Raw genomic sequence first — 72,089 nt, 5'->3', positions numbered from 1 at the left:
GGGGTCCTCGGGCGTCCGGCCTATGTGACTTGGGCCGGACTAATGGGCCATGAAGATACAAGACAGAAGACTTCCTCCCGTGTCCGAATGGGACTCTCCTTTGCGTGGAAGGCAAGCTTGGCGTTCGGATATAAGATTCCTTCCTCTGTAAACCGAATCTATACAACCCTAGGCCCCTCCGGTATCTATATAAACCGGAGGGTTTAGTCCGTAGAGGCAATCACAATCATACAGGCTAGACATCTAGGGTTTAGCAATTACGATCTCGTGGTAGATCAACTCTTCTAACCCTCATATTCATCAAGATCAATCAAGCAAGAAGTAGGGTATTACCTCCATCAAGAGGGCCCGAACCTGGGTAAACATCGTGTCCCCCGTCTCTTGTTACCATCGACCTTAGACGCACAGTTCGGGACCCCCTACCCGAGATCCGCCGGTTTTGACACCGACATTGGTGATTTCATACAGGCTTGCCTTGTTATCAAGGACAATATCACCTCCGGAAGAGCCCTGGCATCAGGCCAAACCCTCAAGCTGGGCGGCTTTACCATGATCGCCCGCTCGGCTGTCAAGCCGATGATGACTTCTCAGGTCATCGAAAATCGTCTCCGTGTTGACTCCGAATACTCCAAACGGATGGATCTGACGGAGTTGTCGTCTTTAGACGAACTCCTGGATCGCATCGCCGCCATGGGGGTCGCTACAGACTATGATCAGATTGGGCTTAAACCCGATCAGAGAGAAATCAAATCTTCGCCGATCACCCATCAGATAGCGGTCGTAGAGGAGCAAAACAACAACTCTTCCCCTATGTTGAAGACGAGTTGTGTTCGGATTTCCGAGATCAAAGAGTCCGATACCTGTCTGTGCGACGACACTCCCGGTCCTCCAAAACTAGAATCGGGCGTCGAGCCCGGAAAATCATTTAACATCCCGGAGCCCGAACTAATAAGCTCGGAAGTTCTTCAAACTCCGAACTCCAAATTGGGCCAGGGATCGGATTTAAAGCCACCCACCCACCACAAGAAATATTCGCCAAGCAATTCCGGCCCTCCGGATATATGCAACCTCATGTACGTACGACAGCAGTCTCAGGAAACAGTCCATCACTTTTGGGCCAGATTCCTCCTTGTCAAAGACAAGATTAAAGATTGCCGCGACGAGGACGCGATTTCAGTGTTCTGCAATAATTGCACGGACGAAGGAATCCTCAACGCCATCAACCTTCGTCACGTATTACACTTCGCTGACTTGGCAACCATAGTACAGAAGTACTGCGCAATGAAAAGCGCCTGGAAAACTCAGACAGCTCGCTGGGAACCACCGGTCTCCACTCAACCCCCCTGGCGAGCAAAAAGGATGCACCCTCGTGGGGCACCCGACCCCATAGTGAAGAAAACTAAGCCCACTACGGGACGCGGAACCGTTCTGGAGGGATGGCTCGATAGGCCATGCAAAATACACACGACACCGGATACCGTACCAACCCATAGCCTTAGAGCATGTTGGATACTCCGACAATTGGCCAAGAGCGGTGAGGATATCCTCACCAAAGACACCTCAGAGCAACACCCCCCGGAGGACGACGACCTCATAGTATTGAGGGTCTTCGAGACTTTTGCTTCAAACAATCGACGCAAGAGGGCACTCCGCGACCTCGCCGAAGTCTGCCAAGTCGCAGCAATAAACCCATGGAATGACATGGCCATAACTTTCAATGCCAATGACGAACCAAAATTCTGGTCAGTCCGGGCACCAGCCGCCTTGGTCCTTAATCCAATTTTGGATGGCTTTCGGCTCACTAAAGTGCTCATGGGCGGCGGCAGCGGGCTAAACCTCATCTACGAGGACACACTCAATAAAATGGAAATAGATAGGAGCCGCATCGAGCAAAGTAATACGACCTTCCGAGGAATCATTCCCACCTGGGAGGCGCGGTGCGCGGGGAAAATTACACTTGACGTGGTATTCGGCACACCGGAGAACTATCAGTCCGAAGAGATAACCTTCCAAGTGGCCCCATTCAACAGTGGATATCACGCCCTGTTGGGGTGAGACGCATTCACACGCTTTCAAGCCATACCTCATTACGGGTATATGAAGCTCAAGATGCCCGGTCCCAACGGTATTATCACTCTCACCAGTGATCCGGACATAGACATCCGCGCCGAAAACAAAACCGCATCCCTGGCCCTCGAAGCACTGTCCGAGGCCCTCGCGGCCAAAGAGTTAACCGCACTACGCTCCATGGTTGATAGGGACGACGTAATCCTTGATAAGCGGCCCAAATCCACCTCTTTCAAAGCAGCAGACGAAATAGTCAAATTTCAAGTCCACCCGACGGACCCCAAGAAGACAGCTTCCATCGGGGCACAGCTGGACCCAATGGTTGACGCCGCACTACGAGCGTTCCTGCGCGAGAACTGGGACATATTCGCCTGGCACCCTTCCGATATGCCAGGAATCCCACGCAGGTTGGCCGAGAACAGCCTCAATATATTGAAGGGATATAAGCCGGGCAAGCAAACACTGCAGCGCTTTTTCGAACCCAAACGACAAGCTATGGGGGAGGAGCTAGCGAAGTTAATCGAGGCCGGATTCATTAGAGAAATAAAACACCCGGACTGGCTAGCAAACCTAGTGATGGTGCCAAAGAAGGACAAATCCGGGCGCCTGTGCGTCGATTTCAATGACCTCAACAAGGCATGTCCTAAGGATCCCTTCCCCCTCCCCCGCATCGATCAGATTATTGATGCTACTGCAGGACACGACTCACTGTGTTTCCTCGACGCATACTCCGGATACCATCAAATCAAAATGGAGTCCGATCAAGCCGCAACGGCATTCATTACCCCACACGGGCCTTTCTGCTTCAACACTATGCCCTTCGGGCTTAAAAACGTCGGCGCCACCTACCAACGCATGATTCAAACATGCCTGGAGAAACAAATTAGCAAGACAGTTGAAGCATATGTGGATGACATCGTCATCAAGACTAGGCACGTCGAGTCATTAATAGACGACCTGCATCTCACATTCGACAACCTCCGCACATACAACATCAAGCTCAATCCGGAAAAGTGTGTTTTCGGCGTTCCCGCTGGAAAACTGCTGGGCTTCATCGTTTCCAATAGAGGAATTGAGGCAAATCCAGCTAAAATCCAAGCTTTGTCAGAATTGGCTACACCAACAAACCTTAAACAGGTCCAAAAACTAGTCGGATGTGTGGCAGCTTTAAGCCGCTTTATCTCCAGATTAGGAGAAAAAGCATTGCCAATTTATCGCCTTCTCCGACGCACCGACCACTTCGAGTGGACGGATGCGGCAACGGCTGGAATGGAAAAAATAAAGGCTCTTTTAGCGAGCAACCCAATCCTGGCCGCGTCGAACGTCGGCGAACCGATGTTATTATACATCTCTGCAACACACCAGGTGGTGAGCGCAGTGCTCGTCGTTGAGCGAGAGGAGGATGGACACAAATTCCCACTCTAGAACCCGGTATACTACGTATCCACTGTCCTCACACCATGCAAATCCCGGTACCCTCATTACCAAAAGATAGCATATGCGGTCTTCATGGCATCCCGGAAGCTATGACACTACTTCCAAGAGTGCTCGATCACGGTGGCTTCCGAAGTACCACTCAATGACATAATAAACAACTGCGACGCTACGGGCCGGATTGCCAAGTGGGCCATTGAGATCCTGCCATTCGATATAACATACAAACCATGCCGAGCCATTAAATCCCAAGTATTGGCCGACTTCGTCGCCGAATGGACAGAGGCCGAACTCCCTAAAGAGTACGGCACATATTCCAAATGGTTCATGCACTTCGATGGCTCTAAAATGCTGGCCGGCTTAGGAGCGGGCGTCGTCTTAACGTCCCCCACTGGAGACACAGTCCAGTACATACTCCAAATATTATACATAGACTCCAACAATGCAGCCGAATACGAGGCCTTGTTGCACGGTCTTCGGATGGCTGCCTCCATGGGCATACAACACCTGGAGGTGCGCGGGGATTCAAACCTCGCAATATCCCAAATAAATGGAGACTTCGACGCCAAAGATCCGAAGATGGCGGCATATCGTAACGCCATACTCAAAATATCAGCTAGGTTCGAGAGACTCGAGTTTCCTCATGTGGCTCGAGAAAGTAATCAAGCGGCGGATGTCCTTGCTTGCATGGGCGCCAAGCGTGACCCCGCCCCGCCTAACATCTTTTTGGAAAGGCTCTTCAAGCCATCCGTGGTGTGGCAGGGTGAGAGCAGCAACACCAGTCCGGATCCGATTACACACCCAGATTCTGAACACAATACTGATATCATCAGGGGCTCAGCCACCGAAATAACATCATCAGCCCATCTAATATTGGCAGTAATTGCCCCATGGATCAAACCCTTCTTGGCCTACCTTAATAGGCGAGAGCTTCCTGAGGACCAGAATGAGGCTCGTTGCATTGTTCGGTGCTCGAAAGCCTACAAGGTCCATGACGGAGAGCTCTACAAGAAAAGCGCTACCGGAGTCCTTCAAAGATGTATCTCCGAAGAAGAGGAACGGCAGCTCCTGGCTGAAATCCATGCTGGTCTCGGCGGTCACCACGCCGTGGCTTGGGCCCTCGTAAGTAAGGCCTTCTGTACAGGCTTCTTTTGGCCGACGGCCCGAGCAGATGCACATGACCTGGTCCAACGTTGTGTCGGATGCCAGCTTTTCGCCAATCAAAGCCATATGCCACCTACCACTCTACAAACAATCCCCATTACTTGGCCTTTCGCGGTCTAGGGGTTTGATATGGTCGGACCCCTTAAAGGAGGAAGCCATAAGAAAAAATATCTGCTAGTCATGGTAGATAAATTCACCAAGTGGATAGAGGCCAAACCAGTTAAAACGACCGAAGCCGGACCGGTGATAGACTTTATATCCGGTGTCGTGCACCGTTATGGTGTCCCACACAGCATCTTCACCGATAACGGCTCCAATTTCATAGCCGATGAAGTGAAAACCTGGTGTGCTAAATTGGGCATTAAGCTCGATTACGCCTCGGTCTATCACCCACAAACAAATTGTCAAGTCGAACGAGCTAATGGTCTTATCATGAGCGGCATTAAGCCTAGACTAGTGCGGTCGTTGAAAGAATCAGACAAGCACTGGGTTGAGGAGCTCGACTCCGTACTCTGGGGGCTGCGGACCATGCCCAATCGCACTACCGGATACACACCATTCTTCATGGTGTACGACGCAGAGGTCGTTTTGCCCTGCGACATCATTCATGACTCACCTCGAGTGCGCATGTATGAAGAGAGAGAGGTCGAGCTTGATCAGCAGGACAGTCTAGATACCCTGGAGGAGGAGCGCGACGTTGCAAAAGCACGTTCCGCATTCTATTAACAATAGGCTCGCAGATACCAAAGCAGAGAAGTGTGGGCCAAGACTTATAATGTTGGTGAACTCGTTCTACGCTTGCCAGAAAAGAAAAAGGACAAACTCAAGCCCAAGTGGGAGGGTCCCTTCATCATAGATGAAGTTCTCACTGGAGGAGCGTACCGCTTGTGTGATGCACCAGACAATCGCTTAGAGCCGAACCCGTGGAATGCCGCCAGACTCCAAAGATTCTACGCCTAGAGTCGTACTCTTTGTTAGTCTTCTTCTCCCTTTGTTCCCATTTTTTCTCTCTTTAATTTTTTTTCTCCAACTCTATAGCTCTTGTGCGGCTAAACCGCACACCTATGACGTACACATCCTTAAATGTATACGCTCATGATACCTGGGGGCTTCTTTTACAGAAGCTTATTATTATTATTATTATTTTCCGAGCATCAAGCTCCCCACATATGTGTCCTTTCCTCATATGTACCTTTTCTTCGCCATTATATGCACCGTTACGACTTAAGTTTTTGCCAAGCTAGGTTGCCTGGCTCCTGTGCTTATGCCCTACGTTCCCGTTTGTTCGGCTAGGGCATAAAGGGAGCACCTCTGCGATTGTTACAGCCGGGTCATCCGGACTTGTACCTCAGACTGGGTGAAGCCGAAAGCTAGCATTCTTAAGGGAATATTCGGTCGGCGGACTAAAGACGTTATATCCTAATTACACTGTGAACCCCCAGATGTTACGTATACTGCGATTTTTTAATCACAGTTCGGGCATGCATACTAATGCATGTTCACCCAGGGAAAGGAACCCTTAACGGAACTATTCTCCCTGGAAGATGCTTCTTCCAATCAACAAGTAATATAACATAGCTAGACGGATACAACTTGTCTGTTCAAGCAACTATGACCCCTACGCCTGGTTTCCACGCATACCCCGGTCTATATTGTCGCTCCGGTATTCGGAAACACTCCGCACCTTCGGGTCCAGAGGTTGAAGCGAAAATGTCTGCCATGACAATCGTTTTACAATCCGGTTAGGGACAAATTTGTCAATTGAAGTACATAGTCACTTGGACTCAAAAACTTCTTCCTCTATGCCGCCTAACAGGCTGTCTAGCTTACAATCCTGTTGGGAGAACTTGGCGGCTATCTTTACTTGGTCATATACCAAACTCACTAGAATTTCTTGACCATCTGACCCCCGAGGTCCGACCCGGGCCATATGATTCGGATCAAGCTTGGTGTACCGTGTTTTCACCACGGCCCAGGCCTCTCGCGCACCTTCTCGGTAGGCCAATATCTTCCATAATCAAAAGCACCGCCGAGCTCCCTGGAACAGCTTCACAAGCTCCCCCATACTTCCTGGAGGGGAGGCGGATGGCCACAAAGCCTCAGCAACGCTCTGCATTGCTTGTCGGGCTCGCTCGTGCACTTGGGATAGCTCTTGCAGCAGATCGCCTTGAGATCCGGACATTTCCTCTTCGGGGCGGCCAGTCAGCATACCTGTAGACATAAATCTGCCAGCTCATTTTTTCGCTGAATTACACGAAGGTAAGTTCAAAAGCATACTGAATATGCCGCCTCGTAGCCTCCTATTTTCCTTTACAGCGTCAGCTAGCTGGGCCCGTACATCTTTTAGCTCTTCGCCCAGCAGGGTGTTGGAATCTTGCAGCTTGCTCTTATCATCCCTGACTCATGTCAGCACATGTTCTCCTGCGGCCAGTTGCCTTTCGGCCTCTTGTTTACCTGCCTGCGCGACTTTTAGTTCCTCTTTCAGTTGATCTGCTGATCCTGTCATCGGAAACGCAACAGTATTCACATTACTGGTATATGATTATACTTTTTCTGGATGGGGGGGAACATTACCAGGCGGTGCCTCCTTGGACTTCTCCAGTCCGGCGGTAACAATAGCTAGCTGAGTCCGGCACTTTTCCAGCTCATGAGACAGCATGTTCTTCTTCTCTGTGAATACCTAATTATATAATGATCCTTAAATCAGTTGTTTCAATTGTTTCAAGTCTCAGGGGCTATTGGTACATAATTACCAGATCTGTACAATGCGTACTTACCCGCATATCTTTCAAATGCTGGTCAGTGGCTCTGACAAGCCCGTCCCAAGCAGCCCGGATGTACGCATCAGCCGAGCTGAAGGCATTGAACGTCTCTTTAGTAAAGCCAGGGTCGCGAAGAGCAGCCCTCTGGCGCATATGATTCATGGCGCTCTCCACTTCAGAGTTCATGACAGATACATTATCCGAATCCTCTGAAGGAGGACAATCCTGCGTCGCTCCCGTGTCAGCCCCCGCCCTAGAGGCAGGGTCTGGAACCTGACTGATGGAGGCGCGACTGGCAGGATCCCCGGACATAGTCCGACGAACACTCTTCCTGATAAAACACAACGGACAGTGCCACGGTTCGATGTGACTGCCAGGGGGCATATTTAAAGTCATACCTCATTGATGAAGGCTCGGCCGCGTTGTCATTTGCCTTCCTCTTCGAAGACCCACCCGGCGTAGGCGCTGCTCTCTTATGAGACGCCTCTGGTGCGGCATGACGCGCCGAGCACCTCCCCTTTGGAGCACGAGACAGTGCGGTGGGTGAGGCATAATGAGGAAGCTCTTTTGGAGGAGATGTCTCCTGGCTACTTACATGTGAGGCAGGGAGGAGGCCAGGATAATTGGCCACGATGGCCACTTCTGTGCCATCATAGCTCTCCTGGTAGAAGACTCCCTCTTGGAGTTCTACAAATATGTCCGGGTCCTCTTCAAATCCGGGATCGAGGTCTCAGTTATGGTCCTTCGGCTGTGGAGCGGGGCTATAGATCCCCGCAATAGCCTTCCGCCATTCCTGTTAAAAATGGACGGGTAAATGTCAATTAAACATGACTCGGGTAAAGGATTGAGTAAGAAGGTGGGATTAAAACTCACCCAGCTAGGGGGATTGTACATGGAGAATCCCTCTTGGCGCTTAAGGCGAGTAAACTCCTCTTTCTCCCCTTTATACAGATGGTCAATATTGTGGCCAGGGCGGCAGGGGTGTCCGGACCTTTTCGTCCGCAGCGTGAGGCGTCATCTTCCCCATTGTAGTGCCACATAGGGAGCCCTCTGAATTGGAGTGGCTGAACACCTTGCACTATGGAAGTTGCCATTACCTCGATTATTGATAATCCGGACTGGGCGAGTGTCCTTATCTTGCCCATTAATTGTTGGACTTATGCGCTATCTTCATCCTCGAGGCTGTGGCGTTTCCTCAACGGAGCGCTGGAAATTTCGGGAAGGCCCATTCGGACTGGGTCGGGGAGAGCGACATCTTCAATATAAAACCACTCTGAGGGCCACTCTTCAGATGCCTTCTTCAGCGTGCCGGATAGGTATCCGGTCCCTGCTATGCGCCATATCTCGGCACCACCCACCTCGAATACGGATCCCTTTTGGGTACGTGGGACGAGGCAGAAAAGTTTCCTCCATAGATCAAAGTGGGCCTCGCAGCCCAGGAATAGCTCGCAAAGAGCAACGAAACCCGCGATATGTAGGATGGAGGCCGGAGTGAAGTTGTGCAGTTGGAGGCTGTAGTACTCCAGGAGGCCTCAGAGGAAAGGGTAGATTGGAAACCCGACACCTCTTATTAAGAAGGATATGAAGCACACTCGCTCCCCCTGGTCGGATCAGGGAAATTTTCCGCCAGGGCTTCACCTGTAAATAAGGTTAATCCTGCCCGGACGGGGACTAGATACGCAGGGGGAAGGAATCCCTGCGTTTGAAGTTTACTCAGCTGGTCATGGGATACTGAACATTTCTCCCAATCGCCTTTTTCGGAGCCATGGGGGCGGGAAGAAGAACCGGGAACGCTAGCCATGCTGGAATGGTTTCTCCTAGCAAGCTCTAAGGATTTTCCGCCTGGTGTGAGATGGCATCTGAGATCCAATCCACTTAAATATATGCCTTTCTTACATGGCCAGGGTATTATGTGCAAAAATACTCTGGCCTTTCGTGTTCGCTCGACACGTGGAGGCCGAAGCAATGGAGACGCAGAAGCCGATGGGTGCGACATTAAATGGAAAGCCGAGTATAATTCTTCGGATCACAATCATACAGGCTAGACATCTAGGGTTTAGCCATTACGATCTCATGGTAGATCAACTCTTGTAACCCTCATATTCATCAAGATCAATCAAGCAGGAAGTAGGGTATTACCTCCATCAAGAGGGCCCGAACCTGGGTAAACATCGTGTCCCCCGTCTCCTGTTACCATCGACCTTAGACGCATAGTTTGGGACCCCCTACCCGAGATCCGCCGATTTTGACACCGACAGGGGGCACACGAGAGGAGGAGAAATTCATAGATCAACACAACAGCCCCATTGCCCCCTCTCTACCTCCGGACGCGCTACACGCCTGCATAGCGCTTAACGTAGCCCTGCTGGTATTCCAACTCCACCACCATCATCACGACCATGCCGTCGTGCTGGTTGTGATCCCATCTACTTCTTCGTCTTCTCTTGCTGGATCAAGGAGGAGACGTCATCGAGCCGCACGTGTGCTAAACTCGGAGGTGTCGTCCGTTCGGCACTAGATCGGTTGGATCATGATCGGATCACGAAGAGTATGACTACATCAACCGTGTTATATGCGCTAACGGTCTACGAGGGTACGTAGACACACTCTCCCCTCTTGTTGCTATGCTTCTCATAGATAGATCTTGGGTGTTCGTAGGATTTTTTATTTTCATGCAATGTTCCCCATCACCTACGGTACTGGAGGCCCATTGCATGTCGAGGGGCATTTGCACTGACAAAGGATCTCAATTTGCAAAACTTCATCGTTGCCTCGAACTGCAAGCAAGTAGTCTCCGGCATTTCTAAAGGAGTCAGAGGCCAATATGGCGCTATCATTAGTGAAATAAATCTCAAAGCTACTTCGTTTAATTGTAATTTCACTTTCGAGGGTCGTGCTATTAACTATGAAGCACATAGATTAGCTAGATTTGCTCTCTCTGAGTCCGGGTCGCCAGGTTTGGTCACCCCCATGACCCAGCTTGTATCCCACTCCCACAACATGTGGAATTTGGTGATGAATAAATTGTTTTCCACCCCTCAAAAAAGGGTATGTCGCGTGTACTCGGACCCGAACTCCCATGGTCAGCGTCGATACAAATCACGTTAACCACCCGGCCAAACTCAGTCAGTTGATTGCTAAAGGAAACAGTTTTATTTGACCCTTCTTTCAGTAAAAACTAAAAACACATAGCAGTATTATATACCCGCTATAAATTATTTGAATAAAGAAAAGGTTGTACCAATTGAAAAAAGTTCGCAAAAATGGAAAATAGTTCGTGAATTTGAAAAACATTCACCATATTTGAAAAAAGTTCATCAAATTTGGAAGAAGTTCATTGGATTTGAAAAAACAAGTTCATGTATTCAAAAAAATTCACAAAATAGAAACAGTTCACCGATTTTATAGAAAGTTCATAAAATTTAAAAAAAGTTCATTGATTTAGAAAAAAGTTCATCAATTTTGGAAAAACAATTCATCGAATTGAAAAACGGATAATCGATTTTGAAAAAAGTTCATGGATTTTGAAAAAAAGTTCATCCATTTTGAAAAAGTTCATAGATTTTGGAAAAAGTTCATTGATATGGGAAAAGTTCATCAGAAAATAAAAAAGTTCAAAAAATATGAAAAAGTTCATCAATTTTGAAAAAAAAAGTTCATCGATTTAAAAAATCAAGTTCATAAAAAAGTTCATCAATTTAAAAAATAAGTTCACAACATTGAATTGTTTTCATCGATTGAAAAATAAGCAAGAAGAGAAAATGAAAAAGGAAAGGAAAAGTAGTAGTAATAAAAGAATGAGAAAGATGAACAATATCAGATGAGGACGTGTGGCCGTGTGGTTAGTGTGTTGCGCCTCGAAACAGGAGATCACCTGTTCGGCTCTTCTGGCTCACACTTCTTTTCTGTTTTTGAAAACAGAAGAAAAAAATACCTAAAGATAAATGGGCAAGCTCAGTTAACGCGGCTGCGGGCGCCGGTTAGGAAAATTGCCTTTAACCAGCGCGTGCAGCACCGAATAGGGTTTGCCGTTGAGGGCAGCACATAGCCGTGTCCGTCATCTGTCCGTTGTGGTAAACATACACTATGAAGCAGTGAGTCGGCCCAATAAGGTCGTGCGTTCCTATTCTTTGTCTATTTCTATTTTTTTCTGCAAGAAATACAATACAGATGTAAACACTTCACATATGCACACACACTTAGCTATATAAACAGTTGTATGCACACTTACTACAAACACAATAAGCCAGTGAGCCGACCCAATATGGTATGGCGTTCTCTTTTGTTCGTTTTTTCGTTTTGTTTTATTGTGCCACCTTTTTCATGTCACTAGTTAAGGAGCACCTTTTACAAATGTTATTCTCAGTTCCTTTGATGGTGATAAGCGCCGAACCGAATTTGCATCAATCAGAGACTTTCGGTGGATTTTCTCCACCGGGATCGGAGACGGGAGGGTGCTTATACATGCAACTTATTTTACGAGATCTAAATTTTTAAGCAAATATCTTTCGAACCGAGCGTCCAAATCAAGAACCGTATTTATCATTGCCTTCTTCTTCTCGATATCTTCAAAATAAAATTTCATGGCGATAGATTTCGATGATTTTTTTTGCGCGGCATGTCCTAAAGATAACAAATTTGTACTTCATGCAGAAACATACTAGTACTCCACAGAGAACATAGTTGTACTCTCCGTCTATAGTGTATTCTCATGTGTATAACTTGTGTTTTTCTCATCGTGCTAACGCGACAAACTAGATTTGGTGTAGGTTCTTCAGATCGATTCAAGGGTTCAACGACGTAGACTTCGGCTTGTACATGCATGAAGACTTCCTGGCTATAATTGATATTTGGTAAGGTCAGGCCGGCTCCGGTATGAGAGCAAAGATAGAAGCACGTCGACCACTCGTTCTGACAGCAGTCGTGGTTGTTTGATGGTCTAAGGAGCTTGATGAAATTTACAACATGCACTTCAGCTCTACCCCGCGCAGTATAAGGTGTACTTCCTGATGCAACATGTATTTAACAGTGTGGCTATGCGTGCCAACAAATGGGATTTCCGCGGGCATGTCAAGCCCCTTCAGAGGAAGGCTCTGTGTCACCGTGTGCTTAGAAGCTGACTCCGGTTGGCAGTGTCACACATGCATAGAACAAATATGGATATGGTTGATATGCATGTAAATAGTGGTGTGGACGAATGTCACACTTGAACTATGCACAGAAAGACGACAATGACAATGACAACAACACTATCTATTTTGTACGAATGTTCGTAAGATCTTAGCAATACTCTGGAGACATCAACTTGACTGATCGATGTTATCTTAAGCGCAACCTCTAGAAGCGTCTGTAGTGGATTTGCTGCAGCACTACAGGAAAATTCACAAGAGCTCTCGGGTGCTCCACACCCCTATACGAAAATTAATTGTAAAAAACATCCCAAAAAATCTGAATTCTGAGGATACCAAACTTGGGTCCCGGATCTACTCCCGTGTGAAATTTCATGAAAAAAAAAACAAAAGACATATCCATGGTAAAGGAAATACCGTCCGAACAAAAATCCATCCAAACAGTGTTTCTCTATACATATGATTTTTTTGTCTTTTTTGCCACGAATACGTTTTCTCATATTTTTTCACGAAATTTCACCCGAGGGTAGATCGGGAACCCAGGTTTGATATCTCAAAATTCCAGATTATTTTTAAAATTTCTCGGTATTTTTTTGAACGAAATGTTCCTATGGGGGTGCGAAGCACTTGAGAGCTCCAAATCCTCGTCCCAATACTACATGTATATTGTTAACAAACAATAACACAACAATGAGTAGCTCACTGACCATATGGCGTTGGCAATACTCGTGAACAGAGGATTGCGTGTAGCCGTGTACACGCCATGCATAAACGAAAGAAAGATGATCAATTAGTTGGAAGAGATTTTGTACAGAGATGGCAGTCGGCCTAGAGTCCACGTAGGCACACCGTATCACACAACCGAGACACGTACTCAGAGCAGAGAATTAGCAACATTTAGGTATTTGCTTCTGAATCCCTTGGCCGCAACACAAACATAGACGGTCCCGGATCTTCTCCGCGGTATGGCGCGTTTCACCACATGCAAGAACAGCAAGGTCCATACAATCAACCAAAGCGAAGTCATCTGTACCAGTTCACCGCGGCACAAAAGAGGGCCCGTGTTGCATCTCCCCTGTTTTACGTACAGACGCCGTTTTGTGCCATCCTATGTATCTTTGTATCTTTCACTGCAAAATTGGCTGGAGCTTCGGTGAGTGAAATAATGTCAGTCAGCGGCAGTTTTCTCACACGACTACAAAAGCCCGTCACCTTCGTGCAACATCTGATCAGCTATTTTAGAACTCTAACTGCAATATTCAGGCAAGTTAATATGAAAATTAGTTGCAGAGATGGTCATTCTGTGTGCCAGTGGCTATCTTGACAATTAAACCCTGAAAAATTCCTACTGATGAGAGATAATCTATAGGACATCTGTCAATCAGGCCTTGAAGATAACTAGTGAGATAAAAATATACTACACACAGAATACTTACAGAAGGATTTGTGAAGACTATCAGCTGCTTATCAGCTGTTGAGGCAACAAGAGTAGTGTTATCTTCATTTAGAGCAACAGCTGTGACGTCCTGTCCTTCTCCCAGCTTCAGCGTATGAATTACCTGACAAGATACCCCTTATCCGTGAGAGTTTTGCTCATAGGATGTAAGTTCAAAAGTTTTCTCTTAGTGTTCACCTCAAGTTTGTGTAGATCAATGAAGCAGATCGAGGGAGCATGAACGTATAGCTTGGTCTCCTTTGACTCTGGTACATCCTCATCATCGTTGCAGTTGTCAATCATATGATCTTCATCAGTACTAGTGTCACGAGTACAATTGCTAGATAAACATGCTGCAATTAAAGCAAACTGGCCATCCCTAGAAACCTCAATGCAACTAACACGCCCGGAGAAAGGTGACAGGACCGAGGTAGACATAGGGATTCCATTAACAGTGAAGGTGGATAGTCTCTTCTCTGATTCATTCCAAATCAATACGATTCCTTGAGAAGATAAGCATATCAAATGTGCCTCTCCCACATCCAGCTTCCTTATGAGCCGACCTGTCCTCAAAGAATGTAGAAGGGCACCAGATGTATGTGAAGAGGAAGCAACAAGTCCCAAGTCAGAACTAACAGAACAGCAAGTTACTTCTCCAAGATGTCCTCTTAGAACATGCATAGGACCTTCGATTCGCCGCTTGCTGGAGGTTTCCAAAGTTCTGATTGGACTGCTACCACTACTAATACTATTGGCTAGAGGAGTACTTGGTGTTGTTGGTGAAGGTGGAGGTTCTGGAGCATTTTTCCAATGTGAAGAGCTCATCTGATGTATCCTCCATAATATAACTGTTGTGTCACGAGACCCTGTGACAAAGTAATTGTTATCAGGAGATAGTGCGAGGCAGGTCACAGGAGCAATATGCCCAGATGCAGTTTCAATGGTCCTTGCTCCATCTGAGGAGATCAACTTCACAGAATTATCTGCATGCCCACCTACAGTCAAAGAAAAAAAGGGACATTAGAAACAATGCAGGAATGGAGAAGTCTTACAATATTTCAGATCATAAAGACGACTATTTGATGTAAAATGATAGCATAAGAGCAACATAATACATTATTTTATTCAGGAACTAATAAGGAAACTAGTTTTTTGACACCAGATTGTAATGTGTCACTCTGGATATCAGGAATCATCCAGAAAAGAACCAGTACAAAGAAGACATGAAAGTGAAGTAGACACAAAAAAATGGTGAAGAAGACTAGTTTTCAGACAAGTATCAATGAGTGAAAAAAATGATAGCTTTGAGAAAAGGAGAAAATAAGGTGAGAATACAATAATTACCAGTTATAACCTCTTTGTCACATGTGACGGCAACAGTTGACGAAGGTTGGATTGCAGAAGCAGCAAAAGCTATAGCCCTTGGGAAATGGTAGTCTTCTGCAGAAGTAGGTCCTTTGAAGATGCGCCTTATTGCGCCGCCGCTTGAATTTATGGCATTTTTCCCATGATGAAAGAGGAAGGGTGTCTCTAAGCCATCCGGGGTGTTTGGCTGCCAATGGTGCACTGCCACATGTGCTGCAGGCACATTTGCATCTACGACTACAATACAGTCATTCGATACATGCACTGCACTAGCGGGAACATTACACTGGTCTGGATTAGGAAGTAAATAAGATCTGACTTCACTTGGGTTCCGGAATATTGTCTGCACAAAAAAAAATTAACAATAGTACGTCACGAGATAAGAGAAAGTATCCAGTGCCACAAGCACTTGGAAGGTCCCATGATTGGAAAACTGTTTAAGTCATGAAAAAATCTGATTTTTTAATGACACACAAAACCAATTATCATGTTACGCAATGTTGACAGATATAATTTGATCTACACAGTGAGATACACAATAGATATGAGTTGCCTTGTACTTGAAGATCCTCATGGCGGATAACCTAACCAAAAGGGGATGACTGCACGAAGCACAGTGTCGGCTATATTTAAGCTAGCCGGAGACTGTAAACCATCTCGGCAAAGAATGCCCTTCCACTGTAAGTTAAATGGTTACTTACAGCTTCCGGGAGTTTTTCTGTTAAATCACTTTATCACTATCTTATTGCTAGACAAGTTGTTTTTCCTTTTAGAAATCTATGGAGGATGAAGATGCCTCTTAAAGTTAAGGCGTTCTCTTGGTTAGTAATTAAAAAATTGGATTCTGACCGAGGACAATTTGAGCAAGAGAGGTTGGAAAGGTGCCAAGTTATGTGAATTTTGTGACTCTGAAGAGAGTGTGGATCATTTATTTTTCTCTTGCTCCTTACTACCTCCGTCCTGGTTTACTAGTCCTCCTTCTATTTTGGGTCATATTTTGACCATGATTTTAACTAATAAAATATATGTTATACTCCCTCTGTACCTAAATACTTGTTGTTGGGGAAAACTACTACAAGTTCCCCTAGCTACAAGTATTTTGGTACAGAGGGAGTATGTAGCAAAAATAATATCATGGAAAACTACATTCAAATACGAATCCAACAATATAACTTTCAGTGACATGCATTAACATTTTGCTAGTCAAATATATGGTCAAAATTTGACCCAAAATACAATGGGGACTAATAAACCAGGACGGAGGTAGTAGCTAAGTTTTTGTGGAATATTGTGGGGTGTGCTCTGGGTAATAAGAGATCTTCAGTTTCTTCTTTTTTTTATCTATGCCAGAACTGGCTGCCTAGTTATACGGGCAAAGATAGGATAGTTGTTTCACTAGGTGCTGCTGCTCTCTTGTGGTCTATCTGGAAAACAAGGAACAAGTCCTGTTTTCAAAGTGTTGTGCCTAGAGATCCTACTGACATTATTTTTCTTGTTTGTACTCTGTTGGACTCTTGGAAAAATCTGCAGAAAAGAGGGGTACAAAACATGCTTCATCGGGTGTCTAGAAGAATTATGCTGGTGACTCGAGATGTCTTCAGAGGTGGGCATGGATCGGCGCCGCGTGTAAGGAGACTTTTGTGAAGTCAGCTGCTGTTATGCTTGCTGGCCTCAAAGGCATTTCATGTTAATTTGATGTTTTATCCTCTCATAGTTCAGACTGATGTTACTTGGTAGTTGGTGGATAGTTGCTTCTCCTGATTGTTAGTATGCTTGGTATGCTGGATGTAGATTCTTGCTTCAGCTGGTTAGTTTTTGGAGCATCCTAGTGTAGTTATTGTATCAGTGATGTAATGGTTTGCTCAGTGTCCCTGTAAGAAAAAGACTCCATTTTCGTAATGAAAATGGGGGCTGTGTGGCCCCTTCGATCTAAAAAAAAAGTGTCTCTTGGCACAATATCGAGATAAATACTAGTGGATGAATGAGAGTCTCAGCCGGGAGCCAAGAGATAGGTGGCAAGTTCAGGGGCATCCAAATGTATATTACATAGGATGTTTTGAAGGAGAGGAATAAAAATTTCCTGAAACAAATGGCTGCACCTGCAAGAGGTGGCCTTAGAATAGTAACATGCTTAAAAGGAAAAGGTAGTGGCTGGAGTTGAGTTACTCTCACAGTTACATGGACCGACGATGAGGAGTAACATGCAACACTGAAGTCAGTTTGACATGTGTTAATTGGAGTACTATATGAATTTTTCTCAAGCGAAAGTACTATAGAACTTGTAATATGATTTTGTGGTTGATATATTTCTTGAGCAAAACATGAAGATGGTTGTATCCCTAATAAAGTAATAAGTCTATAAACTCTTGAATAGTGTGTCGTTATGAACCTTGAATAAGTTATCGCATTATTAATCAGCACGAGTGTGATTTACTCGCGAAACTCATACTTTATTATGCTTATTCTGAACTATGCATGGTCTTTGTACTTGGAACAGTTACAATTACAGAAATAAATCACCAATTTTGTACTTGTAAAAATCACCTGCAGCTGTAAGATATCTGCCAATGGCCTTCTCTGTATATGTGGAACTATCAGCAACTGAGATGGCGTTTGTCCAAAATTTACTATTTGGTCTTGTGTAGCTTGCCGTTGCACCTTCAGTATTTTCAGCAAAATGTTAACAGCTAGAAAGTTACTGAGATGATCTAAAAGGTTGGATGCGAAACTTACTGGATCAGCAATTTTATCAATATCTACTGTCCCCTCGTATGTAGCGTAGGGAAAAACATTGTTAGCCATCACTGCTTCTTTACCTCTTTGTTTATATCTGAATTAGAGAAAGTATTACATGACAAATGGGTTTAACACATAGATGAATAATTAATGACATTAATACAAGCCTCTAAGGCCAGCAAACTAAATATGTGAAATGATAATCACTGAATATATTTTCCTATGATGTGTCTGTTTAAAAAAATCCATGGATTATTGCTTGTGATCTATGGATAACCAGAATCAGAAATTTTACATCCATCCTTTTAATATAAGAAACTTTACACTAAAGATAACCAAAAAACATGGCAGCAGCAAGATGTCCTTTGTTGGGATTGGGTTCAACACATTTGTCTTTGCGCACATCAACTGATTCAGTCATTCATTTACTACATGGTTCAAATGGTATTTCCAAGTTTACACAAGTTATCTGTATGATTTTTACATTCAATGATGTAGGATCAGTCAAAATTGGTTACAAATGGGATGCACCAATCCAGTACAAAGCTGGGATTTTGATAAGGATCCAGTTGCAATGAGGGGAGAACCAGCGGCTACTGTATCGACTTTTTTTTCATTAGAATATCTATTGGAAATTAAATTCTCCACCATTTGAAGGTACCCCAGAAAATCAAATCCTTCCATTCGCTCAAATGAGGTAATACTTGATAGGTGCATTCCTTCACGTCATACTTACTTTACTGTCAAATGGAATAGCTAATAGCCTTATCAAATACACCCTCCTTTCCAAAACATAAGGTGCCCTTGGACTATTTCTAGTATTTCATCGCACAACTTGACTATGATTTCCGTTTTTGTATGTCTATAAAATTAGTATGAAGACATATGAAATAAAATTGTTTTGCAAGACAAATACTACGATACCATTTATACATGTGCATTCCATGTATTTTGGTATATATTAATGGTCAAAGTCGTACATCAAAGACCATGTTTGGCAATATAAGTTCAGGCCGGTGTAAGCCCGCCGGTGTAAGCCCGCCGTTGACGCGTAAAAAAAAAAGTGTGCCTTACATTGTGGGAAGGAGGGAAAAGTAGTATTCCTTCACATCATACTTACCCTAATGCTGAAAGAATGGACAGGATATGGATGACATTTGGCAAATGTGTATGAGACCAATGAATTTGATTTAGTGAAATAAAGCAGTGATATCATGACATGGCAACAGAGATATAACAATACTAACGTACCCAAATATTAGATCAATCCATTCATGCAAATGAGCGGAGACATGATCACTCTCAAGAGCTTTCCGATGTTTATGTATAAAATCAACAGGGTTCTCGGCCCAAGGAGGCAATTCTACAGAGCCTGCAGTGACACTCGAAGTTAAGGGGGGGTTGCCACGTCTACTGAGTGACACTCGGTTCTCTTATGAGTATAAGACTGAAGCGAACTTACCTAGCCTTTTAGCAAGTTCATTTGTTCCCATGTCAACAGAATTCACATTAGTAAATACCTCAGGAAGGTAAAACATCTCTGGAACCTAGAGAAATAGTCGCATCATTAGATTCCAACAAAGATTCTGATAAGACTTCTAAACTAGCAACGTGGAAATGTATCAAGAGCACATTTTTCAACAAAACTTACTAGCTCTTTTACATCATTCATGTCTTCAAGGACACTGTTCCATGTTCTGGTGATATCAGAGAGCATGTGATTATCATCACCAAACTTGCCACCCCGCAGCTCAATGGAGAGGGTAGTGAAAGGTTCTATCCTGGCAAGATAATACAATACCTGCAGTAGAGATTTATATCAATGCACCATCATTGCAATCAAGGTATGGTCACACCAATCAACTACATAAGGGATAGTCACTGAAATGCAGCGAGGAAATGGTTGATATTATGGAATTACTTCGTAAGTACTCCCTCCGTCCCAAAACAAGTGACTCAACTTTGTACTAACTTTAGTACAAAGCTAGTACAAACTTGAGTCACTTATTTTGGGACGGAGGGAGTACATCTTAGCCCAAACAAAAGGCACAACACACAAGCAAAATGCTGAATAAAAGCATGCAAGATCTAAAAATACGCACCGTGCCAGGACTAGAGTAATGTGAACCGTAGTGACAATTTGGGATGATTGGATCCTTGAAACTAGAGTAATAGTCTTGGAATTTCTTCAGCCGTGCAGGATTTAGAGCACCAATTGGCTTCATTGAAAAGAATCGAGTACCATCACCCGTGTAAGTGTTTGGAAAAGCAGGGCAATACATAAAAATGGGATCCAACTTACTTTATGAGCGGCAAGAATAGAAGCACACAATTTACCTTTGAAAGATCTCGGTATGAGGAATGATCTTCCAAGTCCAATGTTTTGGACTGGTAATCTGATACTACCCATGGGAACATAGGATACTGCAGAAACAGGTAGGAATCGTTAAATAGAAACAGAAGCAAGAACCTGCCAGGTTCATAAGTGAGAATTCTGAAGCAAGGATGCCTGCGAGATGTCATTGTAACTGCGCCCAGCAAGAGTGTTCAGTTCCATTAGGTAGTCAAAATTGCTAATCTGCACAAGAAAGCTATTCCTTATATCCTGACTCTACTTAACATATATGACCGTCAAAATGAGTTGTGCTCAAATACCTCCCATTTGGCCCAGCGCTCCATTAATTGTGTCTGTTTAAGGATTTGCTCAGGTTTCTAAAAACAATGATATTAGATTCAGGTAGGAGTAGATTCAAAACATTCAGATTTAGAGAACTGCATTGAGCACCAACCTGTGTAGCTAGAAAAATATCATTCAAATAAGGAGGTTTGGTGTGAATGATAGCCCGATAAGCATGTCGACGTGCTTCTATATCCTAGATAAATTTCATATACAACTTAAAAATGGTTATCCAGATATAGCATGCATAAGATTCAAACAACATAAAGTGAGTCTCATCAACTATGTACCTCAAAATCAAAGAAGAAGTTAGACCTATCTACCATAAATAATTCCAATGCACTTTGACGTAACAAATACCTGCAATAGTTAACTTTAATCAGTATGAAACATATATTATAAGCACTGAACAGGCAGTCCACTCTGTAGACTGTAGTCTACATATGCGAGAAGGGGCGCAGATGGTAGAAAAGCTGAAAATACCTAACTTAACATTTTAATGAGTACCAGATAATAAAAATAATTATTTACCTTCTATTATAAATCTGATGCAGCGAAGATATGAACCAACTCCGATCTTTATCTTGCTGATCATATTGGCCGCTAGTGGATGCAACATCATCCATGTAACTGTCACTGTCAGATGTATGCTCATCAACTATGAAGTTAATCCTCTTTAAGGTGACCTGAGAACAATATATGCTTGGGATTATGATATGCATTAGCATGTTGGAGTAGGGCATGAAGAAGAATAGGCAGAATGGTACAATGTAAGGCGATAATCCACTTCTGAGCTCAGGCTCATCTGCACCCACGCTGAGGAAACAAATCAAAACAAATACTAGAAAAATTCAAAAAATTCCATTTTTTTTTGCATGGTAGATAATTTGATGCATGAGGTTCGCTCCAATTTTCAAATCATTTGGACATCTGAGCAGCTCTCGGCGAAAAAGACAAATTCGGGGTCTGTAAAAAAGTCTACTGTTCTGACCCGATTTGTCTTTTTTGCTGAGAGCTATTGAGATGTCTAAATGATCTGAAAATTGGGGCGGACCTCAGCAACAAATTTTCTACCATGCAAAAAACAATTGCCATTTTTATTTTTATTTTGAATTTTCTGTGATTTTTTTTCTGACCGGGTGCACATGAGCCTGGGCACCGAAACGCTGCACTCAATGCAAATAAGAACAACAAAAAAATTGTCAGTGTAGTCAAGGCTGCTGGAACTTGATTCAGCTAGGTGGGGACACAATTACTCAAGTTTTTTATATGCTACTCCCTCTGTTCCTAAATATAAGTGTTTGTAGGGATTCCACTATGGACCACATACGGATGTATATAGATGCATTTTAGAGTGTAGATTCACTCATTTTGCTCCGTATGTGATCTATAATGGAATCTCTTCAAAGACTTATATTTAGGAACGGAGGGAGTATTACACTAGCAGTTATTGATTCTTCAGTGCGCTGCTCATTTTGGATCTTGGAATATTTGAATGAATATTATAAAGGGAACTTGAATATAAAGGATAGTTAATATTGAACACAATTCTTTTATTGTTCTCCAAAGGGGAACTTACAATACCAAGAACACTGTATTGTTCTCCAAAGGGGAAATTAGGGTGAATAACTGTGTGTTGTGTGTTAGTCAGTATCCCCACACCCTTGATTTACTTACAGTGGTACCGGACTTTACTAAGGACTCCTTAGAGATTAGACTACGACTCAAAACTATTCAGAATCATATGATGAACTTAGCTAGTTAAGCTCATCAGAGAGCTGTGTTGATTAGGACCCGGTCAAGGGCTCATGGAGTAACGAAAGCATGAATTCGTAGTAACAATTCGTTTAATTTCAGTGTTCAAGTAATATATGGCACCGATAGAAGCTCTTTGGACTCGCTAAGAAAAAGCTATACACTAGGTATGACTATACAGGTGGAAGTACGTACATCAGCACACACTTACTTGGAAGGTTCCTCGTACGGTCTTCAATGGCCTCACCATCAACGATGGCAATTCAATTATAATTCTTTTATCTTCTTCACCAGACCTGTAACCAGGTGCAATTGCTGTGGATCGAACCAGGTTGCGGACACCAGAAAAGTCTGAACTTCTTGAATCTATTGATCCTTTAAACGGATCAGGTGGCAAGGAATTTCTTAATTGATCATCTACACTGCTGCAAATTGTTTCGGTTTCTATGTGCTCAGCATCTTCATGTCCTCTATCCACTGACATTGCCTCAGCCACTATAATCAACGAAGTTGTTGGGAGAGCATTTGTAGATCGAGTGTCCCCTTCCTCTGTGTGGCATGCATTGGATTCTACACCATCACAAAGAAGCATCTGCTCCTCAAAATTAACAGCTGCACCAAAACGATCTGACCCATTGTAGTTTCTTTTCATAAATCTTCTCATCCTTGATGAACATTCAGTAAAATCCAGCTTCCAGAAAATCTGCTTAACAAAACAATAAAACAATCATGCAGTGTTTTTTTAATAAGAATGCAAGAAAGCGTGAAAGAAAAACTGGATTCGGTCCATACGCTATCAGGAGTACACAGAAGTTCTCCAAAAGGTCCATAGAGTCTATTTGTCTCTATTAAGCAATGAAGAAGACGTCGCCATGCCCGAACCCCAACAGAGGCACAAAGACGGTTCAAGATATCAACCTGTGTTCGTCTCTCCATCTGCATGTCCAAAAGTTGTTAAGTGATGTATCACTAACACTGAATACCATAAGCGGAAGCGTTTTGTTCGATGTTGATATACCTCAACTCGTTGCAAGTTCCGTGCTAAGGCAAAACTTGAAACAAGAAGTGCAACATATTTGTAAGAAAGGGCAGAAAAATCTCTGCCTGACACTGACTTTGAGTCGGCAGATTGCAGACACTCCATCCAAGCAGCAGCCATAGCTTCAGTTGTGTTCCACCTCTGCGCACGCTCAATATCACCTGCAGACCTCCGTTGTCCTGAAGTTGCCATTGCTACAACACTAAGACCCCTTCTCAAGCCAATCTTAGCACTAAACTCAAGGTCACAAGCAGCGGCCAAGGCTACAACTTTCGCGGATGCTTTGTCCTTTGGTGCAGATGCAGGCAGGAGTGGTGTTGTATCAGGAAGCCTCTGGAAACTTGAGAATGAGTGTAATTTAGCTGATCTACGCTCAAGCAATGAGGTGTCACGCCTGCGCAATTTATTTGTTGGTGGTGCAATTGTTTCTGCCCCAGAGGCACCAGCAGCAATCATGGCCAATGCCATTGCAACTGGTGGAGAGGCAAAAGCAGCAGCCCAGCCAGGTGATATCAATGAAACAGCAGCCTGAATTCAAAAGACACAGAATAAAATCCCACTGTGAACACATAAAACTTTGCACAAAAACAATGATGAGATATTTATCCGAGAGGAGCAACTAAAGTCGCATAACAAATATCAAGGCCTTCCTCAAAAGTAATGTCCAGATAGAAGTGATTATGCTAAAGATCCAAATCACACTATTTAAAACAATTTCTCGAACATGAAATGAAAGTACAAAGTAAGCAATAGTTAGGAAAACATCTGATTTTAAGCTAATGTGCAAAATTCATAGTTCTATTTGCAGAAGTAGCATTTTTCCTAGAAAGCTATAAGATTGTAACAAGCATCGCTAGATCACAGTTATAGAGCTCAGCACAAGCACCAGATAACTTCAGTTGTTAGCTATCTTATGGCCTATTTAAAATCAACTGTTACCTCAACAGGTAAAGTATCTGCAGCCGAAGCACAATCACCAACAAGTAGCGGATTTTCTCCATCCGAAGATGCAAGCTCGTGAATATTAGCCAAAACAGAGCGATATCTTTTCAGGACAGCTGCATAGGGTGGCATTAACAATCCAAGATATTTTTTCCTTAAAGGCTTTCTGTCGCTACTTACAGCATGCCATACCTGTTAGGATAACATAAGCTTCATGAAAACACATAATATAAAAAACGTTGTTCGATCTATATATTCAAAACAAACAACATAAACAAACAGGAAGCAGCAGCATAGAGTTATAATTTTTCCTCCGTTGGGCCTTAAAAGTAGCAGTGCTCTCAGGAAGCAGCAGCATGGAGTTACGCAATTTCCCTAGGTTAGGTCTTAAAGTAGTGATGTCCTCGACAAAGGTCTTGAAAGTAGTGCGTTTTTTTTTTCTCACAAAAAAAGTGTCCCACGATTTTAAGGCCTAACACAGAAAATTCTAACTGAACGTTCCACAGTGTCATCTACTGTAGTGATATCTCTGAGAGCAACTTGTACAAGATTACCTCTTTAGGAGTGTTTCCATACAAGTTGCTCCCTGATATCTCTTGGTATGAACTACGGGTTTATCTTTGATCATCAAGGCACTAAATGAGTGAAGGGAATTTCCTTTTTAAAATTAATCATAACAGCTTGAGGATAGCTTTTTGGACATATAATTCAAAGTTAAGACACGAGACATTTAGATATATGGTGGGGGCAACAAGATTTCTGCATCAGGAATTTAAATTATAAGTGTTTTGAAAACTGCAACATGATTATAAGCATTTGGAACATGCTTTTTATGCTACATTCCACAAAATACATAAAGTAATCAAACAGATTGGTGCAAAATAGTGCTTCATCTATGCAAAAAATAATGAGACCACCGCATGTGAATTTTGGGGCCATGCATAGACCATCAGAAACAAGAGGAAGAAGATGGTAAATGAAACTACCACACATGGACTATGGTGTCTGCATGTCGTGATTCTGATGAAGTATTCAATCTGAAAGGATAGCATGGAACACTTGTATGTTTTTAGATACTGATCATATTTTTCAATCAATGAACAACAAATTTACCTCCGAATAAAGAATAGAAGACACAACCAGAACCCTCTGTCTCTTAGATTCAGAAACTGGCACATTCAGAAAGGGACCAAGCAATCTGTAAAAAAACAGAGGTTTCGAAATATCAGTAAAGATATGTTAAAAAATATCAGTGAAGAAGCAATGGACAAAATGGTTAGTATGGATGCAGTATAGAATGAAAGGCCACTGGCTACTATGGACCATGGAGTGATAATTCTGGATCAAATCCTTTTCTTGAACTAATTTTAACATGATACTCTACTTAATAGCTGATAAGGTGTACCTCCATAGAAGTGCAGACTGAGGTTTTATGGTAGGCGCACATGAGTTACCATCAAGTTCAATCACACTTCCAGTTTGACAGCCCAATCTTTCTGATATATCATCATTCTTCATGCTAATGTTTCTCATAAAGAGGTCGTCTTCCCCAGTATCATCCTCCCTCATTGAAATAAGAGTCAACCGGAGCATACAAAAAAAAGGCTGATCACTATCTAACAACTGATTAAGTGCACTCATAACACCAATACCACCGGCAGATCCCTCTCCAGAGCCAAGGCCAGCCCCAAATCCAGAATCTAGTAGAAGTGTCTGCAGCATTGCAACTGATTTCTTCACTAATGGAAGTTCAATCCAGTCCCCATTGGAGTCCTTCTCTACAGCAGATTTCCATGCTTCCCAACCACTTCCTCCTCCCCCAAAGATATTAGCTTTGGATGGAATGCATACACCATACCATAGTCGGCTTCTGTACTTCCAACCTTCAGAAAGATCTGAAATACAGCTCCCATAGGATACAAATGCATGCCTGACAGATCCATAAGGCTCCGCTGCTGCTGCTGCCGTTACGCGTTCCATTACCTCAGAAGAAATTTGCCCATTTGTGCCAGACATCGAAGCAAGAACCTGGAATTTTTTTTCACACCAATAATGATGTAAGATAGCAAGCAAAAGTTGGTATGCAGTAGATGAAACTGAACATGTGGACTATAAAGGGAAAATTCTGAAACAAGATATGCTACACACAGTATTCTTCTGGATTATACTCATACTAGTACAAAGAAATAGTGTACACATGCTTGCCGAGTTCTAAGAAATAGTGTAACTCCTATAAAGGGTAGTGGCCTGATTGACAAGAAATAATGTACATATGCTTGTCGAGTTCCAAGAAATAGTGTAACTCTTATAATGGTAGTGGTCTTATTTTGAATCTTGAATTAAACAAAAACCACCCTTTACTATCGATTATCTTCACAAGAAGTTTTCCCTAGAAACTGGATCTCTAATCATCTATCTCATATATTCCTAAACAATACAATACCACTAATGAGTTTTAACATTTTCAGCAATCACATGATATAGCATCTCAGAAATTCACAAAATTGCCCCAGAAACAAAAAAGGGACTCAACATGTCAAAGCAATGAAAGAACATTACAAGTTGGACCTATAAAAAATATAGGCATAAATTGAAATTACGCAAATAAGATTGTGATAATATATGCCTGTTCTAGATATACATACATCAACCGGCAGTCCACCAGCATCACTGGACAAAGACTGCCTTGAGCCCCCAGCTTCTAAAGGCTCGCTACCAGTTCTGCTCAATGACCTACTGGCAGCTGATGAAGCCATCGATAAAGGAGATAAAGCACTGTCAATTAAGCAGGATGTAAAAAATTGTTGGCTGCGTGACCTCAGATGATCTTCTACGAGCATCATCAGAACTACTGCATTCTCAGCCAAGACTACTAAGAGATCGGCAGCCTTTTCTGCTTGTATTTTTGGTTCTCTAGTCTCCACTTCAACATCAGATGCTGCAGCGGTAATTCCTTCAGACTGCTGTGGCGACAACCAAGAAAAGAACATCATTTGCGAAATGATAAAACCGTAACCGTCTAATTTATAAATTAACAGACACTCTATGTGTTATTGTCCATAAGACTGAACTCATCTGTGCATGTTATAAACAAGGCGACCAATGTATTAAGAATACCATAATTCATAATAAAAGTGAGGTTTTGAAACAAAAGAAAAATTATCCAAAATTTTCTGTTCCTTGGAATACAATTGATGACAAATATGCCTTGACAATGTATTGCTACTGCACCTATGTACAATCATACACAGAAAGTAGTGGGCATACAAGTTTAACCATGTTACATGGGCCCAATTGATCGAGCAAGCTTAGTTTGTACTCTAGTCCTAATTTTAAGCTAGTTTTAGACACCTGATTACCTTCAGATATGTTTGATAAGCCTAAGATCCTTCTAAAACAGAAGCTTAAACCAGAGAAGGTGGCTTGGGAACTCTGCAAGGTGCAAGGGCTTACAAGCAAGACTCGTTATGTAGTTTCCTGTGCTAATTTCATAAGTTGGCTTGTTTCACTTATGACCCCCGTAAACTGGATAATAGATATAGCTAATATAGGCTCCAAAATATCACAGGTTTGTACTGATTTATTCCCAAATTTTGCGTTCATTTTATATAAACAGGAAGTAGAAGAGCCTAACAGATAAATGGGGTGAAAAAGGTAGAAAATAGCAATTGACAAATATGCAAGAACCATGCGTTGCTAGTTAGTTCTGTAATTTCAAAATAATAAAGTCCAAGTCAAGCGAATAACATTTGTAAAAAGGAGCATCTACCTGAACTCGAAGCTCCTGAGCAGAAAAATCAAGCAGACTACCCAGTAATCTCCTTTTGAAAATTGGTAATGCTTCTTCACGCCTTGAAAACAAAGAAAAATATCACACTGATATTCCAAGTCAAGAAGATAATATCTTCTATAAAAGCATCATATTATGTTTGAATCAGTAAAATAATCAGGCAGAGCGTGACAAGCACCTGCATTCTATTGTTGAAAAAAATGCGATGAGGCAGTAAAGCACAAAAGGCTGCAGCTATTGTTATTTTAAAAGGTACAGTGGGGATATTTAGAAGGAATTTCCAGTTTTAGATCATATGCAGCCCTGCATAATGTCATGCTTTAACGATCTTATGGATTCTGATGTTTTTTTATCACGTAAATACTTCTTATGCTGTCTAGTAGATAAACAAAAATGCATGTGGTGGTTGATACGGAACGCATAGATAGGATACGTAATTAGCAAGATATTATGGCATGGGAGCATTGCTTCTTATTGCTTTTTGTTTACCTAATTCTTTGGTCTCCCATGCTAAACCCCCCAGCCATTGAAAGCCATTCTGCACAGTGTATTGTTGCCTCCACATCCTGAAGAATTACAGCATTAAAACCATCAAGACACAACCAAGGATCAAAGAGAAGTCTGGCTAGGGAAACATTCCAACCACAAAACTACCATAAAAAATTATTACGACCCATTCTCCAAAAAGAAGCTTACAATCCTATAAAGTTAATGTGCAAACAGAAACACAAGAGATCAACGTCACTTGCCTTCCACCCATCTTTTTGCCACATTGAATGCTCCAGCATAATAAGTAGAAACTTGTGTATGACGTCTTCAAGCTCATATATGCTTACACCATCTGAATCTTTGTTATCACCCATCTAAATATCAACTTTACATATTAAAATAAGCATAGAATACAAGTGCCACTTCTTAATATAATTATCAATGCAAAATGTTGGATTTGCCATCACAGAAATATTACCTCATGATTAGAAATCATAACCTCCAAAATCCAATCAGGCCATTCTGCAATGGAAGTCATAGTACTTCTATTCTCAGGGTGACTGCAAACCAAAAATAGAAGATCCTGAAATAATATAGAAGGCATCATAAGTGATTAAAACGCAAGAGAAATAAAATGCAATATTCAAAGTAAAAAAGACAAACCTGTTTTTTAGCTTTGGAAAAATCAATGTTAGGAATTCACATATTTGATTTATGGGGCTTACAATATTAATTAACTAATGCAACCACTGAAGAATCGAAGGCAACATTTAGCAGAATGATCATGCAAACAACTCAGGGATGTGGTACAAGAACCAAAACCAAGCCTCTAAATTAATCATGGAGCATGGTGTCTAGGGTGTAGACATCATTTAAACACATTTTGGTTGTGTCCTAAATTAAAAAGATAGTCTCAACATATAAGTTAACATCTACCCATATCAGACGCTACTCGCCAGATGTCCTCCCCACTTATACTGATTGGTCTCTCCCAAGTTGTTCTTTGATAGTTGAAACCATGGCAAACCAGCCACATCCGCACATTTTAACTTTGGAACTGTTTGTCAACACAGTGAGAGCTGAGGTTGTTATGAAAATTGGAGGCAAAGGCCATCTAATAAACCAAAACTCCCTCCCACCCATACCTAATCTGCACATGGTTTAATCATGCAAATCTTCAAATATGAAAGGAACTGAGAACTGATTAAGATGGGAAGAGTAGTTGTTAAATTATAATAATCAATATTCTAGAAAAACCAGTATACAGCTCCATCATGACCAAAACTCCGTCCAAACGTTTGCATGGCGAGCTGTGTATTTAGCCTTTAACATCACCCCACCTCGTAGTATTTCACATATTTTTGGGACTTGACTACAGGGGTTAAAAAATCTTTAAGACTTCTTATTCTAGTCGGGGTAGCAGCTGTCTTTACGGTCTATCTGGCTTTACATAAATGATGTCATATTTTACAAGATAAAAGTTTGTTCTTGTATGAGGTGCTACTCTTGTGTACCAAACTACCCATTGGCTGCGGTTATGGGCACTATTACAGAAGGCGCGGTACAAGGAGCTGATAGAGCCAGATGCGAATAAACTTGAGTGGATCACCAGGGTGTTTATGATCCGCTTTGGGCGGCATATGCCAATGATAGACTTTTGAGTGTTTAGAGTGATCTTATGTGGTTTGATCGTCCAATTTGATCCATGTGTTTATATTTCCCTCTCTTGGCAAGATCAAAGTTTGATCTTTTGTAATAAACAATGTAATAAGTTTGGCTGTATGCATCTAATGGTGCAGGGCAAGGGGTAATAAAGCTTTCATTTTCTAAAAAAAAGTAATATTATAGACTTCAAAAGACAAGAATTATGATAATGGCGTAAGAGATGTCAATCAAGAGAATACACAGAATGGAAAATGTTATATGAGCATATTATCAGTGATTATATCATCATTCATGTCAAGAAAAATTAGGTGATAAATTTATCTGAATAAATCAGTAAATGTACCTGAAGAGTACGAGCTTGAAATGCTCGTGATGCATATGGAAGAGAACGTAGTAGAACTAACAAGAGCGGAATATGCTGAAAGCGATAATCAGAATCATACAAGTTCAGATTATCATTTGCTGAAGAAATATTGATCTGCATTGAAGAATACAAGACATAATTCAGGTTTCCAGAGTAAAATTGGTTGCACCTATGACATGCTTAAGCGAGCAAAACATGAACTATTGTGAAGCACAGCTAGATAAACTTCAAAGAAATTTTATTTGAAAGTCTTGCTTTTGTAATATTCCAAATATTTAGCTCATTCAGGTACTTAGAAATGATGGCGTAATCTAATAATACTCCCTCCGTTCACAAATATAAGATGTTTTGGATATTTCAATATGGACTACATACGGACTGAAATGAGTGAACAAACACACTAAAACGTGTCTATATACATCCGTTTCACACAAAATTTAAAAATCTTATATTTGTGAATGGGGGGAGTAGAAAGCAAAACAGGAATTGCATTAACCAATCAGTGTAGTGCTGAAAACATATCACATATCCAATATCCGTAAGTCAGTTAAAGAACACCATACCACTGCAGATATTAAAGATCTATATACATTTCTGGTCATAAGCCTTCTTGGGGCTGCTTGAAAAGCTTTCTGCAATGCAAAGAGCAATAAAGATACTCTGTCTTCAAACATGGTATTTCCTTCGCCATTAGCAGTTGTCAGAAAACCACTTGGCAACTTTGGTTTTGCAATAAGTGAGGCAAACTTCAGGTGACCTGAGGCAACCAAAGCGCCCAAAATATGAACTATCCCAACAAGTACTCCATCACCATTATCAATATTGTATACATTGTTCTGAACATTGTCAGTGATACTTGGGAGGTCCATGCCACTCCGATTCTTTAGGAACTGATTTTTTAGTAAGCGCCATTTGCTAGTGGATACAGGTTCAGAGTTACCATCATGAGAGGGTGACTCATGACTGTCAACTGACGGTGTCTCACGATTGCAGTTTGCTTCACTACTAGCTGGTTTCAAGAGTGAACGACTATTAGTAGATTTTGACTGAGAACTTCCATTCCACTTAGCAGCATTTTGTGGCACATCGCAGTTGTTGAAAGTGTTGTTATTGCCAGATTTAGCCTCTCTCTGCAAAAGAACAAGTAATGCCTCTACACCTCCACGAGAAATAAATGACTGAGCATACATGTGCGCTCTAGTACTGTTTGGGTGCACAATCAGTCTGTAGATGAGGAGCAAGACCCTAGGAACCTGCCAACAAAGCACATTGTTAAAAATCATCAGAACCATTCTTTCAATCAAGTTCCACATCAAGAAGCTATACAAAGGTATTAATACTGTGACTTTGGTGCATATCCCATAGCATAGAAAACCACATTAAGCATTAGCACTGATTAATTACAAAGAATAGAAAAATAAAAATATGGCAATAGTTTAACGAACACAAGACTAGATTCTCTTCAGTATTTTGTTGTTATGAAACAAATACATCTGAGTATGAAGTACTCCAAATGCAAAGTAGCATGTACAAAACTAGGCAGATTACAAACTCAGATATGAGGACTAAGTATTTCCATGTATGACATCATCCTGGTGAACAAGAAAGCGCTAGCCAAACTTTGACGAGAGTCTTTGTTTTCTGGCAAGGGGCATGTAATGTTGTGCTAGACTACCAGTGTCGAATCCAGTTACCTGGTTAGGTTGTGGGCAGTCAACAACAAATCCTACCAAACGACGAACATCATCAGAAGCCATTGTGGAAGAAGCTGATCCTATCAACAGTTCAATAACAACCAACAGCTCATCAACAAGAGCATTCACTTTCCCTAAAGGTCTCTCAGTTCCAGTCAATGTGAAGGTATCTATTGAATCTCCTTCACGAGTTACCCAGTAACACCTTCTGCATCCATCAAGAAGCATTTGCAACGCATTTGCATCATACATGCAAGCAGATTCTGCAAAAACCATGTCTGCAAGTGAAGAGAGAAGCTTTTTCTGCAGAACATAGTTGCATGAGCTCCACATCTTCAGGTCCAACAGCAAAGTGCTAAAGAGCTGCGCTTTTAGACCAGGATCATTTATTTGAGATTGGCACAAAGATACAATTGCAGCAACAAGCTCCTCATCTCTCAGTATCTCTTTCTTCCCACTTTCTAGTTTTGACAGTGTTTCCAACAAATATTGTAAAACTTGTGATAGAAGCTCTGGTCCATGGGTACGGCAAAGCTCTTGCTTATTTCCAGGATGTTGAATTGCCAGAGAAATTATTCTGAATATAGGAACAGAAAGAGAAGACGTAGCAAGAGACAGTGACACATCACCAAGTATAGGTTCCAGGTTATCCATCTCAATATTGCTCACAGTCAATGGTAGTAAAGCCATTGGACCTCCACAAGCTAATGCCCATAATGATTCTGCAGGTCGCACGCGACAAGATATGTGAACCATCCCAATAACTTCCGCAGGCCTTCGGTGAGTACCTAAGATTAAACATGACATAATATCAATAGTTATCCTTCTGGACCAACCCAAGCCACTTTTTAAGGTACATAGTCATTATTGTATGTCATAAGTTGGAAGCGGATTAGGAGCACTCGGGTGCTCCACCCCCCTATATTCAAAAATAAATTAATAATTCAGAAAAAAGTCAAAAAAATTCTGGATATATTTTTGAACCAAAATGACTAGGTATTGTACTCATATAAAAAGTTTGGCCAAGAAATGATTCTCATTGACTTCAAGGCAAAAAAGACAAATTTATGATGACAATATAGCATGAATAGTACTTGTATCTAGTATTTTTTGGGAAATCTTTAACCCCGGATACAATAAAAGTCATTCCCTGTTTAATCTTTTTATGTGCAATAATTGGTCATGTTTGATTCCATAAAAAGTTCTGGGATTTTTTGACTTTTTTGAATTACTAAATTATTTTTGAATATAGGGGGGCGTAGCACCCGAGAGCTCCTATGCATTTTCGGTCATAAGTTGCTCTTCTCCTAACAAGGATGACAATTTACTGCAATCAATACATGAATGATTGATGGGAACTGGGAACCAAACTCAATCAACCTTTTTAATTTATATACACATAACATTGTATGGCGTAATTTTGATAGCCACTAGAAATACTTTGTCCCTGCTAATGGTTAATGGCATGTGAGAATAACAATTTCTTTCAATTACTACAGGAACGATTGATGCAGAACTGGGGAACAAGATTTATAAAGACTGGAATGTGCAATAATCGGCAGGCAAAACAGGAAGTACAGAAAGATTTGCGTAGCCTTCACGAGGATTGTAACTTGACCATGGTTCAACTCCCCAGGTAACACCAAAGATAAGAGTAGAATTAAGCCAAGCCATTCTGCTTGCGTGTGTTTGTGTTTTCTTAATTAGCCTTTCAGCCATTTGTATACTCTGTTGGGATTATTCTATGAATTAATTGCTGACTGTTTCTGAAAATAAAATTAAGACAAGATGACAGTTCAACTATAGAACAAACCTGTTGAACCAGAAGGTGAAGCATCGGGGCAAAATCGGCCGTTAAGTAGGCTAGGATGATAAAGAAGATGTAAGCTTCCTCCAATCTCAATGTCAAGTGTATAACTATCTTCTGACATTTCCCTAATGTGATCACAGCTAGCTTTCCAAGGCAAACCAGCACCGCTGCTGAAGCTGGGAAGTGCATCTCCTCCCCTAGAAGCTAGCCGGGCCATTCTCTCTGGGCCAATCGGCTCCATGAAAATATAGATAGGCCCCATTTCTGCAAATAATGGGCATTGCCGTTGCAGACCAGTAATAGTTGGTGGCGGGTTTGTCCCGATGCAGCAGAATGCCAGCGGTTTCAAGACACGGGGGAACTCAAACGGACAGCTCTCATGAAGCTTATCATCAACATACAGCCGTAGTTCACTCTCGACCATTCCGAGCAAACCCTGCTTGCTTGTGCACTCCAAACCAATGAAGTACCAGCACTGTGGTTTGAATTCATAGGTGAAATGGAGATGAGCCTTCTTTCCCTTTCCAGTCCCACTCTCCACAACTAGAAACTTGCCTTGGAAATAAGCCTCCACACCATCGTTATCAGCAGTAAGGAAGCTGAAAAGCCGGGGCATGTCCTTCGCCCGTTCTCCAGCATGTATGAAAGCAGCGGCGGCGGCGGCCCATCGCGACGATCTCCCAGAAGTTGATGCTGCTGCGTTGGGTGAGTCCGAGAATGACTCTACATATATCCATGTGGCAAACCCAAAACCGTTCGAGAATGGCCATCGGCTATCTCCAGGGGCAAGCAAGCCGGAACTCTCGCCGTCGAACTCAAATGTCACTGCAGGTCCCTTCGCCTCATTGCAGCCAACAGCCTTCTCCAATGCTAGTGTCAGTGGCGTTGCCCAGCGTGTCCCAAGCGCCTTCTTGACCAAAAGGAGCCAGGAATGCAAGTCCTTGACGCTAACCGAGTGCCCTCCTAGCACCTGAATGCACTGCACGAGCGGTTTCCCATCCCAATCCCTGCTCTGACCCATTTTTACGAACAGCTTCTCTGCAGAATCGAGGAGGATAGCGAGAAGGCCCGAAGCGGAGCACATGGTGCGGTTGCGGGTGCAGGCGCTGAGGGTGGCGAGGAGGCCGCAGGCCATACGGGTGCGCGGCGACGGCTCGGTGCCGCATGGAAGGTAAGGCATCAGTTCGACAGCAATGGCGGCTGCGCGCGAGCTGGACATGATGCTGGGTTCCGTGCTGGTGCTGGTGCCGTCGCCCGCGCCCTCGTCGAGGCCGTCCACGCCGCCCATCGTGATCATCAGCACGTCTACGATGAAATGCGTGACCTCGCCGTTCTCCTCGGACACCATCTCGCGGAGGCGCTCAACACCACCGCCCATGATCACCGCGTCGACCGCCCGCACCACCTCCTCCGGGACGTCCGAGGACTCGACCGGCGCTAGGCGCCTCCGCAGCGGCGGAGGAGTCTGCGTCGAGGCCTCCGAAGGGGCCGCCGGGGAACCCGTGCCGAGCTCCACGTCCGACATCTCCTCATCGTCGACGACGTACCCGTCGCCGCCGAACGACGCGACGTCGAAGTGCTCGACGGCGCCATCCTCCCACGACGAGGTCGGCGAGGCGTCGGACATGTCGAGCGCGTCCTGCCCCTCCATCACATCGGCTCACTCCATTGGAAAAATCGACGAAAATTGCGAGGAATCGATAGCAATGTGGGGAGGATCAAACACAACGTGAGGAAATTTTCGGGGGGAAACTTTGCAATCGGGATGTGAGGCCACGGAGAAAGCGGAGGAGTTTTGGAAAATGCTGGCAGGGATTAGCGGTGGTGGCTGGCTGGCGCGGTGCATGGCGTGGCCCGAGAGGCGGAAGGAAGAGAGAAAGAGGGGAAGCGGCCAAGCGGGGAAGGCGAAGAAATGGTGCCGTGGCCGGTTCATGGGTCGAGCCTGCCTTCTTTTTACCAGACCGGTCACGCAGTTAAAATTGGTTCGCGTAAGATCCGATAGATGATATTGAAGGTCTAAATGCGCAGTAAAAAAATACATCGCCTTCTCCAAATAATGTACTCTAAAATACAACATTTGGATATGCAAATTTACATCTCCAGCCGATGAAGATGTAAACCCAGATGCAAAACGGCCAGCCGCGTGACCCGACCGCCCTGAAATTTCCCCTCCCCGCCTCCGACCGGCCGCCTACCTCGATCTGCAGTCGGTCCGTCTCACCTCGCCGCCGGCAGATCGACCTCCGCCGCCACAGGATCCGCCATCCAATGCCACTAAATCACCTAAAATCAACCCCCCCCCCTCATCCTCAAGCTCGCTAGCCGCCCCGCCGCTCGTCCTCAAGCTCAGCAATCGCCCCTGTTGCTCGTCTCCAAACTCACTAGCTGCTCAGCCGCTCGTCTCCAAACTCGGTCAATGCCTCGCCGCTCGTCCTCAAGCTCGGCTGACGCCCCGCCGCTCGTCTCCAAACTCACTAGCCGCCCCGTCAGGCCCGGCCCTGAGGGTGCGCGCGCGCGCGGGGGGGGAGGGGGGTGGGGAGGGAGGGTGCCCCGGGCCTCGAAACAAAAGGAGCCCGTCCAGGCATGTGAGCACGAAGCACACTTTTCTTAACCGCCGGTCCGCCATTAGAGTACGTGTTATTCTCTGCGTCTATAGACTTGGAAGGACGAGAAAGCTGACTTGCGAACTGAGCTTTGAGCCTTTGGTCTTTTGGTAGCGAGATGTTGATTGTTAAGTGGTGGTGGGCCATAGTAGATTGGGTAAGGAGCGCATGGGTTCAATATGAATTATAGCGTATATATCTCTATCTCTACTACTTAAAAAGAACGTAAGGTTCCCATTTCACCTCTCTTTCGTTCAACCTTTCTTATATACGTCTCACTCTTTCCTTTGACTCTTTGATTTTTTTGTCCCATCAATTCTTCATAAAATAGAATCAATTGTCTCATATTTTATTAACTTACCAAAACAACAACGTATTTTATTTAGTAAGTCACTAAAGTCTTACCAAATAAGTGCTTAACAATAAAATGGCAGGTAAATCATAGTGATTGCATACAAAAACTTGCTAAGGTTTTAACATATTAATATAATGATAGACGTGAAGTCATGGGCTAATCAACTAGAAGGTTTATACTCCCGTTGCAACGCACATGCAATTGTCTAGTATAGTTAAAAAAGAACATTCCTAAAAGAGTTTAAAATGGATAGGTCTCTCTCATATACTGCCCATGAGCTGAGCTACCTGCAACAGTATGTGTCAATGCAATTCCCCTTTTGTTTGCTGTGGAGGCTGGCACCTTTTGAGCAACTGCTCTCTCTTTCAAAAGTGTCATACTCTTTGCTCACAACCTTCCTCTTGGAGGTTGCATCATCTGAGATAAAATTAGAGTCCTCCTCATCAGAATTTCTCCTCTTTCTGGCATATGTTGCAGCTTTGGGTAAACCATGCGAACTTGGTGTACCTGGATCTAAATTTGTGCTGCTCTCAGGACTGGTGCATGCACTCAAGTCATCATCCTCATCAACCCAATTTTTCCTATCATCTGACCCTTGCATCTTGGCATGCTGACCCTGTGAATAGAATAGATAGGAACAAACAAGATGAGGATCACAAAATGCAGAGGTTTTTGCAAAGGAATTGAGTTCAAAAGTCAAGTTTAGGTTATATTTGTCTGCAATTTGGTCTCACCGAGTGAACTCATTTGGAAATTTTGAGGCAACAATAGAGACTTGTCGACATGTTTCGGTGCCACCGACTATGTGACTCGGTCTCTCCGAGGTGCTCATGGAAGTTCAAATCTTTGATTCGGTCACACCGAGCGAGTACGATTTGGTTAGACCGAGATGTACTCTGTGCAATGGCCTAAGCCAAATCGGCGACATCGAAGCATGTTCGTTCGGTTAGTCCGAAGTGAAGACAACGAGACCATAACCCTAACTTTTTTGCTCAAAACCTAGAATCTACGAAATTTATCGATGGATGGATGTTGTGCATACGTGGGAAGATAATGTGTGAAACCTTGTGCTAAGAATCGGGGTTTGGAAAGCACAAGAGATTGAATCTGTACCCTAAGTTGGTGACGTTCCTCTACGGCAGTGACATTAGTGGAGATTGACAACGATGGCGACAGAATCCTGTGGCTAGGGCACGCGGGAGACAACGGTGATGATTAGGTGATCCAGATGGCGACAAAGGCGAGTTGCCGGAAGATTGTGTTTGAAGAAGTTTTCGGACGAACCGTCCGCGAGGTATATATACTCACACACTGTTGGTCAGTCCGAGTGAAATTGTTCGGAGGCACCAAGATGTATAACTTCCAGAAGCAGAGCGTTCTAGTGAGGCCGAGTGTGTTCAGTCGGGTTGTCCGAGGGGCTCAAAACAGACCGGTCACAGTGACTCGGTGGGACCGAAAAGGAATGTGTCGGTCGGACCGAAGACATAATGAAAATTTTAAAGTTCAACCCTACTTAGGTCAGTGACTCCGAGTGCTCCTCACCAGAGGGCCCGAATAGAGACTTTTTCAAAAATTTGTGACCAGCAAGAATGAATTGAGACAAGTAGAGATAGATAGCTAGAGAAGGTTCTTATGCATTCTTGTCCATCCAATTGACCAAAAGATCCAAATCAAGCAAACAACAATGGGATGTCCTCCAATGGGAAAATATGCATAGCAACATGCTAACACAATAAGGTTGCAAATAAAAAATGGCAAACATGCACAACCAAACTAGCATCTATCAAGGCAATGGTTGATGAAAAAGTCATCTATATATGAGTATCTTGACTTAGAAGCCAAATGAGAATATTTGATCATAGGTCATACTCATCGTTTAAGCACAAATGGGTTACCATTTTTACATAAAGAATTAATGTGTTCACTTCAATAGAGTTACTTTAGCTCAAGTCTTGGAGCAAAGACCCCCCTAGATGTGAGATCCCCCTAAGAGGGATGAACTAGCCTTGGGTTTTGTCGTTGAATACTTTATGTAGTTGTTGTAGTTGTGGAAGCTCAATGTTGATGGTGATCATCAAGAGTTGGGAGCTTTCCTTGGGATTTGTAGCCCTTTCAACCTACATGGGCGAGCCCCACAAGGAACAACAAGGATATCCATAGACATAGAGTCAAGTGCACATAGAATAATGTCCATGAATGCATTGATTACCTTGTCCCTTGACTTACCAACAAGAGGGTTTGTGACTCCATGAACTAGTGCATGATGTTGAAGTGATTTGCACAAGTTCTTGCCATGGATGAATATGAGTGAAGTTTGTTGGCAGAGTCACCCTCAAGAACTCTCTAGTTCTTATTATTTGGGCCCCAAATCAACTTGATGGAAATCCTTGGAGTTGTAGTTGTACTTAATGAAGTTGAACTTGAAGTAGTCTTGGGAACCCACTTGACATATTGATGTGGTTCTTCATATGAGTCTATCTCCTCTTGAAGCTTATCCTTACCTTTTAACTTGTGGTCTTGTGGTGGAAGATAATCTTGAGCTTGAGTTCCCTTGAAATAAGTAGGATCATACTTCTCCTTTTAGGGAATAAACTTTGTCTTGGGGTACTGATCTTCTTCCCACTCAACTCCATTGGCATTGAACTTTCGTTCAAAACCAACACCTTGATTCTTCCGGCGCCATCCTTGCTTGCGTGAAATTTTCTCAAACTGCTTACTCCCGGCAAGGCTCTTGTAGACACCCTTTTTGATAATTCCTTTCAATAAATCATTTTCTTGCTCAAGTGTAACTTGGCTAAGATAATCATTAGTGGAATCAATAGAACTACTAGAAGCAACAAAATGATATTTATCATTGTTATTATTGCTACTAGAGGTAGAAGCTTTCTTGCTCTTGTTATTGCTTAGATTTAACTTGTGGATAAAGCTAGACAAGAGGAGTCATTTGGCAATGTAAGGGGAACTCTTCTTTCTAATATCGTCATTGATAGCTTTTAGAAACTCATGTTCTTGCTCTAAATTTAGCTTCTCAAAGTGTAGCTTCTCATGAGTTCTTAGGAGCTCTCTATGATCTTCTTGTTGAGTTTAATGAGCTAACATAAGAGTGTTTAGTTCTTTAGTCAAGCTCTCAATTTCTCTCTTTGCATTGACAATGGCCATCTCATCTTGACTATCATGATTATTAGCAAAATCATTATATCTGTTGTCCTACCACTAGATATGCCATGTGCCGAGGAGATGGATTCCTTTTGTGTCGCAGGTCATGCACTGCCGTTGCGGTGTGCCAACCTGCTACACCGCTGATGAATACAAGATAAGAAACAATGGAAAATGGGTTGTTGGGGACTCGTCTACCGGCACACCAAGGGGCCTGCGCAATACTTCGTAAGCCAACGTTTTGATATCCTATCATATCTGCTTTCCTGCTTCAATATCTAAAAAACATGTGAACTGATTGCAGGAAGGTGCTAGATGCCCAAGCAAATGTTGGCTTAAAACTGAGAAACAATACGAGTTGTACTAGTTCGGTGTCGGGTACGTGGAAAGAAAAGAGAAGAAGATTGTTGGAGGAGAAGCAAAAGAACAAGCATATAGCTAAGCATCAAAAGAAATCCAAAGAGTGGTGCGCTAGGAAAAAGGCCAGCGAAGACCTAGAGAGTTAGACTAGATTCAGAATTATTTCACATTATGTTTTGTTCAGCTGGACCAAAGAGAGTGAATAAAGTGGGTTTATCTATAGTTATCGTATAGTCTACTCTTATTCAATGGGCGCCTACATTGGAATTGGAAGCGTAATTACATACACATGAAAGTAACATTAACCTAAAAAGCACAAAGCATAACAGTATGCCACCGTAATAGCAAATTCAGAGTTTTCAGACAACATGGGGTACATGGGGTGCTAAGTTAACAAATCACTTCAAACATGAAGTTCAAAGTTGTTGACAACATCATATAGCATCGCCCAGCCATGGGCACGAAAGGAGGGTAGCTACCTCACGGTGTCAACTTTTGTAATTGGAGCAGGCTCTACAAACCCCTCGGATCTCCTGTAACAATGCAAGTCAACCATCTGAAATGATTTGTATTCTTTGATCATCGTCCCAACAGTGGTATCATTGGTTAGTTCACACATCGTCATCCTGGCACCTGTGATCAACCTCAACCACCCACTTGAGTTGAACCTCGTCCTACACCTAGGGTTCATCATCAACATCTTATTACTTGACTTCAACATCCTCCTGTAACTTAAGATGGACTTATTCTTGCCAGTTATGTTCCACCTGATCGTGTCACTTGACTTCACCCTGCTTCCATAGTGAATAAAATCATTTTGTCCTAACCCATGCTACACCAACTGTTCCTTCAAATTATCAATAGTTATTGAGTCTTCCAGCCATGGCTCAGGAGCTAGTTGACAGAAAGATGCTTTATGCACAATGAACCTAACCATCCACAACTTATCCATTTGCAACAGGCAATATAAACATTTGATCAAGTTTTACATTCAGAGCATGGACTCACACCTATAAACGAGGTTCATGATTCATGTCAATACAAAAAACACTTACCCTTGAGGCGGATCAGAAAAGGGCCCTAACAGATATTCCAAAACATTAAGACCATGGGCTCACACCTATTCACAGAGTTCATGATTCATCTCATCACACAAAAAATACTTGCCTTTGTGGCAGATCAGAAAAGGACCCTAACAAATATTCTAAAACATTAAGACCATGTCCTCGCACCTATTCGCAGAGTTCACGATTCATCTCATCACACAATAAACACTTGCCCATGAGGCGGATTAGAGGGGGGCCATCATCGGTGATACTTATAACACAAGGAGTTGACGGCGATAGAGAAGACAAATACCTGCTTCGTGGATGGGGATGGTAACAAGCTCCGGCGGCTACAAGGCTTGGCGACATCCTTGATGCTAGGGAATGCTGACATCCTTCCTTGATGGATTGGGATTGGGAGGGGAAGAAGCTCAGGCGGGTAGATTGGGAGGGGAAGAAACTCAGGTCGGCAGAAATGGGGGTCTTGCGAGCAAATGGGGATGTGTCGATGCATGGAAAACATGTTTAAAGAGACCAAAAGCACCTACCAGTCTGGCAAGGGAATAAATGGGTAGGTTGGAGGATCTGACAAGTATGACACACCAAACAGCCAGACTAGTTTAGTAAACAACAACCTTACACAATTTATCGGATGGTCTGCCATGTGTGCAATAGGTCAGACACTCTAACAAACAAGACGCGCCAGCCAGTCGGGTGGGTCAGCAAGACTATGGAGGCATCCAGATAAAAAGTCAGACGCTCCGGTATCATAAATATAAACGCTTGGAAAAAAGGCATGTAACCAATATAAAACGCCTAACTGTATGACACAACATCAAATCATGAATCATGCCATTTACTCCAGCACGTCTTATTGGCGCCACGTTGGCGGCGTGATCGTGGCCGGTCAAAGGTGCCTTTTTATACGGTGTTGTAACGTGTAATTTATACGCCTGTCGGACCGTTGACAAGGCGCGAATGGAGGGGTCACATGACGAAATAAGTTTTTGAGGGGTCAGTGCACGACATAACATCCTGAACATTTAGTAATCCTTTTCCGGTTCCAACTTGACGCAGTGTCGTCACAGTGATTATAACATCATACTAGTTCGAGCCCGCACTATCTTTTTCCCCGCCACACTATTCTCCTTCCCGCCGCCACCGACTTCTCCTACCAGCCTGCGCTATGGCAATTTGCAAGCGATCAGCCACCGCCGTCTTCCATGCCGCCAATCCGGTCAAGGAGATGAAGGAAATATGCCCTAGAGGAAATAATAAAGTTGTTATTTTATATTTCCTTATTCATGATAACGGTTTATTATTCATGCTAGAATTGTATTGATTGGAAACTTAAATACACGTGTGAATACATAAACAAATACCGTGTCCCTAGTAAGCCTCTACTAGACTAACTCGTTGATCAAAGATGGTTAAGGTTTCCTAATCATAGACATGTGTTGTCATTTGATAACGGGATCACATCATTAGGAGAATGATGTGATGGACAACACCCATCCGTTAGCTTAGCATATTGACCGTTCAGTTTATTGCTATTGCTTTCTTGATGACAAATACATATTCCATCGACTATGAGATTATGCAACTCCCGAATACCGGAGGAATACCTTGTGTGCTATCAAACGTCACAACATAAATGGGTGACCATAAAGATGCTCTACAGGTATCACTACTGCAGGATGTTGCTAACGCGACACTACGATCAGAGACCTTTCGACGAAACTGTGTGCGATGCCATAATCGCAAATGGTGGTGTAAAAAAACCCGTCAAAAGGTGCAAAACGTTTGTGATGGAGGATGCATCAAACACGGTTCAGATTTTAGTTGCGTGTGCGATGCAGGGCATACGGTTCAGCTCAATTAACTGTTTGCGATGAAGAGGAACAAAAGAAATGGGCAGCCAGATGAAGGTGTGTGCGATGTACAGCATACGGTTCACTCGGATGAACTATTTGTGATTAGGCAACACAAAAGAAACGGTCAGCCAGATGAAAAATGTGTACGATATATGGCATGCGGTTCACTCGGATGAATTGTTTGCGTTGAGACATGAGAACAGAAACGGTTCAAATGAACAAGATGTGTGTGATACGAGGCAAACATGTCTGTAATCGGAAACGTGCGATGACCGATAACAACACAGACGATTACTGCTAACAAGCCATGTGTGTTGTGAGCAAACGATTGCTGGTATACAATTGTGAGTGATTGATGAAAACATCACTGACGGGTTCCATTGTTTAGTCCTTGTGCGATGTGATTTTCTTTGTCCGGACAACATCTACTCTATGTCTACAGAGCATCAACATATATACTTAAAAAGACAGCATTGCATAACCAAATTAAGCATACAATTTCACAAGTGACTACACACATAACATTTCCACACACCAAAGTAAGCAATTGCATGCATACTAAAGTAGGAGAAACGAGGATCTAATCATCTACTTATTGTTGCGACGACGCTTGCCATTGCTCTGCTTCCGGCTGGATCCCTGGCCGTTTTGGGGAAGGAGGCACTTCCTCATGTCAATGATCCGCCTGTACATGTCGTAGCTCGTGTACACCTCCTTGGCTGCGTACACGACGTGAGCTTTATCGAGTTTCTCCATCCAGGCCGAGTGCCAGGCATGCTTGTCCTTGTTGCACGAATCCTTCATGTCTCTATAGTAGGGGTCGATGAAGGCCTCGGCGAGGTGAACCAGTGAGTCCTTCTCATGCTCCTTGCTGCCCCAGATCTTGTATTGGCGCTGGATGTCGACAAGATTCTGGCAGGCGATGCCAGAATTCTCAAGCGCCTTTACATCGTTGGTGATGTCCACCATAGCGAACATGTAGTGGGGGCTGTTGGCAAACCTGCCGAAACGCTCGCAAGGCCTTGTGGCCAGGAAGTAGTAGTAGACGAGGACGTGGTGGCGCACGCACATCTGGGCGACGGCAACCTTGGGACGAGACCCGGCACGAGCACGGGTGTACTCGAGGTCGAACTCGACCACCTTGTACTTCTCCTCGGCAAGCAACAGCTCCATGATGTGGATGGAGTGCTCCACCCAGACCGGGTCGTTGGTGTACACCACCGAGAGGTCCATGAACCTTCTGTGGGTGTCCACCACGCCACGCATGGTGAACTGCTGCTCGTCGTCGGCAGCCGCTTGGAGCGCCATTGGAGCCGCGCAGGATACCCTCTAAGAATTTCTCATGGTGGGTGTGCTTCTTGCAATGGTGGGGAGCGATCAAAAGGTTGAAGAGACACAAGGGTTAAATGGCCGTTGTAATAAATGGGGGCCGGCCGGCCTGTAATCGTCACGTCTTGTCACGGCGTTCATAGCGGAGGATTCCAGTGCACGCTTGACAACACCGCACCGCACGCATGGGCTCGAAGAGGCTCTAAATGTATCATCGGTGAGCCTGTTCCCACGCTACTGCGCTGTTTACCGCGCAAGCTTCCCGCCCGGCTAGTTTGGCCACGCGTCGGCTAGAAGAGGGACAAATCGTGGGCGTTTATTGGCAAAAATCTTTGTAAAAACGAAGTGTGTGGAATGACTTCGGTCATAAGTTTACCCTTGGGTGATGAGGTCAAAGTTACACAGAAGGGTGATGATGGTCGAGTGTGATAATTAATTTTGCGCTCTACAGTGCACACGGTGGAAGAAACCAACTGTGTGCAATAATGTCGAAGATCGCAGTCGAGTTAGGTATACAGATCGTGTGCCGTGAGATCGACAAGGTAAACAGATTCGAGAATGGTTAATAAAATCTAAGACCATTGCATATTAAGGTCAAAATAATGCTAGCAATATACGAGTCTCATACGATGCGATTTCAACGATTGTACCACAAAAGCTCGAAATATTACAAGGTTCAAATTCCAGAGTTATATGGCTCAAATTCGAAGATTACAAGGTTCAAACTGATATTAGAAATGAAAATTCAGCTCATCAGCTGCAAACGCTTGCGCTGATCCGAGAAACATGGATATCAGAGAGGTTCAAACTAATATCACCGCTTCTAAGTCTGGTTTCGAAACCTCACAATTTTTGCAAAGGGGTCAGCCACTGAGAAATCATGTATGGGGTTGACACGATGACTTCCGATTACTCTGTCATCTGAAGTTCCAAAATGAAATTCAGCATTTTTGGAGCCTACGCCATTCTGCCGCAGGCGCCGGCGTTGATCAACAAACCATTCATTTTTGCTAAATAAATGTAGGGAAAACCTCATTTCCTTCAGCACCCTTGCTCTGAGAACAAAGAACCTGGCGAATATAATCTCCGGTAAGGTCCCTCGGTAGGAGTTCAAAGTAATTCCTGAGAGATGCAGATCTAGGCATTCGACGTGATTGTTATATTGTATCACATTATCCACCATTGGGCCTAATCTTATCTACAAAAGAAGAAAACGTGTTAGTGCCTACATGCAGTTTTGAAAATTACTACAGGCCTATTTGGTTTGCAGGATTTGTAAAATGCACTAACATACCATCTTCGATCTGACATGATTAACATGGGCATTTGATTACATTCTAGAAAAATGTAGCCTTCTTCACAAGAGGTTGGAGTGGATGAAAGTTCCCTAAGAAAACTCGTACAGATGAATCCAAAGGAGAAATGCTTATTGATTGTAACCATATGGATCAAGCAACCAATATGGGGGGGGGCATGTATGTACTGAAATCCTCCAAAAGAACCTTCAGAAATCGTAGTACATTGTCATTGTAAACTTGGAAAAAGGTGTCACAAATTGAACTCCCTTATGGTTAACATTTAACAGGAAAGGAACATCACCTCGATATATAGCTTCTCTAGGCACGGAAAGCATCTCAGGAAACTGACAACTTGCTCCAGGTTGGAGCCGATAGATTCTAGTGCCAAGACCTTCATTGTGTGCAGTTTCGGTGTCAAGCTTGTCAGAATCATTTTCTGAATGACAGACGAACAAACATCTTCAAAATTTAGAAATAATGTTAATTTGTAGAAGGAGAGGTAGAAGGCGGATGTTGTACCTGAACGGGTGTGGATCCAATAACAAGTTTGGAGTATTTGTGAGACGAGTAGCCCACCACTGTCAATTTCGGCGCAGAAATGACATTGATTCTTGTTGGACCTTCTTGATCAACTACAAGTAATCTCTCAAGTGCAGGTGTGTCCTCACTGAACATACCGTGGTACACATCTTGTGATGTCTTCCTGCCGCACCAGCAACACACATAAATAGTCCGGAGAGTCATGGAGGTGATGTGGAAGGTACTCAACCCATTGATCGCCTGAAGACGAAGGTACTCGAGTGCAGTACAGCCATGGAGCAGGCACTCCATGTCACTGTTTGAGAGGCAGACGGTGACGAGCTCGAGGTGCTTCAGTCATGGTAGAATAAGAGTGGGCGCGTCATTAAGGGGGGATGGCAGTTCCTGAACTTGGCGACGCGCAGCGTGGGCGCAAGGCGGAGTGCGGACGTTGGCAGCGACCGCATATGCCCATCATCAAAAGTGAGCTCCTCGAGCTGATCTAGGGCGGGGGATCAGAACCAGTCGTCAAGCTTGGCTTGGTACTTGCCATTGGAACGGAACTTGCCCATTCTAAGGCCTTTGGTTGGGACAAGGTGACTGCCGAGGATCTTGGAGAATGCATCCAAGCTTTTGCGATAGCCATGGCAGAGCTTGTGGGTGTCGATGAGGTCGAGAGGGCTGGATTTCCATAGGGGGCGCCACCGCCGGGAAAGGACGGTTGTCCGTGCCCCATATTTGATTGGGAGGAGGGAGATGATGACTCTCAACATATCATCGGGGAGGCTGCTGATGAAGTCTAGGCCTGCTGGAGTCTCTTGCGGTTCTAGCTCGCCCCGCCTCCGCTTGTTGGCAGCCTCATTCTCCACCTCCGGAGTCTCCTTGTCAGCGGCGCTTTCTGATAGAAATGGGAGTACATGGAATATTTAGTTAAAACAGGGCAATAGAAAAGTGTATTGGTAACTAGAAGTTATTAGGTAGGAATATAGTAAGAAAAGGGAATAACAATTGGTTGCTTAAATACTACACAATTCATTTGACATTGCTGGGTAAGTCAACATGCAGATAGTTGAAAAGAAAACTTACTTCAAACAAAGTCTGGACACATGATTTTGTCGGGGAAGTTAGCATATATCTCATGACCAGGCCCTTTTATGTGCAGTGCAATTTTAGTGCCAGCTTTCAGTACATAAAACTTTGCAATTTCTTTCCAAAAGCCAGTGCCAAAATAGGAGTCACCATGTTCATCAAGTCTTACAGTACCAACGATTGTAAATCCATGGTTTGTGTGCAGTATGACATCCGTGGAGCCTTGATCTATGTAAAGGGAAAAATTGTGCACTACATAATCTGTTGCATAGCAAGGGATGTGCTGCAGAAAATGGTAGGATTGTTAAAAAAATATCGTAACATGCAAATATGGGCTCAAATTGAAAGAACTGTACAGCAATTGAAATCGAAGGACAAAATCTATAATTAAACAGATAGGGTAAACATGATGTCATGGAAATATGAGAGTAACCGAAAGAACAATACATCATTAATTTGCCTAATATAGAAAGAAGAGGGGAAAAATCCCCTTTGACGTATATGGTGCATGTGGCACCTTTTATCCAAATGTAGCAATATTTAGAATATGTTTAGGAAAGTAGGCCATGCCAACCGATTTAGCGTGAGATTGAACATACCGCGTGCATCCTCAAGTTATCTGGTACGGTGAGATGGAATCTCTTGCGGAGGTCGCAAAGTCCTGAAGTGTCGGCGCACTGTACATTCTATGAATGAAAAAAACCCTCAAATCAACTCGAATAAAAATGAATTCACGGCGATTTCCGCCGGGTGATTAAAGGAGGCAGATGAACTGGGAAAAGAGATGTGATAATATCTCATTAAATTAGTTACCTTGTCGTCCATGAGAAAGAACCCTCAGTACGACAGATTCCCCAACCGAGCGGAGCTGGGTCGACCGCGAGCAGCATCGAGAAAGTCGATGGCGATAGGCGGCGGCAAGCGGAAGTGGTGAAATGCGGTGGGCTTTGCCGGCAGCCTGGCGGCGGCAGGTGTCGAGCTAAGTGTTTACCGCCACGATAGGCGGTGCCATGGCATAGACGTGGAGGAGTTTGTGCAGGTGTGAATGGGGATCGTACATGAGGGGGTGGCGGGCGGGGTGAGGGTTTTTGTGACGTGGGGATGGTGAGGGTTTTCTTTTTTCTTTTTTGAATTGGGTGGCGAGGGTTTTCTGTCCCACAAAGAATTTTGGGGGTGACGGTTTGCTAGAGAGAACCGTCTGTAATTGACGCAACAGGCAAAATGAAAGTCATTGCACACGGTTCCAATTTTGGGAACCGTGTGTGATTGACGTACTACCTCCGTCTTGGTTTATTGGTCCCCCTTTGTAATTTTTACCAAATTTTGGCCAAATATTTAACATATCAGGAATAGATAATAAGCGTACACGTACATAAGCATAGTTCAACCATAAGTACATAGTTCAACCGTCATTAAGCATACTCAAGCGTACATAGTTCGATCCATCCCACATCTCATCTCACATGCCGGCACGATCTTGAAGCTTCTCCAGGTACTCGGTGTACGCGTCGTGCGCCACCCTGCGAGAATACTTCTGCTTGAAGGAGACAACGGCCCGTCCTCTTGCATGCGCCAGAACACTTAGGTACGCGTCATGAAGCTTTTGGTTGCAAAATGGGCATCCATAGCCGCCGTTCCAGGTCCTAGTACACCTGTTATGCATTCCCGCATAAAGCTCCCTCGGGATTTGCCTCTTGTACCTCCTCTGGCCATCTTCATCCTCGCAGTTCACATCATCAGACAGCACCTATACAAATAGTAAAACAAATTTGGCATCAAATCAATGATTACATGTCGTGAAATAGGATTAGGAATTTATGGCTATTTATTTATACATATCCAGAGATTATGGTTCAATTTTTAAGCACAATCGTCTATGTACAGACCAATCTTGAAGAAAATAATGGCACAAACATATGTAGATCATTCAAAATCAATTGTCAAGTCCTGGCTAGGAATTATTAGCACAGACACTAACCCTAGTCGGATTACTAGCATAAATCATTTGCATAGATGAAACAACTAATCACTTATCACCTGTACCATTCGAACAATCAATACACTACACGGATCTAACGAAACTGACTCAGATTTCATGGATTGGGAGAACATAACCATAGGATTTCTATTCCAAAAAGGGGGAGGCAGGAGTAACCAGAGAAACCCTATGATCTATTTGACACATAAATGGGTATAGATGACTAACCAGCTATCCGTCGACGTCGGAGTCATCGCTGGAGTGGTCGTCGGAGTCGTCGCCAGAGTGGTCGTCGGAGTCGTGTGGAACTCCGCCTCCGGCTGTGGAAGCTCGATGCCGCCGACGACGTCAGGGTGCAGCGATAACTCGCCGGTGGTGACGACAACCTCTGTCTCCATCTCCACGCCGTGCTCCGGTGCTTTAGCAGCCCCGACGTCGCCACTCCCTCCGATGGGGCGCTTCGGCGGCATCGTCATACACTAACGGCTTTGAGAACTGAGAACGGCGTCGAGGATGCAGGCGGAGAGAGAGGATTGTGTGTGTGGCGAGGATGGGGGGGCGCTCGGGCGCACCATTAATATGGAGTAGTGGGAGAGAGGCGGCCAGCGGTCAAACTGATGGCTCGCCTCCCGATGAGCCTGTGCACCGGACTGCTGGCATGCCTACCAAAGTTTCACACAGCTACTCGCACGCCTCCCGATGACACTGCGCAGCGAGCACGCCTCCATCAATTCACACACCTGCCCGCACGCCTCCCCGTCTGCTTGCGCGGCGGACTGCTCGCATGCGTCCCATCAACTCACTGCTGCTCGCACGGCACACGGGTCGCGCGGTGGCACGTATATTGTTTTTCTATTTGGATGAGTAATGCTGCCGCTTTATTGCTTAATTGAAGCATGGCACGTATCCATTGTTGGTCTAACACTCACGGTTTGAATAAATAATCTGTTTGGGATATTGGTTTCTAATTATTAATAATCTCCCGTCTGTAATTAGATAAAGATTACATCAAAACTGGTCTCAAATTTGACAAAAAAGTACAATGCCACTTTGTATTGGTGTCCATATGACAACACTATAAGTTTCATGAACTTCAAATAAGTTTTGGATGTACTAGAATTTAAAAATCAAGATTCTCAATGTTTGAAATTTGTTGCACGGGGAGTAAACATGCACCCAGTGACACACATGTGTTTTTGCAATCCATTTAGGTGCACTGTCACGTGTGCATGTAGCTCAAATTTGATTTTTGCACATTATACCCGTAGAAAATCAATCAATTAATGTATTAAAATGTCTTAATGATCTATGTGATTTTTTTGAAATTAAAACGTCCCTCCTTTGGTAACATATATGTTCACCGCGGGATAATTAATTTAACATGCATTGTAGTTGTGGTGGATTCGTAGTGCGTGTGTGGGTGTGTGCGTCTGGGGGTGGCGGGTGGCTCACAGTACACTACAATTTGTGAGCCACCGTGTGGGTTGGCCGTTTTGTTAGGCAGGCCAGTGCCACATCAGAGTCGTGAAATCGTTATTTAAAACATTACACAACCCTTTCATACATACATGTTTTGGCCACATGCAGTCGATGGTTGTCCTACACGACACTCGATACTCGCGTGTGACACTTTCTGTGGGCCCGTGAGGTCGTCGTCCATCACTTTGATGAACAGCCGGCAGTGACGTTAATTGGACCAGCAAGGTAGAATCTTTTTTGTTTGTGTTATGGTGGTATATAGTACGCGTCGAAGAGGTGGGAGGGGACTAGCATATATACTATACGTACGCGTCCGTGAACAAGTACACCTCACTCAGTGTCGGGACTTTTTGGTATCCGATGCACGTGCCACATCAAAATTGTGAAATAGGCTATTCAAACATCACACAACACCTTTTTGGGCCACATGCATATCCTAGCTAGGACACTCACTTGTGACGCTTCCATCTGTGGGCCCACGAGGCCATCATCGATGCATGCATGCATCACTTTGACCTACATCGGGAGAGGTTAATTAATTTCACCATCGATGAGGATTCTTTTGGGTTGTACATATATTACGGTAGGAGCATATAGTATGCGGTGAAGAGGGGGGAAGGGGACCATCATATGTAGTACGCTTGATGAACCTCGCTCTGTGTGGGTGCATGGTTTATGGTTTTTGAGGCATGTGGCACATCAAAGTTGTGCATTTTGGGTATTCAACATATATATGTTTGGCCCACATGCAAAGCGGTGGTGGTTGTCCTCTCGCACCCACTTAAGCGGTTATCAGCGATATCGATGCTTTCCATCTGTGGGTCCGCTTGTTCCATCACTACTTTTTGCCTGACAACAAGAGAGGTTAATTGGACTTAGGAGGGGATTATTATTTTTTGCTCTGGGATGACATGCATGATACAGTTTGAGCACACGCACATGCATGTTTACGCATGAATCCCTCCCATCGAGTCGAAGTGGCTAGTACAATGACACATCATGAACCGATCTCGCTCTGTGTGGGGAGCTAGTGTATGATTTTTGACGCACGCGCCACATCAATGTTGTGTATTCAAACATGCATGCACGCATCACCTCCATACATATGCATGTAGTGGTTGCCTTCGAACGGTACACTCCCTCGCGTGGTTATCAGCGACAATCCTATATATTCATGGGCCCGTGTGGACATCCATGATCACCTTGACCAACAACAAGATAGGTTACCATGGCGGATTCTTCATTTGGTTCATGTTATCGTAGTATAGGTCATGGTGAGATTCAGACCTTAAGTTTGAGCACATATACTATGCACGCATGCATGCATGAATCCCCGTCATTGGCTTGAAGTGTGGTGTAACATACATATGCATCGTCAACCTAACCCTCACTCAGTGTGGGGATTTCTAGTTCGAAATCACGGTGCCACATCAAAATTGTTCCATTGTTACTCAAAAACACACCTCTCCATACATATGTTTGGGCCACACGCATGCAGTGGTTGTCTTTGGGGACTAGCTACTTGCGTGATTATTGGCGAGCTAGCCCATCTCCGGGGTCGCATGGACGGCCATCACTTTGACCAACAACAAGAGAGAGGTTGTACAACCAAGGTGGGTTATTCTTGGTCCGTTTTACGATCCATCTTGGTGAGATATGCCTCTCCGGCCTGCCGACTGAAAGTGTTTGTGTGTGTGTGGGGGGGGGGGGTTTCTACTTCGCACTTTGCTAGGTGAACCTCGGTTGGGGGGCATGCATTCATAGCTTAGGATTCCCTTCGTGGCGACACAAGGGGGGGGGCTGCTAGCTACTTCGCACTTTGCTAGGGTGAACCTCGGTTGGGGGGGCATGCATTCATAGCTTAGGATTCCCTTCATGCCGACACGAGGGGGGGCTGCTAGCTACTTCACACTTTGCTAGGTGAATGAACCTCGGTTGGGGGCATGCATTCATAGCTTAGGATTCCCTTCGTGCCGACACGAGGGAGGAGGGGGGCTGCTAGCTACTTCGCACTTTTCTAGGTGAACCTCGGTTTGGGGGGAGGGGGCATGCATTCATAGCTTAGGATTCCCTTCGTGCCGACACGAGGGGGGGTGTGGGGGCAAGCAAAACTGTGCGCTTTGCGAGAGAGGTGCACATCGAAGTTGCATTTGGTAATTGAAAATCAAAACACCCTTTTGATACATAAATTTGGTCCACATGCAAGTGTGTTCGTGTTCTGACCCTCTCCCGCATCATTTTTCGCCAAATTTGTGAACATTAGACAAGTCGGATGACGCAACAGACACGGTTCACTCAAACTAATCGTGTGCCACGCCGGTGCCCCTGTCACGCTCACATCCGGACAGTACATTGGGATCCACGAGGCTCCCCCTCTCAAAAATATCTGCCCGCCTCGAGGGTTTTTCTGTTTCATAACACACGGTTGTTATCTCTGGACCGTGTGCGATGTTTCTTGTTCCCATCCCCGCCTGCATCTCTAGAAAATATCTACCTGCCTCGAGGGTTTTTCTGTTTCATAACACACGGTTGTTATCTCCGGACCGTGTGCGATGCACTATCATCAAATTTTTCAATAGCCCGGCATTTCACTCCCGCGTAGTAAAATTTTCAGTACCCGCGTCATTTCCTCAAACACCCACGCCCCCTCCACACACACACAACACACACACCAAAACCTCCTTGGGCATGCGCGCACACACACACCCTCCCTTGCTAGAAACCCTAGCAAGCCCCCCCCCCGCCGCCGTCGCAAGGCCTCCATTGTCAACATCTGCCGGTTTGCCCGTGCATCTTACCCACCGATCTCCATAACCAGGCCGCCCTGAGTTTCTTAGATGACGCCTGCCAAACGCCCCCTTTCCCACAGATCCCCATCCCCATCCCCCACTCCAGAGCGTCGCAGCCTAAGCCCGGCTACGCTTCCCGTGGAGCTCGAGGAGCGACTGGCCCAAAAGAGGAGTATAGCGGTCTCTTCGCCCGGCGTCGCCGAGGAAGCTGACGACCATTACTGGCGGCAGGCACTCAAACAGCGGGCTAGAGTATGCGGGCATGTCTCGGCCGCCGGCTACGACATCGAGGTCATCGACAGCGAAGGCCTGAGGAGGGCTATGTCACAGGTTAAGTGGCCCACCCCCAACCCCTCGGGTTCAACCGCCGTAGATCTCATCCATGGCCCCCGCCGCTGATCTCCTCTGGCTCGCTGTCAATAATTTGCCATTCTACATCGCCATCAAGCCCCTTTTGTCATTTTTGAAGGACACGTTCTACGACGCTGGCTTGGGATCCACAGCTTCCAAGTCAGACCTCATCGACGGCGACCACACGGAGGGCACCCTCTCCCGGCTCTTCCAAGGGGAAAGAGCCCATCTTCTCTTCCAAGGGGAAAGCGCTCGTCTGCGACATCAGGGAGGGCACCCTACAACCGTGCTCTTCCAAGGGGAAGGAGCCCATCAGCGACAACATGGAGCGCATCCAGGGTCCGTGCTCTTCCCACGGGAACGAGCCCATCCGTGACAAGTGAGGAAACCCATGATTTGTTTTGCCGTGCCTCTTCACAGGGGAAACCCATGATTGTTTTGTCGAGTCCCTTTTGTAGTGTAGTGAGAATATGTCCAGTTTTAATTGCTATATCTGGTTGTTTGCAGTTTGCCTTGTTTATTTCAGTTGTTTCACAATGTGGTGCTCTATATGTGCAATTATTTACAGTACAGTACACTTCATCAATCTAGTTTTAAACATACCGATAGGAATGCATATATTTGCTTGCCGTTAAGCCTGTTATAGCTAGCATATGCCTCTTTTAAAGTTTTTTGATTGTTCGGTTGTTTGTAGCTAGCATATGTCCAGTTTCAAATGCTATCTTTGGTTGTTCATAGTATGCCTTGTTTATTCCGGTTATTCACAACATGATGTTCTATATGTGCAAGTATGAACTGTGCAGTTCAATTTCATTAGTACCAGTTTCATCAATACCACTATGAATGACTACATTTGGTTGCTGCATCTTGTACTTAACACGCCTTTCCATTTTTATTTAACAATAACCAGTGTACTTAGACTGGAACAATACCAGTTTGAATGACTATGTTTGCTTGTTGTTAAATGTTAGGCCTGTTGCAGTTAGCGCACCTTTCCACTTGTTTTGCTTTACTAGCGTGCTTAAACCTGCACACTGAAGCTATCTTTTGGAGATTATTTTTTCTGCCATGGATAATTTTGGTTGATGTTTAGCCTGTTGTGCTTAACATGCTTCCCGATGTACCTACACATGACAATTTTGGGAACGACTGCTGTTTTCCATGGAGGTTAGTTTCATCGCATGGCTTATATCTGCTCACTGTTCAGGATATCGGTAGCTGGTACCATATAGGCCGGCGGTAATAAGGGACTAATCGGTGAATCGGACTTTTAACTGAATATATCTGCAACCCATTTATCGTTAGGTTAACTAGGGCCATATGTAATATATCTGAGGCTACATAGCAACATGCACTGTACTTAATGTCAAAATATGCAATCCTAGGCTACATAGCAACAAGGAAGAGTGTTACATTAATGTTCTAATGATGTCTAGATATACGTAGAAGAGCAGCAGCAGCAACAGCAACAACAACACAGGCCTGTTTGGATACTCAACTTAGCTAGAGGTTAGAGTTAGTTTCTAGCTCATGACTAACCTTGAACTAACTCCATCCAAAGAGTTGTTTGGATGGCAGGGTAAGATTGACAATAAATGCACTAGGAGAACTAGCTCCAATTAGCACCTCTTGGGTTGGATAGTTTTTTTGGGTGGGTTATAGATGCAACTAGCTCAAACTAGCCCTCATGTTTAAATATACTTTAGGGCTATTTGATCCCGAACTAGCTCAAACTAACTATAACCCATGGATACAACAGCAGTTAATCAGCCGATAATTTGTAAGAATGCACTAAACTCCTTCCGGCCCATAATATAAGATGTTAATTCATCTAATATGTGAGTATATTGGATGTTATAAGATACTCCCTCCGTTCCTAAATATTTGTCTTTTTAGAGATTTCAAATGGACTACCACATATGGATGTATATAGACATATTATAAAAGAGTGTAGTACTACATCATTGTGCAATTGCTCTTTAGCTTCTAATATTAACTTGGTGCTTTTAGGTACATATGTCATTGGTAAAGATCCGCGCTTCGACCCTTTCTTCGTATGGGGCAATGAGATATCGATGAACCAGCATCAAGTGAGGAAGCTGATAAAGATTGTTAGTAAAATGGGTCCAAAGATGGCAATTAAACTATTTGTTTACACTTTATCCAAGACAACAGCGAACTGCAGGATGGTAAGTAAGAACTCTGCAGCCTTCTTTTTACTGCCCATAATGAGTTGTGTTAGATGACAATGTCTGAATCTTTTTCCTTTGCAGTGGTTGCCAAAGCAGTTTACTCAAGAATACCTCTCAAACTACATGATTGGTGGGCATGCAAAGGTTAAAGTATTTCTACCAGAACACGATGATTATCTAGATGTTTTCGTATAGACCGTGAAGGATGGCAGTCGGCCATCACAAGGGGTTTGACTAGAGTCGTGCGTGCCTTCTGCATGGAGGAGGGCACAATATGGGCATTCCGCTTCACCTTGTTCAGCAACCAGAATATATTTTGCCTCTTTCTTTACCGTCTTTAATAGTACAAGTATACAACTGTGGTTCATCATTGTTATTTGGTTCTTATGTAATTCTTGAACATATGTACCTATGAATCGAATAATGGATTGGTTGTTTGAACCTGATGGATATGAATCAAGCTGTAGCATACATTCAAATTCAAATTCAAATCCAAATCCGGTACAATTTGAAAAGGCAGCAATTAAATTACGATGAAATTACGCTCTCCAGGTTGTTATGGCACACACGGTTGGTAAAACACAAACGTTTGTGATATGCACCATAATCCGAGACGGTTCAGAGAGAGGAAACGTGTGCAAGCATGCACACAGTTGCCGTTTGCAAAGATTGTGCGATGTCAGACAATATCACAAACGGTGCGGGCAAACTAAACGTTTGTGTGAGTTACCTTATCATACACGATTTCGCAAGCATGAATTGTTTCTGATGAAGTATGCATCGTAAACGTTGCACCATAGAATAGCGTGTGCGATAGTTGTCGTGTACGAGGATGTTATGACGGTCCGATGTTTCGTAATCCTGTCCGACACTCATACGACGATTAGCTAATCTTCTTAACAGTGAACCGTTTGTGATGGGCCACGCATCATACACGTTCTATAATAGTGAACCGTTTGTGATGGGCCGCGCATCGTAAACGTAGCACCACATAATACCGATTGCGATGGCAATGCGAGCAGAAACGAGTAGGAGTACTGTAGGGGCCCTATCCCCGATGGTTTCTGGGTCGTGTGGGAAGGACCCCCTATCGCCCACACTCACTTGGTGACGGTTCCAAATGCCGTCGTGGAAAGGGGTTAAAAACCATTTGTATAGCACTGACGCGCACCAGTGTATCTCCGAGGGTGTTTGTTGAGTTGGCATAGATCGAGATTAGGATTTGTCACTCCGAGTATCGGAGTGGTATCTCTGGGCCCTCTCGGTAATACACATCATAAGAAGCCTTGCAAGCAAAGTGACTAAGGAGTTAGGTGCAAGATGATGTATTACGGAATGAGTAAAGAGACTTGCCGGTAACGATATAACTACGTATGAAGATACCGACGATCGAATCTTGGGCAAGTAACATACCGATGGACAAAGGGAATTACCTATGTTGTCATAAGGTTCGACCGATAAAGATCTTTTTAGAATATATACGAGCTAATATGGGCATCCAGGTTCCGCTATTGGTTATTGACCGGAGAGGTGTCTCGGTCATGTCTACATAGTTCTCGAACCCATAGGGTCCGCACGCTTAACGTCGTTGACGATATAGTGTTATATGAGTTATATGATTTGGTGACCGAATGTTGTTCGAAGTCCCGGATGAGATCACGTACATGACGAGGAGCTTTGGAATGGTCCAGAGGTAAAGATTGATATATAGGACGATGATATTTGGACACCGGAAAAGTTTTGGGACGTACCGGGTAGATATCGGGTCACGGGAAGGGGTTCCGGACACCCCCGGGAGGTTAATGGGCCTATGGGCCAAAGGGTGGAACACACCAACCAACAAGGGGCCGGCACGCCCCTCCTAGGCTGCAGCCCTTGGGGAGAGAAGGAAAGGGGGAGTCGGCCTCCCCCTTCCTTTCCTCTCCCCCATTTCCTTCCCCTCTCTGGCAAATATGGTAAGGGGGGCACGACTAGGGAAAGACCCCAAGTAGGATTCAGCCCTACTTGGGGCGCCCCTTGGCCTCTCCCCTCTCCCCCACCTATATATATGTGGAAAGGGGGCGTCACACATAACCACGACAATTGCTTAGCTGTGTGCGGCGCCCCCCTCCACCATTTACACCCTCGATCATATTTTCGTAGTGCTTACGCGAAGCCCTGCGGAGATAGCTTCACCATCACCGTCACCACACCGTCGTGCTGCCGGAACTCATCCACTACTTCGCTGACTTGCTGGATCAAGAAGGTGAGGATGTCACCGAGCTAAACGTGTGCTGAACGCGGAGGTGTCGTACGTTCGGTACTCGATCGGTTGGATCGCGAAGAAGTTCAACTACATCAAACCGCGTTACTAAACGCTTCCGCTTATGGTCTACGAGGGTACATAGACACACTCTCCCCCTCTCGTTGCTATGCGTCTCCATGGATAGATCTTGCGTGTGCATAAAAAAAGTTTGTTTTCCATGCAACATTTCCCAACAGTGGTATCAAAGCCAGGTTTATGCATAGATGATATGCACGAGTAGAACACAAAGAGTTGTGGGCGGTGATAGTCATACTGGTTACGACCAACGTCTTATTTTGATTCGGCGGTATTGTGTGATGAAGCGGACCGGACCAAACTTACATGTCCACGCACATGAGACCGGTTCCACCAACTGACATGCAACTAGTTTTGCATAAAAGGTGGCTGGCGGGTGTCTATTTTTCCTACTTTAGTTGAATCGAATTTGACTACTGCCGGACCTTGAAGAAGGTTAAAACAACAAACTTGATGACTCATCGTTGTGGTTTTTGCTGTAGGTAAGAATAGTTCTTGCTAGAAGCCCATAGCAGCCACGTAAAACTTGCAACAACAAAGTAGAGGACGTCTAACTTGTTTTTGCAGGGCATGTTGTGATGTGATATGGTCAAGACGTGATGAGATATATGTTGATGTATGAGATGATCATGTTTTGTAATATCGACAACCGGCAGGAGGCTTAGGGTTGTCTGTTTATTGTATGAAATGCAAGCGCCATGTAATTGCTTTACTTTATCGCTATGCGTTAGCAATAGTTGTAGAAGCAATAGTTGGCGAGACGACCCCGACGCAACAATGGAGATCAAGGTGTCGAGCCGGTGACGATGGAGATCATGACGATGCTTTGGAGATGGAGATCAAAAGACAAGATGATGATGGCCATATCATGTCACATATTTTGATTGCATGTGATGTTTATCCTTTATGCATCTTATTTTGCTTAGAATGGCGGTAGCATTATAAGATGACCCCTTCAATAAATTTCAAGATAAAAGTTTTCTCCCCGAGTATGCACCGTTGCCAAAGTTCGTCGTTTCGAAGCACCTTGTGATGATCGGGTGTGATAGACTCTGCGTTCACATACAACGGGTGTAAGACAGTTTTGCACATGCAGAATACTTGGGTTAAACTTGACGAGCCTAACATGTACAGACATGATCTCGGAACATTGGAGACCGAAAGGTCGAACGTGAGTCATATAGTAGATATGATCAACATAGTGATGTTCACCATTGATGACTACCCCATCTCACGTGATGATCGGACATGGGTTAGTTGATTTGGATCATGTATCACTTAGATAAGTTGAGGGATGTTTATTTAAGTGGGAGTTCATTAGTAATTTGATTAATTGAACGTAAATTTATCATGAATTTAGTCTTAATAGTTTTTGCATATCTATGTTGTAGATCAATAGCTCGCGATATAGCTCCCCTATTTTTGATATGTTCCTAGAGAAAACTAAGTTGAAAGATGATGGTAGCAATAAAGCGGACTGGGTCCATGATCTGAGGATTATCCTCATTGCTGCATAGAAGAATTATGTTCTTGATGCACCGCTAGGTGACAGACCTATTGCAGGAGCAGATGCAGACGCTATGAACGTTTGGCAAGCTCGATATGATGACTACTTAATAGTTTAGTGCGCCATGCTTTACGGCTTAGAACCGGGACTTCAAAAACGTTTGAACGCCAGGGAGCATATGAGATGTTACAAGAGCTGGAACTGGTATTTCAGACTCATGCCCATGTCAAGAGGTATGAGACCTCTGACAAGTACTTTGCCTACAAGATGGAGGAGAATAGCTCAGCCAGTGAGCATGTGCTCAGAATGTCCGGGTACTACAATCGCTTGAATCAAGTGGGAGTTAATCTTCCAGATAAGATAGTGATTGACAGAGTTCTCTAGTCACTACCACCAAGCTACTAGAACTTCATGATGAACTATAATATGCAAGGGATGACGAAAACGATTCCCGAGCTCTTCACGATGCTAAAATCGGCAAAGGTAGAAATCAAGAAAGAGCATCAAGTGTTGATGGTTAATGATACCACTAGTTTCAAGAAAAAGGGCAAGGGAAAGAAAGGGAGCTTCAAAAATAATGGCAAGCAAGTTGCCACTCCCGTGAAGAAGCCTAAAAGCTGGACCTAAGCCTGAAACTAAGTGCTTCTACTGCAAAGGAATGGTCACTGGAGGCATAACTGCGCTAGATACTTGGCGGATAAGAAGGATGCAAAGTGAACAAAGGTATATTTGATATACATGTTATTGGCGTGTACTTTACTAGTGTTCGTAGCAACCCCTGGGTATTTGATACCGGTTCAGTTGCTAAGATTAGTAACTCAAAACGGGAGCTGCAGAAAAAAAAGAGACCAGTTAAGGGCGAGGTGACGATGTGTGTTGGAAGTGATTCCAAGGTTGATACGATCACCATCGCACACTCCCTCTACCTTCGGGATTAGTGTTGAACCTAAATAAATGTTATTTGGTGTTTCCGTTGAGCATGAATATGATTAGATCATGTTTATTGCAACGGTTATTCATTTAAGTCAGAGAATAATTGTTGTTGTACTTACATGAATAAAACCTTCTGTGGTCATACACCCAATGTGATTGGTTTATTTAATCTCGGTTGTAGTGATACACATATTCACAATATTGATGCCAAAAGATGCAAAGTTGATAATGATAGTGCAACATACTTGTGGCACTGCCGTTTAGGTCATATTGGTGTAAAGCGCATGAAGAAACTCCATACGGATGGACTTTTGGAATCACTTGATTATGAATCATTTGATACTTGTGTACCATGCCTCATGGGTAAGATGACTAAAACCCCGTTCTCAGGAACAGTGGAGCGAGCTAATGACTTATTGGAAATAATACATACCGACGTATGTGGTCCGATGAGCGTTGAAGCACGTAGCGGGTATCGTTATTTTCTCATCTTCATAGATGATTTGAGTAGTGCTACCTCTTGAGCACTGCGTTGCTTTTCCCTTAAAGAGGAAAGGGTGATGCAGCAAAGTAGCGTAAGTATTTCCCTCAGTTTTTGAGAACCAAGGTATCAATCCAGTAGGAGGCTATGCGCGAGTCCCTCTCACCTACACAAACAAATAAATCCTCGCAACCAACGCGATAAGGGGTTGTCAATCCCTACACGGTCACTTACGAGAGTGAGATCTGATAGATATGATAAGATAATATTTTTGGTATTTTTATGATAAAGATGCAAAGTAAAATAAAAGCAACAGAAATAACTAAGTGCTGGAAGATTAATATGATGGAAAATAGACCCGGGGGCCATAGGTTTCACTAGTGGCTTCTCTCAAGAGCATAAGTATTTTACGGTGGGTGAACAAATTACTGTTGAGCAATTGACAGAATTGAGCATAGTTATGAGAATATCTAGGTATGATCATGTATATAGGCATCACGTCTGAGACAAGTAGACCGACTCCTGCCTGCATCTACTACTATTACTCCACACATCGACCGCTATCCAGCATGCATCTAGAGTATTAAGTTCATAAGAACAGAGTAACGCTTTAAGCAAGATGACATGATGTAGAGGGATAAATTCATGCAATATGATAAAAACCCCATCTTGTTATCCTCGATGGCAACAATACAATGCGTGCCTTGCTGCCCCTACTGTCACTGGGAAAGGACACCGCAAGATTGAACCCAAAGCTAAGCACTTCTCCCATTGCAAGAAAGATCAACCTAGTAGTCCAAACCAAACTGATAATTCGAAGAGACTTGCAAAGATAACCAATCATACATAAAAGAATTCAGAAGATTCAAATATTGTTCATAGATAAACTTGATCATAAACCCACAATTCATCGGTCTCAACAAACACACCGCAAAAGAAGATTACATCGAATAGATCTCCATAAGAGAGGGGGAGAACATTGTATTGAGATCCAAAAAGAGAGAGGAAGCCATCTAGCTAATAACTACGGACCCGAAGGTCTGAGGTAAACTACTCACACTTCATCGGAGAGGCTATGGTGTTGATGTAGAAGACCTCCGTGATCGATGCCCCCTCCGGCGGAGCTCCGGAACAGGCCCCAAGATGGGATCTCGTGGGTACAGAAGGTTTCGGCGGTGGAATTAGGTTTTTGGCTCCGTATCTGATCGTTTGGGGGTACGTAGGTATATATAGGAGGAAGGAGTACGTCGGAGGAGCAACATGGGGCCCACGAGGGCGGAGGGCGCGCCCAGGGGTAGGCGCGCCCCCTACCTCGTGGCTTCCTGGTAGATTTCTTGACGTAGGGTCCAAGTCCTCTGGATCATGTTCGTTCCGAAAATCACGTTCCCGAAGGTTTCATTCCGTTTGGACTCCGTTTGATATTCTTTTTCTGCAAAACTCTGAAATAGGCAAAAAACATCAATTCTGGGTTGGGCCTCCGGTTAATAGGTTAGTTCCAAAATAATATAAAAGTGAATAATAAAGCCCAATAATGTCCAAAACAGAATATAATATAACATGGAACAATAAAAAATTATAGATACGTTGGAGACGTATCAAGCATCCCCAAGCTTAATTCCTGCTCGTCCTCGAGTAGGTAAATGATAAAAACAGAATTTTTGATGTGGAATGCTACTTCGCATAATTTCAATGTAATTCTTCTTAATTGTGGTATGAATATTCAGATCCGAAAGATTCAAGATAAAAGTTCAATATTGACATAAAAATAATAATACTTCAAGCATACTAACTAAGCAATTATGTCATCTCAAAATAACATGGCCAAAGAAAGTTCATCCCTACAAAATCATATAGTTTAGTCATGCTCCATTTTCGTCACACAAGAATGCTCTCATCATGCACAACCCCGATGACAAGCCAAGCAATTGTTTCATACTTTAGTAATCTCAAACTTTTTCAACCTTCACGCAATACATGAGCGTGAGCCATGGATATAGCACTATGGGTGGAATAGAATATGATGATGGGGGTTATGTGGAGAAGACAAAAAAGGAGAAAGTCTCACATCAACGAGGCTAATCAATGAGCTATGGAGATGCCCATTGATTGATGTTAATGCAAGGAGTAGGGATTGCCATGCAACAGATGCACTAGAGCTATAAATATATGAAAGCTCAACAAAAGAAACTAAGTGGGTGTGCATCCAACTTGCTTGCTCACGAAGACCAAGGGCACTTGAGGAGGCCCATTGTTGGAATATACAAGCCAAGTTCTATAATGAAAAATTCCCACTAGTATATGAAAGTGACAAAACAAGAGACTCTCTATCATGAAGATTATGGTGCTACTGTGAAGCACAAGTGTGGTAAAAGGATAGTAACATTGTCCCTTCTCTCTTTTTCTCTCATTTTTTTGGGCCTTCTCTTTTTTTATGGCCTTTATCTTTTTTTTATTCCTCACTTGGGACAATGCTCTAGAAAATGATGATCATCACACTTCTATTTATTTACAACTCAATGATTACAACTCGATACTAGAACAAAGTATGACTCTATATGAATGCCTCCGGCGGCGTACCGGGATATGCAATGAACCAAGAGTGACATGTATGAAAGAATTATGAACAGTGGCTTTGCCACAAATACTATGTCAACTACATGATCATGCAAAGCAATATGACAATGATGAACGTGTCATGATAAACGGAATGGTGGAAAGTTGCATGGCAATATATCTCGGAATGGCTATGGAAATGCCATAATAGGTAGGTATGGTGGCTGTTTTGAGGAAGATATAAGGAGGTTTATGTGTGAAAGAGCGTATCATATCACGGGGTTTGGATGCACCGGCGAAGTTTGCACCAACTCTCAATGTCAGAAAGGGCAATGCACGGTACCGAAGAGGCTAGCAATGATGGAAAGGTGAGAGTGCGTATAATCCATGGACTCAACATTAGTAATAAAGAACTCACATACTTATTGCAAAAATCTACAAGTCATCAAAAACCAAGCACTATGCGCATGCTCCTAGGGGGATAGATTGGTAGGAAAAGACCATCGCTCGTCCCCGACCGCCACTATTAAGGAGGACAATCAAAGAACACCTCATGTTTCAAATTTGTTACATAACGTTTACCATACGTGCATGCTACGGGACTTGCAAATTTCAACACAAGTATTTCTCAAATTCACAACTACTCAACTAGCACAACTTTGATATCACTACCTCCATGTCTCAAAACAATCATCAAGCATCAAACTTCTCTTAGTATTCAACACACTCATAAGAAAGTTTTTACTAATCTTGAATACCTAGCATATTAGGATTATTTAAGCAAATTACCATGCTATTTAAGACTCTCAAAATAATCTAAGTGAAGCATGAGAGATCAATAGTTTCTATAAAACAAATCCACCACCGTGCTCTAAAAGATATAAGTGAAGTACTAGAGCAAAAACTATATAACTCAAAAGATATAAGTGAAGCACATAAAGTATTCTAATAATTTCAGAATCATGTGTGTCTCTGTCAAAAGGTGTGTACAGCAAGGATGATTGTGGTAAACTAAATAGCAAAGACTCAAATCATACAAGACGCTCCAAGCAAAACACATATCATGTGGTGAATAAAAATATAGCTCCAAGTAAAGTTACCGATGGAAGTAGACTAAAGAGGGGATGCCTTCCGGGGCATCCCCAAACTTTGGATTTTTGGTGTCCTTAGATTATCTTGGGGGTTCCATGGGCATCCCCAATCTTAGGCTCTTGCCACTCCTTGTTCCATAATCCATCAAATCTTTCACCCAAAACTTGAAAACTTCACAACACAAAACTTAACAGAAAATCTCGCGAGCTCCGTTAGCGAAAGAAAACAAAAGACCACTTCAAGGTACTGTAATGAACTCATTATTTATTTATATTGGTGTTAAACCTGCTGTATTCCAACTTGTATATGGTTTATAAAATCTTTTACTAGCCATAGATTCATCAAAATAAGCAAACAACACATGAAAAAACAGAATCTGTCAAAAACAGAACAGTCTGTAGTAATCTGTAACTAACGCAAACTTCTGGAACTCCAAAATATCAGACAAAATAGGACGACCTAGGAAATTTGTTTATTGATCATCAGCAATTGGAATCAATATTTTATCACGTTCTGGTGATTTTTAACAATTATTTTCGTGAACAGAAAGTTTCTGGAATTTTCTGCAAGATCAAATAACTATCATCCAAGAAGATCCTATAGGTTTAACTTGACACAAACACTAATTAAAACATAAAAACACATCTAACCAGAGGCTAGATCAAATATTTGTTCCTAAACAGAAGCAAAAAGCAAAAAACTAAAAATAAAATTGGGTTGCCTCCCAACAAGCGCTATCGTTTAACGCCCCTAGCTAGGCATAAAAGCAAGGATAGATCTAGGTATTGCCATCTTTGGTGGGCAATCCATAAGTGGCTCTCATAATAGATTCATATGGTAGTTTTATTTTCTTCCTAGGGAAGTGTTCCATGCCTTTCTTTAATGGAAATTGGAATCTAATATTCCCTTCCTTCATATCAATAATTGCACCAATCGTTCTAAGGAAAGGTCTACCAAGAATAATAGGACATGAAGGATTGCAATCTATATCAAGAACAATAGAATCTACGGGCGCATAGTTCCTATTTGCAACAATAATAACATCATTAATTCTTCCCATAGGTTTCTTAATGGTGGAATCCGCAAGGTGCAAGTTTAAAGAGCAATCATCAAAATCACGGAAACCTAACAAATCGCACAAAGTTTTGGGAATAGTGGAAACACTAGCACCCAAATCACACAAAGCATAGCATTCATGATCTTTAATCTTAATTTTAATAGTAGGTTCCCATTCATCATAAAGTTTTCTAGGGATAGAGACTTCCAACTCAAGCTTTTCTTCATAAGATTGCATCAAAGCATCAACGATATGTTTGGTAAAAGCTTTATTTTGACTATAAGCATGAGGAGAATTTAGCACGGATTGCAACAAGGAAATACAATCTATCAAAGAGAAATTATCATAATTAAATTCCTTGAAATCCAAAATAGTGGGTTCATTAACATCTAATGTTTTGATTTCTTCAATCCCACTTTTATTAATTTTAGCATCAAGATCTTAAAACTCCGAATTTTTGGAACGCCTTCTAGGTAAAGGTGGATCATATTCAGTCCCATCATTACCAAGATTCATATTGCAAAACAAAGATTTAATAGGGGACACATCAATAACTTTTAGATCTTCATATTTATTTTCATAGGAACTAGAAGAACACGCTTTCATAAAGCAATCTTTCTTAGCACGCATCCTAGCGGTTCTTTCTTTGCACTCATCAATGGAAATTCTCATGGCTTTGAGAGACTCATTGATATCATGCTTAGGAGGAATAGATCTAAGTTTTAAAGAATCAACATCAAGAGAAATTCTATCAACGTTCCTAGCCAATTCATCAACTTTAAGCAATTTCTCTTCAAGCAAAGCATTGAAATTCTTTTGCGAATTCATAAACTCTTTAACACTAGTCTCAAATTCAGAGGGCATCTTATTAAAATTTCCATAAGAATGGTTGTAGGAATTACCATAATTATTAGAGGAATTGCTAGGATAAGGCCTAGGATTGAAGTTTCCTCTATACGCGTTGTTACCAAAATTATTCCTACCAACAAAATTCACATCCATAGATTCATTATTATTCTCAATCAAAGTAGACAAAGGCATATCATTAGGATCAGAAGAAACACTTTTACTAGCAAATAATTTCATAAGTTCATCCATCTTTCCACTCAAAACATTAATTTCTTCTATCGCATGCACTTTTTTATTAGTAGATCTTTCAGTGTGCCATTGAGAATAATTAACCACAATATTATCTAGGAGTTTAGTAGCTTCTCCTAATGTGATTTCCATAAAAATGCCTCCCGCGGCCGAATCTAAAAGGTTTCTAGAAGCAAAATTCAATCCGGCATAAAAAATTTGTATAATCATCCACAAATTCAAACCATGCGTGGGGCAATTACGTATCATTAATTTCATCCTCTCCCAAGCTTGTGCAACATGTTCATGATCAAGTTGCTTAAATTTCATAATATCGTTTCTAAGAGAGATAATCTTAGCGGGAGGAAAATACTTAGAGATAAAAGCATCTTTGCACTTATTCCAAGAATCAGTACTATTTTTAGGCAAAGACGAAAACCAAGCTTTAGCACGATCTCTAAGCGAAAAAGGAAATAGCTTCAATTTAACAATATCATTGTCAACATCTTTCTTCTTTTGCATATCACACAAATCAACGAAGCTATTTAGATGAGTAGCGGCATCTTCACTAGGAAGGCCGACGAATTGATCTTTCATGAGAAGATTCAACAAAGTAGCATTGATTTCACAAGATTCAGTATCGGTAAGAGGAGCAATCAGAGTGCTAAGGAAATCATTACTGTTGATATTGGTAAAGTCACATAATTTGGTATTATCTTGAGCCATCGTGACAAACAAGCAATCCAACACATGAGCAAACAAAAAGCAAGCAAAAAAGAGGCGAACGAAAAAGAGAGGGAGAATAAAACGGCAAGGGTGAAGTGGGGGAGAGGAAAACGGGAGGCAAATGGCAAATAATGTAATGCGGGAGATAAGGGTTTGTGATGGGTACTTGGTATGTTGACTTTTGCGTAGACCTCCCCGGCAACGGCGCCAGAAATCCTTCTTGCTACCTCTTGAGCACTGCGTTGGTTTTCCCTTGAAGAGGAAAGGGTGATGCAGCAAAGTAGCGTAAGTATTTCCCTCAGTTTTTGAGAACCAAGGTATCAATCCAGTAGGAGGCTATGCGCGAGTCCCTCGCACCTACACAAACAAATAAATCCTCACAACCAACACGATAAGGGGTTGTCAATCCCTACACGGTCACTTACGAGAGTGAGATCTGATAGATATGATAAGATAATATTTTTGGTATTTTTATGATAAAGATGCAAAGTAAAATAAAAGCAATGGAAATAACTAAGTGTTGGAAGATTATTATGATGGAAAATAGACCCGGGGGCCATAGGTTTCACTAGTGGCTTCTCTCAAGAGCATAAGTAATTTACCGTGGGTGAACAAATTACTATTGAGCAATTGACAGAATTGAGCATAGTTATGAGAATATCTAGGTATGATCATGTATATAGGCATCACGTCCGAGACAAGTAGACTGACTCCTGCCTGCATCTACTACTATTACTCCACACATCGACCGCTATCCAGCATGCATCTAGAGTATTAAGTTCATAAGAACAGAGTAACGCTTTAAGCAAGATGACATGATGTAGAGGGATAAATTCATGCAATATGATAAAAACCCCATCTTGTTATCCTCGATGGCAACAATACAATACGTGCCTTGCTGCCCCTACTGTCACCGGGAAAGGACACCGCAAGATTGAACCCAAAGCTAAGCACTTCTCCCATTGCAAGAAAGATCAATCTAGTAGGCCAAACCAAACTGATAATTCAAAGAGACTTGCAAAGATAACCAATCATACATAAAAGAATTCAGAAGATTCAAATATTGTTCATAGATAAACTTGATCATAAACCCACAATTCATCGGTCTCAACAAACACACCGCAAAAGAAGATTACATCGAATAGATCTCCACAAGAGAGGGGGAGAACATTGTATTGAGATCCAAAAAGAGAGAGGAAGCCATCTAGCTAATAACTATGGACCTGAAGGTCTGAGGTAAACTACTCACACTTCATCGGAGAGGCTATGGTGTTGATGTAGAAGCCCTCCGTGATCGATGCCCCCTCCGGCGGAGCTCCGGAACAGGCCCCAAGATGTGATCTCGTGGGTACAGAAGGTTGCGGTAGTGGAATTAGGTTTTTGGCTCCGTATCTGATCGTTTGGGGGTACGTAGGTATATATAGGAGGAAGGAGTACGTCGGTGGAGCAACATGGGGCCCACGAGGGTGGAGGGCGCGCCCAGGGGGGTAGGCGCGCCCCCTACCTCGTGGCTTCCTGGTAGCTTTCTTGACGTAGGGTCCAAGTCCTCTGGACCATGTTCGTTTCGAAAATCACGTTCCCGAAGGTTTCATTCCATTTGGACTCCGTTTGATATTCTTTTTCTGCAAAACTCTGAAATAGGCAAAAAACAGCAATTCTGGGCTGGGCCTCCGGTTAATAGTTTAGTCCCAAAAATAATATAAAAGTGAATAATAAAGCCCAATAATGCCCAAAACAGAATATAATATAGGGTGGAACAATAAAAAATTATAGATACGTTGGAGACGTATCAAGTAGGTATGGGTATATCTACTTGATGAAACACAAGTCTGAAACGTTTGAAAAGTTCAAAGAATTTCAGAGTGAAGTGGAGAATCATCGTAACAAGAAAATAAAGTTTCTACGATCTGATCACGGAGGCGAATACTTGAGTTACGAGTTTGTCCTTCATTTAAAACGATGTGGAATTGTTTCACAACTCACGTCACCTGGAACACCACAGCGTAATGGTGTGTTCAAACATCATAACCATACTTTATTGGATATGGTGCGTTCTATGATGTCTCTTACAGATTTACCACTATTGTTTTGGGGTTATGCATTGGAAACAGCCGCATTCACGTTAAATAGGGTACCGTCTAAATCCGTTGAGACGACACCGTATGAACTATGGTTTGGGAAGAAACCTAAGATGTCATTTCTTAAAGTTTGGGGATGCGACGCTTATGTCAAAAGGCTTCAGCCTGATAAGCTCGAACCTAAATCGGAGAAGTGTGTCTTCATAGGATACCCTAAGGAAACTATTGGGTACACCTTCTACCACAGATCCGAAGGCAAGATCTTTGTTGCCAAGAATGGATCCTTTCTAGAGAAGGAGTTTCTCTCGAAGGAAGTGAGTGGGAGGAAAGTAGAACTTGATGAGGTAATTGTACCTTCTCTCGAATTGTAAAGTAGCACATCACAGAAAACCGTTCCCATGATGCCTACACCAACTAGAGAGGAAGTTAATGATGATGATCATAAAACTTCAGATCAAGTTACTACTGGACCTCGTAGGTCGTCCATAGCATGTCCCGCACCAGAGTGGTATGGTAATCCTGTCCTGAAAGTTATGTTATTAGACCATGGCGAACCTACGAACTATGAAGAAGCTATGATGAGCCCAGATTCCGATAAATGGCTTGAGGCCATGAAATCTAAGATAGGATCCATGTATGAGAACAAAGTGTGGACTTTGGTGGACTTGCTTGATGATCGGCAAGCCATTGAGAATAAATGGATCTTCAAGAAGAAGACTGACGCTGATGGTAATGTTACTATCTACAAAGCATGACTTGTTGCGAAAGGTTTTCGACAAGTTCAAGGAGTTGACTACGATGAGACTTTCTCACCCGTAGCGATGCTTAAGTGTGTCTGAATCATATTAGCAATTGCCGCATTTTATGATTATGATATCTGGCAAATGGACATCAAAACTGCATTCCTTAATGGATTTCTTAAAGAAGAGTTGTATATGATGCAACCAGAAGGTTTTTTCGATCCTAAAGGTGCTAACAAAGTGTGCAAGCTCCAGCGATCCATCTATGGACTGCGCAAGCATCTTAGAGTTGGAATATACGCTTTGATGAGGTGATCAAAGCATATGGTTTTATATAGACTTACGGTGAAGTCTGTATTTACAAGAAAGTGTGTGGGAGCTCTGTAGCATTTCTGATATTATATGTGGATGACATATTGTTGATCGAAAATGATATAGAATTTCTGGATAGCATAAAAGGATACTTGAGTAAGAATTTTTCAGTGAAAGACCTCGGTGAAGCTGCTTATATATTGGGCATCAAGATCTATAAGGATAGATCAAGACACTTAATAGGACTTTCACAAAACACATACCTTGATAAAGTTTTGAAGAAGTTCAAAATGGATCAGTCAAAGAAAGGGGTCTTGCCTGTGTTACAAGGTGTGAAATTGAATCAGACTCAAAGCCCGACCACGGAAGAAGATAGAGAGAGAATGAAAGTCATTCCCTATGCCTCAGCCATAGGTTCTATAAAGTATGCCATGCTGTGTACCAGACCTATTGTGTACCTTGCCATGAGTTTGGCAAG

General features: G+C 43.2%; 1 protein-coding gene across 1 annotated transcript; it reads right to left on the bottom strand.

Moving 5' to 3' along the window:
- Positions 1-13,661: 13,661 nt before the first annotated feature.
- On the bottom strand, positions 13,662-36,183 carry LOC109776219 (BEACH domain-containing protein C2). The gene is made up of 31 exons (XM_073501548.1): positions 34,321-36,183; positions 32,508-33,295; positions 31,377-32,066; positions 30,793-30,927; positions 29,263-29,367; positions 29,045-29,158; positions 28,785-28,861; positions 28,275-28,356; positions 27,151-27,468; positions 25,911-26,533; positions 25,619-25,703; positions 24,503-24,697; positions 23,543-24,091; positions 23,317-23,460; positions 22,736-23,227; positions 21,301-21,455; positions 21,060-21,129; positions 20,882-20,965; positions 20,748-20,804; positions 20,602-20,670; positions 20,430-20,516; positions 20,195-20,311; positions 19,744-19,893; positions 19,555-19,639; positions 19,344-19,464; positions 18,090-18,186; positions 17,901-18,014; positions 15,336-15,699; positions 14,190-14,986; positions 13,993-14,115; positions 13,662-13,806 (listed from the first exon to the last, which is right to left on the bottom strand). The coding sequence occupies exons 1-31, from the start codon at positions 35,966-35,968 to the stop codon at positions 13,795-13,797; spliced, it is 8,547 nt and encodes a 2,848-aa protein (XP_073357649.1). The 5' UTR covers positions 35,969-36,183; the 3' UTR covers positions 13,662-13,794.
- Between the last annotated feature and the right edge of the window lie 35,906 nt (positions 36,184-72,089).

Source organism: Aegilops tauschii, chromosome 6, assembly GCF_002575655.3.
Source record: "Aegilops tauschii subsp. strangulata cultivar AL8/78 chromosome 6, Aet v6.0, whole genome shotgun sequence".
In the NCBI taxonomy this organism is placed as follows: Eukaryota; Viridiplantae; Streptophyta; class Magnoliopsida; order Poales; family Poaceae; genus Aegilops; species Aegilops tauschii.
This window is presented reverse-complemented; position numbering and strand designations above follow the sequence as displayed.

Coding starts and splice junctions, on each gene's coding strand:
- LOC109776219 (XM_073501548.1), bottom strand. CDS start 35,968: ATGGAGGGGCAGGACGCGCTCGACATGTCCGACGCCTCGCCGACCTCG. Junction 23,461..23,542: donor GGAACTTGCAACGAGTTGAG/GTATATCAACAT, acceptor TTGGACATGCAG/ATGGAGAGACGAACACAGGT. Junction 20,312..20,429: donor CATACCGAGATCTTTCAAAG/GTAAATTGTGTG, acceptor TTTTCAATGAAG/CCAATTGGTGCTCTAAATCC.